The 72,089-nt window shown below is 39.4% G+C and overlaps 1 protein-coding gene and 1 pseudogene across 1 annotated transcript; one reads left to right on the top strand and one right to left on the bottom strand.

Moving 5' to 3' along the window:
• The first annotated feature begins 25,773 nt into the window (after nucleotides 1–25,773).
• Nucleotides 25,774–28,575, top strand: LOC111879344 (aspartic proteinase 36). The gene is made up of 10 exons (XM_023875786.3): nucleotides 25,774–26,030; nucleotides 26,128–26,257; nucleotides 26,359–26,612; nucleotides 26,725–26,943; nucleotides 27,057–27,222; nucleotides 27,375–27,448; nucleotides 27,711–27,807; nucleotides 27,996–28,062; nucleotides 28,134–28,205; nucleotides 28,296–28,575. Exons 1-10 carry the CDS (start codon nucleotides 25,774–25,776, stop codon nucleotides 28,484–28,486), a joined length of 1,527 nt encoding a protein of 508 aa, XP_023731554.1. The 3' UTR covers nucleotides 28,487–28,575.
• A 2,853-nt stretch (nucleotides 28,576–31,428) lies between these two features.
• Nucleotides 31,429–31,546, bottom strand: LOC111879346 (5S ribosomal RNA; annotated as a pseudogene).
• Between the last annotated feature and the right edge of the window lie 40,543 nt (nucleotides 31,547–72,089).

The raw sequence follows: 72,089 nt of genomic DNA, 5'->3' as shown, positions 1-72,089 counted from the left end.
TAAAATTTTGCTTGATTTTCGAAAAAGTAGTGCCTCGCTCTCGCTGTCCCCTAGGTCTATGATCGGATACCTTTGACTTTTTGCCCGAACACCTAGTGCCAGATACCATATTTTGCTTCCTCTTCCTCTCTATCTCTAAATTGATCTCCCTTTCACGAGCCCTCACAATCATTTCATCCAGTGTTTTACAATTGGAACGGATCACAAACTGTCTGATATCACTCCTCAACATCTCATGGTAACAGGCCTTCTTCATCTCCTCGTCTGCCGCGTACTGAGGAACGAGGAGAGCCCTCTCCCCGAACTTGGCGGTAATCTCCGCCACCTCTCTGTCGTCTGTTGGAGATCCTGGAACTCCCTAGCAAGCTGCCGCACCTCAATAACAGGTGCGAACTCGGCTCTAAACCTGGTCGTGAAATCCGTCCAATACATAGCATCAAGAGTTGCGTCATCCCCGATGACACATCCGACCTCCTCCCACCAATCACGTGCCCTACCCTTCAAAAGACAGGATGTAAGTCAGACCTTGTCCCCATCGGAACATCTGCTAGTGCGGAAAGCGTTGGCCACATCAGCCAACCATCTGGTACTCGCAATGGGGTCTTGGGCCCCCTGGTAATCGGGAGCTCCACAGGCTCTGAACTACCGGAAGGTGAGCATGCGCAACCCTATCATGGCCGCCACCTCAGCACGAAACATGCCCAATCTCTCATCCATAAGCTCCAGAATACCCTCCTTGATCGAACAAAAGATCACAGAGTCTTCTTGAGAATAGTGTGCGTGATCTCTGAGGAGAGAAACTCCCTAGTCTACTTATCTAGCCACACGTCCCCCAAGCCCGAGCCCGAGCCTGATCCCTCACTTAAACTGGCAACTGCTGGTCTAGGGCGTACCACCACCATTCTCGTAAACACATAGTGACAATTGTAAGAAATACTGATATATCTAGAGGGATCACATCTACTACAAGTTCCCTGGCCATGTCTCAGCCTTCTTTGATTCAAGTACGGATCCTCTACTTTCAGTAATACGGGCCCATACTACCTTCCACATCTATTCGTACTTTCCTCAAGAACTGCCTTGACTCCTCCAAGTCCCTACCACTGTCCTCTGCCACTCTCATCCTAGGCTTGCCCTAGGGTAATCACCATCCCACTCTCCGCCATCAGCTGCATAAGAAGTCCTTTCTTTCTTCCCCTAACTATTTCGTGAATACTATTACATATTACTCAGACTAGATAATTCTTCGAATGAAAGATCCTGCCCTACTACGGTTGGACTCAGACGAGAGCTGCGAAATAAAGCTAGACCTAACCTTTTGAAATTATTTAGTCCTTGCAATATGTAACTTAACATATTCATTTACTAGTCAGTGAAAGAAAACTAGAACTCCAAAAAGCACAAAGCTAGCAGCATTCGGGCATTGAGTTCACACAATCAATCATATACTACTCAGACTATCATCCTGACTAATCTGTACTAGCATGCAGTTCTCATAGAGCTGAACACATATAACAGGCACATAAGGCATCATTCCTAGATCCTTAGTCCTAATCTAGCATGTTGTTCTAATAAAGCTGATAATCATAAGATAGCATAAACTTGTATGGGTAATTTGGGAGTACTTACTTGAGCTCGGCTGATCGCATGCACCACACCCTTTTCTCTTTTCAAAAACTCTTTTCTTTTTAAGTTTTTTACTTTTCTAAATATGTTTTCTTTTGAAAACTTATACCACTTCCTTAGTTTGAGCATACTGCTATCTAAACGGGCAGAATCACAAAGACATCAAGCATACTAAACTACTTTTCGGGACCACCCCGGCATCGGACCGGAGTCCAAAACTACTTCTATCTAAACGTGCCGGCATTGTGGTCGTAGACCCGTTCCTACTAGAAGGAAACTCACCTCATAAGGCTGACTGCTGGAATCCTGAGCAGGAAATGTCTGACTGCTGCTCCGGTAACTCCTTGGCTACAATTCCCATAAAGACACTTAGTCAAACAAAGATATAAATTTTAGGGTAAAATGACTATTTTACCCCTGGCCAAAGTCCTCATCCTGGTCAAAATCAACTGCCAGTTGACCTGACTCGCCGAGTTAGGCCGCCAACTCGCCGAGTCCCCATCCTTTCTTCTATTCTCCAACCTGACTCTACTCATCGAGTTTAGCAAAGACTCGACGAGTTCTCCTTCCATAATAACATCGAGTCAACCTTCATCTGACTTGCCGATTTGTACGAACAAATCGTCGAGTCCTCCTTCATAACATGAGCACGTCCAGTCTACGACTCGCCGAGTTGTATGAACAACTCATCGAGTTTGATCTTTTGGGTAAGAAGATTGCCTTGGACTCGCCGAGTGTGTTCTTTCACTCGTCGAGTCCCATGATTTATAGATTATAGCTATGTATTCATACGTCGAAACACTCCTTGGGACCTTTGTAAACCTCTGCTAACACTCAGCTGGGCTCCTTTGAACCACAATAGATTGGGGACTCAAACCCTGGACTCGCCAGGTTGCAAGAACAAGTCGGCGAGTCACCCATTGTCCAAGTCTATAACTCGATTTCTGATGTATAACTCTGGTCCAAAAGGTAGAAAGAGGATTCTAAGGTCGATCTAACACGTAAAGTTATGAACTTTACGTGCATGCAAGGAAGTATAAGCTTTAAGGACCCAAAATAGGTCCAAAGAGGTGCATGGGCTAATATGGTCATAAGGCTTGCATCTTTATGCCATGAACTCGGTTCTAGAGTCTGTATATGAAGGTGAATCGACTTGGGACGTCCAAGTCTTAAGGATCAAGCTTATTGACTCCAAAACACCATAAAGGGGCAAAGGAGAAAATCTATAAAACAACAAGTCAAGTTTTGGGCTTAATTACCTGAAAGTGAAGAGAAACTGATGTTGCTTATGGATCTAGTCCTTCTCCCTTGATCCTTCTTCCTTCCAACTCTTTTAGTAGAAACACAATGCACTAAAAACCCTCCAAGTCACTAACAAAGCTCAAGTTTTCCAAAAGGGAGTTAGGGTTTGGAAAGTAATGCTCTGGAGTTGATGGAGGCTGGACCTGAAGCTCATAATGTTGTTTAAATTAGGTGCAGACTCTTTAATTAGGGTTTCATCCAGACTGGCCTACTCGTCGGGTCCAAGAGCGGACTCGACGATTAGATTACTTAAACTCGCGTCCCAACCTCGCATCTACTCGACAAGTTAGAGCCTGCACTCATCGAGTCAAAATACAAATGTATAAATGAAGATCAAATACGCACCAGAAACGGGGCATTACAATCTCCCACACTTATGTTAGACTTCGTCCTCGAAGTCTGTTGTCTCTACAAACGACTTTGGGTAGTGTTCTCTCATCTCCTCCTCAGGCTCCCACGTTCACTCCGAGCCCTTGTGGTGCTGCCACTACACCTATACTAGCTGAACCCCCTTGTTCCTCAAGGTCCTTGTCTTCCGATCCAAGATCGCAACGGGTCTCTCGATGTAATTCAGGCTACCATCAACCTGAATATCCTCCAATGGTACAACTGCTGACTTATCCACTAAGCACTTCCCCCGCTGAGAAACGTGGAAAGTGATGTGGATCTGGCAGAGCTCTGCCGGAAGATCTAACCGATACGCAACCCGACCCACCCGTGCCACAAACCTAAAGGGACCAATGAATATGGGGCCCAGCTTGCCCCGCTTCAGAAATCGGATGACACCCTTCCAGGGTGACACCTTCAGGAGGACCATATCGCCCACCTGGGACACCAAGTCTGAGCATCGCTTATCGGCGTAACTCTTCTGCTGACTCTGCGCAGTCTGAAGCCTGTTACGGACCTGCTGAATCAACTTCGTAGTCTTGAGTACTACCTCCATACTCCCCACGACTCTCTGACCGACCTCACCCCAACAGACTGGGGTCCTACACGGCCTCCTATAAAGCATCTCAAAGGGAGGATGGTTAATACTGGCATGGTAACTATTGTTATACGAAAATTCCGCTAATGGAAGATACGTATACCAACTACCCTTCGAAATCTAGGACACATGCTCGGAGCATGTCCTCAAGAGTCTGAATCGTCCTCTCGCTCTGCCCGTCCATCTGAGGGTGGAAAGTTGTGCTAAAATGAAGACGAGTACCCATATCGTCATGAAACCGCTTCTAAAACCTGGAAGTGAACCGGACTTCTCGGTCTGACACCACCGAAACGGGCACTCCATGATGTGCCACTACCTCTCGCACATAAATATCGGTCAACTTCTCAGCCAAGATGCTCCCCTGGATAGGTATAAAATGTGCACTCTTGATCAATCGATCCACGATGACCCCAATTGAATCAACTCCACGTGCGGTCCTGGGAAGCTTAGTAATGAAATCCATGGTGATATCCTGCCATTTCCACATGGGAATATCCAACGGCTGCATCTTCTCATGGGGCCTTTGGCGCTCTACCTTGACCTTCCTGCAGGTCAGGCATCTCACTACATACCATGCTACATCCCGCTTCATACAGGGCCACCAGTAATCGGGTCGAAGATCTCTATACATCTTCGTCGCTCCCGGGTGGATTGAGAACCGAGACTTGTGGGCCTCATCCATCAACACCTGTCGTACCCCACCCCAGTATGGTACCCAGACCCTCCTATGCAGGGTCAACAATCCACTACTATCATAATCAAAAGAAGCTACTTGGCTTATAATCATCTCACACTTCTGCCTCTCCTCCTTTAGGCCCTCAACCTGTGCCTCTTTGATCTGCTCCAGCAATGGAGTAATCACTGTCATCCTCAGAAATATATCTATGATCAAGGCCGCCACCACCTTGTGACTCGAAGCATCAGCCAATACGTTGGCATTGCCCGGATGGTAAAGGATCTCACCGTCGTAATCCTTTACCACACCTAACTATGACAACCCGAAAATCTTGGCCTTGTAAGTTCAGCCATTCAATCCAACAGTGTGTCAGACTCATTTCTACTATCTTTTAGTCTTGTATAGAGTCTGTCTAAGGGTTCAAAGCTTAGTACGTTCAAGCATTGGGTATATGATTAAGTTGTGTAGGTTCTTCACCTAGAAATCAAGCCATACACTCCATATGAGGGAGTGTACAGCTGTACACTTGAGTATACGGCAGTACACATGTGTGTGCGGATGTACACCCATGTTGGGCCATACACCCCCTCCCTAAGTATGATATCCTTCCATTTCCAAGTCATTTCTTTGGTTTCCAAGTCAAGAACTCGAGTTTTCTCTCAACTATCATCACATTTCTCATCTTGATCTTCAAAAGTGGTAAGTGATTCTTCCATCTTTCTTGATATCCTTCCTAGTCTTGTAATCATCTCATGATTCATCCATGAAAACATCTCTTTTATGATAGATCTTCAAATCTTCATCCATTTCACAAAGAACACACACTTGTTCTTGGTGATTGTGAACCCTTTGAGCCTCCAGATCGTAAGTACTCCTTCCCTATGCTTAGTTAATGCCAGGATCACTTGATTAACACCTTAAAAATGCCCATAACACAGGAACATAAGGAGTGTACGGCCGTACACCCAAGTGTGGCCGTACACCCCTCAAAACACCCTAAAGGCCCTCTAAAATGCAAATCTAACTTCAAGACTTGATGAGCAATAGTCCCACAAGCTTCCCCACCATTCAAATACACATTTGTTCACTTGTTACCATGAGTGTATGGCCGTACACTCCCTGGCCGCACACTCATCATTGTGGCCGTACACTCCTATTAGATGAATCACATGTGATTCTAACCCTTGGTCGAAGTGTTTCTTAGTCCCTATAGGTGTTTCCTTGCATCTGGTTGCTTCTAAACACTATGTTCATGCTAATACATGCCACTATATGTTAATTAGTACTCGTTTGTGTCTCAAGATTTCATTCGTGGAACTTCTCATCCTTATGCGCATATTCGTTTGAATCACCCACATAAGGTGAGTTCATACCCCTATAATCAATCTTTTAAACTATTTTTAAATGCTTTTAAGGGGGGAATACAAGTTGAACACAATGTTAATTGTGTAAATGTTTTGTTATAAACATCTTTTAAAGGATTGCTAATGTACTATCAAGTGACCAGAACGTTTCAAAAACACTTTTAAAGTTATGTTACTTCATAGTTTACAAAACTCCGTTTTTAAATTATAATCATAACATGGTAGATAAAATGAGTCTTCCCTTCAAGTCAGTATCAGTTCAAGTGAACATACTAGTAAACTATAATAGGTGTAGTTTAAGGGTTCAGTTCATACTATAACAAGTACAGGGAGGAACATACTATAACAAGTACAAGGAGGAATATACTATAACAATAACAGACGAACAATTCAAGAATTACACACTTATACAATTTTCCTAGTACACTAGGAAGACATTGTACCCTTAACTCGTTGTTAGTAACAAATTAAGGTAATAATATATCTTTTCGGGTTTGCGTTAACACCAGTACGATTACACATACATGGGTTAGCAGGCATAAGGTGATAAAACATAATAATATATCTTTCTGGATCTGCGTTAACACCAATACGATTATACGTACCTGGGTTAGCAGGCTCGAGGTGATAAAACATAATAATATATCTTTTCGGGTTTGCGTTAACACCAATACGGTTACACGTACCTGGGTTAGCAGGCACAAGGTGATAAAACATAATAATATATGTTTCCGGATCTGCCTTAACACTAGTATGATTACACGTACCTGGGTTAGCAGGAACGAGGTGATAACAATATATTGAATCTAAATTACTTATACAGAGTAAACTTGTAAAGTATCTGGCAGTAATAAATAAAACATACAATTATACAAAACTCGCATCAGTATCGACTAAGGCGTCAAAGTACAAAGTTTCATTACTTCTAGTAGTCTTCCAAACAGTAGAACATTAAGTAAATTAATCTAGAAACTCATCAGTAAAGGGTTTAATTCATTTTATTAAGCCAATATAACCTAAAGGACCTTAAGTGGTTAGTTCTATACTACCGTATTTTATACATCAAGGTTTTATATAATTAATACCCGATAGGTAGTTAGATGTGTGTTTTCTGCCTCATTTCCTATTTCTTGTTTGGTTGTGGGCTTAGCGTAGATACACACAATCGATTGTTTGTTTGCTCTGGGTTTTACATAACTTGTATCCACTTATTACTCATTGAAAGGATTGTAGAGTCATTTTTATTTATCTTTCATCAAAGCATGAAATATAGGATTTTCTGGAGTAACATGCGAACTTTTTTTTTTTTTAAAATAGAACTTACAAGTTACTACAACTTTCTTATAACTTACTTACATCACTAAAATCTTAAGAGCTTACCAGCATTATGTGCTGATAATCTCTTTCAAAATAACTTGTATTCTCAGGAAACTAGTAGACAAGTATGCGCACTGGGATTTAGAAGATGGAACAATATAGCTTCATGTCTTTTTGTTATTTACTTTGTAGTCTATGTTGTGTGAACCACATACTTTGTAAACACTTTCTTTTCAATGAAATGGTTGGGACGTCCTATTCATATTCGTATTAGTCGAGTCATAAGGCTTGCATCTTTATGCCATGAACTCGGTTCTAGAGTCTAGATCTGAAGGTGAATCGACTTGGGACATCCAAGTCTTAAGGATCAACCTTATTGACCCCAAAACTCCATAAAGGGGCAAAGGAGAAAATCTATAAAACGACAAGTCAAGTTTTGGGCTTGATTACCTGAAAGTGAAGAGAAACTGTCACACCCCGAAACCTAAGGCGGAAACGTTCTGGGGCGGAGGACATCATGAATATCGCAACCAATGTACATAGTAAGCATAGTAAACACAAAACAATACATTACATAGATTTATTACATTTGTTTGAAATCAAAATGTTACAAGTTTCATACATATATATCATATGAACAAAAGCAAAGATGAGTCTTCCAAACACTTCGTCTTCTTTAAAGGATGGCGGTGTACCTGTCTAATGCTGACCTGAAAATACAAGCAGTTTGAAAATCAGCATAAAGCTGGTGAGTTCATAAGCGGTTTAGTTTTGACAAGATGAGTTCCCTTTTTGGTATTCTGAAAGTTGTTGTCCAAGAAAATCCCATATTTTCTTATAAAAACAGTTTAGCTATCATTCGTTACCCGATTCGTTTATGAGTAATTATATTATCCCAGGAAAATCCTATATTTTCCTATTAGTTTAGTTTTCCATTCGTTACACCATTTTTTTACGAGATGTTATGTTATTCCAGGAAAATCCCATATTTTCCTAATGTTACGGTTAGATCTTAGTTCGGATTTCGAGGTTCTAGTATCTACCATACTTATAGTATTAGTTAGGTACTCTGATATCTTAGTTACCCTATATTCGAATGTCAATTATCTACTATACTTAGTTGTATTTACGAATATTTGGATACACTCAGAAACGTACATTACAGTATTTTCGATGTTCTGGTGATTTCCAAAAGAGTACATTAGATGTATTTTCGAAACTCTGTCGACATCCAAAGGCGTATGTTTTCGAAACTTAGTCGATGTCCAGATGCGTACTTTCGAATTAATTTCAAAACTCTGGTGACACCCAAGGCGTACACTAACAATATATTCGAAGTCTTGGCGTCATCCAAAGGCGTGCTTTCGTATTCGTATTCGTATACCTATTCCTATTCCTATTCGTATTCGTATTTGTATTCGTATTCGCATTTGTATTCGTATTCGTATTCGTATCTGTATTCGTATATCTATTCCTATTCCTATTCGTATTCGTATTCGTATTCTCATTCGTATTCGTATTCGTATTCATATTCATATTCTTATTCCTCCTCCTATTCGTATTCGTATTCGTTTTGTTCCTAGGTGTACTTTCGTGTTATTATCTGGTTCTAACTGTGTATTATTACCCCTTCACTCTCGTATCTACGGGGAGTAGTAAAGTTCTAAGTTTAATGTTATTAGTCCTGCACTCTCGTATCTATGGGGAGTTATATCAAGAACATTTTAATACTTTATGATTCATGCTTTTAACAATAATCATATGGAATAATTCATTTGTGAAATATAAAATATAATATTTTAAAACGAGTTTCACAAATAACATAAAGGTTTACTCTGCAAGTTGAACGTTTGGTTAATACAGTTTTCTGTGTTAAAAGCATGCGAAATATGAAATGAATGAAGTAAAATCATAAGTTTGAGTACAAGATTTCCTTATACTTTTGCTTGTATTCCCCCCCTGAAAACATTTGAAAAGCACTGAAAAAGGGTAGGGGTATGAACTCACCGATTGAAGGATGTGCTTGATTGGATGCTAAACGTTAGTTCGGGGCTTGATAACACGCGAGGTTCCTATGAAATATGAAATGAGATACAAATGTATCTAATTAGACTTTAAATCACTAATTAGATATGATTATACACTTTGAGGCGTGAAAACACTTCAATTCAAGTGTTCGGAGTGACCCGGGTGGCATATATAGATGTGTAGGACCTAGATATGGAGTTTACTCTTCAAGAGTAAACTCCTTGAGGAGTTCACGGTCCATTGACCATATCCCCATGAGTTTATGGCCGTAAACTCATGGGTGGTGGGTTCCTGGATGCCAAATGGTCATACAATGCACACAGGAAGGTTCTAGGGTTGATTTCATGGCTTAGGAAGTGATTGGGACTCTAAATGACCTTGGATAAGAGTTTACAGTCTATGAAGATCTTCTTCGGAAGTTTACTACCTTAAACACGGGTTTACTACCTTAAACACGAGTTTACTACCTTAAACACGAGTTTACTACCTTAAACTCGAGTTTACTACCTTAAACACGAGTTTACTACCTTAAACTCATGTTTGCCCAAGATTCATGGGTTTTGGTGGTTGAAAGTTAAGCATACTAAGTTCTAGACCCATTTCTAATCCATACAAGGTGTTAAGGGCACTTTAACACCCATTGAATGAGTTTAAGGTCTAAGGAGATGATTTTACGGTCTAAGAATGTTCTTGGACCGTAAACTCAAGATTTTCCCATTTGTGTAAGTTTTGGTGCATTTCTTGAAGGATTATAGGGTTCTATACTCTCATGGAAGCTTGTTGGAGGTGTTTAGGGGCAAACTAACACCTTAAATTGAGTTTACTCCCTAAGAATAGGTGTTTACGGTCCAAGCATGTGCTTGGGCCTTAAACTCATGCTTATACCCCAAATGATGAGATTAAGGTGTTCTAAGTCCATGCAAACAAGTCCTTAGGTCATATATAGGTTCCAAATGAGTTTTGGAAGTGTTTTACGGCTCAAAACCCCTCATAACATGTGTTCATGGCCTAAGGAAGTTGTAGGACCGTAAACACATGTTTATGGTCCTATTCCTCATATTTTTCACGAATTTGAAGGCCAAAGTTGTTATACTAGGAGCTAGGATAGTTACCTTGACGATTTGGAGCTTGTTTTGGATGATTTTGGCTTGATTTCGATTTCTAGAGAGAGAAATTATAGAGAGAGAGTGGAAAAGCTTCAAATGAGGCTCTCCCAGCTTTATATATGCTCAAGGTTTAGGACACGGTGGAATTCTACCCGATACTGCTGATAAGCGGGGCTTTTGGTCGTACCCGATTTAATTGTTTTATAACTTGACAGAATAAATTATTATTTTTCTAAATAATAACTTGGGGAATTTCCACGAGTTTCTAATGTGTATGGACAATTATTAAGTCATAAACAAACTCAAAATAACTTAATTTAGAAACGAAACGGAAAGAATTTAAGACGACGGATTTTTAACGACAGAACGGGTTACGACGATGGGACGAACTTCGGGTTGTCACATTATCCCCCCGTTAGAGGGAATTTCGTCCCGAAATTCAAAGATTAAGATACAGTTCATGAATTGAAAAGAGATATGGATGAACCTACTGTTTTGGATCTTCACGCTCCCAAGTGGAATCGGGTCTCCGCTTGACATTCCAGCGAACCCTCACTATCGGGATGCGGATTTGTTTTGTACGTTTAACCTCTTGATCTATGATTTTGATTGGTTCTACCATGAAGTTCAGACTTTCTTTGGTTTCGGTCTCATCGAAGGGATTACTATGGTTTCGCCGATTAAGTACTTCTTAAGGACACAAACGTGGAATACCGGATGAATGTTGTTAAGTTCTGAGGGTAGTCGGAGTTTGTGGGCTACGGAATCCACCCTAATGAGGATTTCGAAAAGTTCTATGTACTTCGGGATATGCGTTTCAGAATGTAACATACTTTCTCTCTCATCGTTAGCTATCTCGACGATAGACGTTTCGGTTACTAGTTGAGGACTAGGTTTATGAAGAAGTTCGAATGAATAGCTAACAAATTATCTTTCAGTACGAGAATCGAAAAGGATTACATGCATAAAGGTTATTGAAGAGGAATATACATGTGGCAACGGTGGGATCGGTGGCTGCCTCACCTTGTCCTATAGCTAGGACTCGCCCGGTTTTGCCAGATGTTGCTGCCTTAGGGCAGTTTCGCTTGTAATGTCCGACTTCTCCACAACTGTAGCAGGACTGACTGATACCTGCTCCAGAAGCTTGACTGGTTGATTGAGTTGGTGCTCTGCAGCTTCTCGCGAGGTGACCCTCTTGGCCACAGTTCTTACAAAACTTTGTGCGACAAGGTCCAGGGATATGATGGTGGTAACTGCACCTATTGCACCACGGAAGGATACCGGCATATCCGGTGATAGGTCCTTGGGCTAAGGAACCGATAACCGAAACAGCAGCATGGGTAGTGGCAACATGGATTGCCACTATCTGTTGTTTCTTCGAGGACTCCGGGGAAGACTGGCTCTTCTTCTTCTTCTTCTTCTAAAACTTTCTTTTCTCACCACTCTTCTCCGTCAGCTCAAGAGTGGTGGTCGCTTCCTCTGGGTCATCACTATAGTCGATCAAGGTTTGTGCTAGGCATTTGGTGCTATCACAAGTATCCGGTTTCGCAGCTAAGACGTTCCCTTTGGTTGGCTGGGTTAATCCCTAGATGAACCTCTCAACCTTCTTACTCTCCAGGGTAACCATTCCCGGACAGAGTAATGCCAGGTCATCGAATCTGGATGTGTAGGCGGCGATATCGGAATCTTTCATCTTCAGGTTCTAGAGTTCATGCTCCAGCTTCTGTATTTCACCCCGAGGGCAGTATTTTGCGAATAGAAGTTCCTTCATAACTTCCCAACCCATAACATTTGCTACAGGTAAAGTTAAGGATTTGACTCGGCTGTTCCACCAAGTTATAGCTTTATCGGTGAATGTGCAGGCGGCGAATTTCACCTTGTCAAATTCTGAACATGCACAGATCTCGAAGATAGATTCAATTTTCTCTAGCCACCGAGTTAGAGCAATGACACCCCCTGTGCCATCGAAGAATGTGGGTTTTGCGTTCATAAATTCCTTATAGGAACACTCCTTCCGGTGTCCCTGGCTACCTTCCTGGTTTTAGGGTTGGGGACCCCCTCCTGATCCACCGGGGTTTATGTGAGATAAGGCGGCTGCCACTGCAGCAGCAACAACTATTTGGAACACGACATGATCAATTTGAGGAGGAGGTGGTGGTGGTGGAGGGTTGTTATTCTTTGAGCTGGGTCTTTTCCTAGGAGGAATCTTGATCTAGAAGAGCCAGGAAAGAGAGGATCATAAGTCCTCTAAATTGAACCAAGAGATATGATACAAGGGATATCTCTTTATGACAGATATAGAATTTTCATTAAGCGATAAAGCAGGAAAGAGTTATCAAATCAGATACACTATCGCTAAAGGAATGATCAAGGAACAATGCTTGAATGAGGATTTCTACAACGGATTGACTCGAGAAACACTCCCATAGTATTTCATGATTCGCTGTGACGACGGCTCGTTGTTTTGGGTATTGGGTAAGTTTTAGGTATGCTGCGTACTATAGTCACTCCCAAGCACATGTTGGCCGTGTCTCGAATGAATATAGTTGGCCAGGCTATATTGATCCTAGACACGACTACATAACTCCCCAGGTTTAACCGCAGCGTACAACACCCATTTACTTATGTTTTGTTCTACTTGTAGTTACTACCTTAAACATGAGTTTACTACCTTAAACACGAGTTAACTACATTAAACACAGGTTTACTACCTTAAACACGATTTTACTACCTTAAACACGAGTTTACTACCTTAAACTCGTGTTTGCCCAAGATTCATGGGTTTTGGTAGTTGAAAGTTAAGCATACTAAGTTCTAGACTCATTTCTAAGCCACACAAGGTGTTAAGGGTACTTTAACACCCATTGAATGAGTTTAAGGTCTAAGGAGATGAGTTTACGGTCTAAGAATGTTCTTGGACTGTAAACTCAAGATTGTCCCATTTGTGTAAGTTTTGGTGCATTTCTTGAAGGATTATAGGGTTCTATACTCTCATGGAAGCTTGTTGGAGGTGTTTAGGGGCAAACTAACACCTTAAATTGAGTTTACTCCCTAAGAATAGGTGTTTACGGTCCAAGCATGTGCTTGGGCCGTAAACTCATGCTTATACCCCAAATGATGAGATTAAGGTGTTCTAAGTCCATGCAAACAAGTCCTTAGGTCATATCTAGGTTCCAAATGAGTTTTGGAAGGGTTTTAAGGCTCAAAACCCCTCATAACATGTGTTCATGGCCTAAGGAAGTTCTAGGACCATAAACACATATTTATGGTCCTATTCCTCATATTTTTCACGAATTTGAAGGCCAAAGGTGTTATACTAGGAGCTAGGATAGTTACCTTGACGATTTGGAGCTTGTTTTGGATGATTTTGGCTTGATTTCGATTTCTAGAGAGAGAAATTATAGAGAGAGTAGAGAGAGAGAGAGAGTGGAAAAGCTTCAAATGAGGCTCTCCCAACTTTATATATGCTTAAGGTTTAGGACACGGTGGAATTCTACCCGATACTGCTGATAAGCGGGGCTTTTGGTCGTACCCGATTTAATTGTTTTATAACTTGACAGAATAAATTATTATTTTTCTAAATAATAACTTGTGGAATTTCCACGAGTTTCTAATGTGTATGGACAATTATTAAGTCATAAACAAACTCAAAATGACTTAATTTAGAAACGAAACGGAAAGAATTTAAGACGACGGATTTTTAACGACGGAACGGGTTACGACGATGGGACGAACTTCGGGTTGTCACATTATCCCCCCGTTAGAGGGAATTTCGTCCCGAAATTCAAAGATTAAGATACAGTTCATGAATTGAAAAGAGATATGGATGAACCTACTGTTTTGGATCTTCACGCTCCCAAGTGGAATCGGGTCTCCGCTTGACATTCCAGCGAACCCTCACTATCGGGATGCAGATTTGTTTTGTACGTTTAACCTCTTGATCTATGATTTTGATTGGTTCTACCATGAAGTTCAGACTTTCTTTGGTTTCGGTCTCATCGAAGGGATTACTATGGTTTCGCCGATTAAGTACTTCTTAAGGACACAAACGTGGTATACCGGATGAATGTTGTTAAGTTCTGAGGGTAGTCGGAGTTTGTGGGCTATGGAATCGACCCTAATGAGGATTTCGAAAAGTTCTATGTACTTCGGGATATGCGTTTCAGAATGTAACATACTTTTTCTCTCATCGTTAGCTATCTCGACGATAGACGTTTCGGTTACTAGTTGAGGACTAGGTTTATGAAGAAGTTCGAATGAATAGCTAAAAAATTATCTTTCAGTATGAGAATCGAAAAGGATTACAGGCATAAAGGTTATTGAAGAGGAATATACATGTGGCAACGGTGGGATCGGCGGCTGCCTCACCTTGTCCTATGTTGCCAAATGTTGCTGCCTTAGGGCAGTTTCGCTTGTAATGTCCGACTTCTCCACAACTGTAGCAGGACTGAGCGATACCTGCTCCAGAAGCTTGACTGGTTGATTGAGTTGGTGCTCTGCAGCTTCTCGCGAGGTGACCCTCTTGGCCACAGTTCTTACAAAACTTTGTGCGACAAGGTCCAGGGATACGATGGTGGTAACTGCACCTATTGCACCACGGAAGGATACCGGCATATCCGGTGATAGGTCCTTGGGCTAAGGAACCGATAACCGAAACAGCAGCATGGGTAGTGGCAGCATGGATTGCCACTATCTGTTGTTTCTTCGAGGACTCCGGGGAAGACTAACTCTTCTTCTTCTTCCAAAACTTTCTTTTCTCACCACTCTTCTCCGTCAGCTCAGGAGTGGTGGTCGCTTCCTCTGGGTCATCACTATGGTCGATCAAGGTTTGTGCTAGGCATTTGGTGCTATCACAAGTATCCGGTTTTGCAGCTAAGACGTTCCCTTTGGTTGGCTAGGTTAATCCCTAGATGAACCTCTCAACCTTCTTACTCTCCGGGGTAACCATTCCCGGACAGAGTAATGCCAGGTCATCGAATCTGGATGTGTAGGCGGCGAAATCGGAATCTTTCATCTTCAGGTTCAAGAGTTCATGCTCCAGCTTCTGTATTTCACCCCGAGGGCAGTATTTTGCGAATACAAGTTCCTTCATAACTTCCCAACCCATAACATTTGCTACAGGTAAAGTTAAGGATTTGACTCGGCCGTTCCACAAAGTCAGAGCTTTATCGGTGAATGTGCAGGCGGCGAATTTCACCTTGTCGAATTCTGAACATGCACAGATCTTGAAGATAGATTCAATTTTCTCTAGACACCGAGTTAGAGAAATGACACCCCCTGTGCCGTCGAAGAATGTGGGTTTTGCGTTCATAAAGTCCATATAGGAACACTCCTTCTGGTGTCCCTGGCTATCTTCCTGGTTTTAGGGCTGGGGACCACCTCCTGATCCACCGGGGTTTATGTGAGATAAGGCGGCTGCCACTGCAGCAGCAACAGCTGTTTGGAACACGACATGATCAATTTGAGGAGGAGGTGGTGGTGGTGGAGGGTTGTTATTCTTTGATCTGGGTCTTTTCCTAGGAGGAATCTTGATCTAGAAGAGCCAGGAAAGAGAGGATCATAAGTCCTCTAAATTGAACCAAGAGATATGATACAAGGGATATCTCTTTATGACAGATATAGAATTTTCATTAAGCGATAAAGCAGGAAAGAGTTATCAAATCAGATACACTATCGCTAAAGGAATGATCAAGGAACAATGCTTGAATGAGGATTTCTACAACGGATTGACTCGAGAAACACTCCCATAGTATTTCATGATTCGCTGTGACGACGGCTCGTTGTTTTGGGTATTGGGTAAGTTTTAGGTATGCTGCGTACTATAGTCACTCCCAAGCACATGTTGGCCGTGTCTCGAATGAATATAGTTGGCCAGGCTATATTGATCCTAGACACGACTACATAACTCCCCAGGTTTAACCGCAGCGTACAACACCCATTTACTTATGTTTTGTTCTACTTGTAGTTACTACCTTAAACATGAGTTTACTACCTTAAACACGAGTTAACTACATTAAACACAGGTTTACTACCTTAAACACGATTTTACTACCTTAAACACGAGTTTACTACCTTAAACTCGTGTTTGCCCAAGATTCATGGGTTTTGGTAGTTGAAAGTTAAGCATACTAAGTTCTAGACTCATTTCTAAGCCACACAAGGTGTTAAGGGTACTTTAACACCCATTGAATGAGTTTAAGGTCTAAGGAGATGAGTTTACGGTCTAAGAATGTTCTTGGACTGTAAACTCAAGATTGTCCCATTTGTGTAAGTTTTGGTGCATTTCTTGAAGGATTATAGGGTTCTATACTCTCATGGAAGCTTGTTGGAGGTGTTTAGGGGCAAACTAACACCTTAAATTGAGTTTACTCCCTAAGAATAGGTGTTTACGGTCCAAGCATGTGCTTGGGCCGTAAACTCATGCTTATACCCCAAATGATGAGATTAAGGTGTTCTAAGTCCATGCAAACAAGTCCTTAGGTCATATCTAGGTTCCAAATGAGTTTTGGAAGGGTTTTAAGGCTCAAAACCCCTCATAACATGTGTTCATGGCCTAAGGAAGTTCTAGGACCGTAAACACATATTTATGGTCCTATTCCTCATATTTTTCACGAATTTGAAGGCCAAAGGTGTTATACTAGGAGCTAGGATAGTTACCTTGACGATTTGGAGCTTGTTTTGGATGATTTTGGCTTGATTTCGATTTCTAGAGAGAGAAATTATAGAGAGAGTAGAGAGAGAGAGAGTGGAAAAGCTTCAAATGAGGCTCTCCCAACTTTATATATGCTTAAGGTTTAGGACACGGTGGAATTCTACCCGATACTGCTGATAAGCGGGGCTTTTGGTCGTACCCGATTTAATTGTTTTATAACTTGACAGAATAAATTATTATTTTTCTAAATAATAACTTGTGGAATTTCCACGAGTTTCTAATGTGTATGGACAATTATTAAGTCATAAACAAACTCAAAATGACTTAATTTAGAAACGAAACGGAAAGAATTTAAGACGACGGATTTTTAACGACGGAACGGGTTACGACGATGGGACGAACTTCGGGTTGTCACATTATCCCCCCGTTAGAGGGAATTTCGTCCCGAAATTCAAAGATTAAGATACAGTTCATGAATTGAAAAGAGATATGGATGAACCTACTGTTTTGGATCTTCACGCTCCCAAGTGGAATCGGGTCTCCGCTTGACATTCCAGCGAACCCTCACTATCGGGATGCGGATTTGTTTTGTACGTTTAACCTCTTGATCTATGATTTTGATTGGTTCTACCATGAAGTTCAGACTTTCTTTGGTTTCGGTCTCATCGAAGGGATTACTATGGTTTCGCCGATTAAGTACTTCTTAAGGACACAAACGTGGTATACCGGATGAATGTTGTTAAGTTCTGAGGGTAGTCGGAGTTTGTGGGCTATGGAATCGACCCTAATGAGGATTTCGAAAAGTTCTATGTACTTCGGGATATGCGTTTCAGAACGTAACATACTTTTTCTCTCATCGTTAGCTATCTCGACGATAGACGTTTCGGTTACTAGTTGAGGACTAGGTTTATGAAGAAGTTCGAATGAATAGCTAAAAAATTATCTTTCAGTATGAGAATCGAAAAGGATTACAGGCATAAAGGTTATTGAAGAGGAATATACATGTGGCAACGGTGGGATCGGCGGCTGCCTCACCTTGTCCTATGTTGCCAAATGTTGCTGCCTTAGGGCAGTTTCGCTTGTAATGTCCGACTTCTCCACAACTGTAGCAGGACTGAGCGATACCTGCTCCAGAAGCTTGACTGGTTGATTGAGTTGGTGCTCTGCAGCTTCTCGCGAGGTGACCCTCTTGGCCACAGTTCTTACAAAACTTTGTGCGACAAGGTCCAGGGATACGATGGTGGTAACTGCACCTATTGCACCACGGAAGGATACCGGCATATCCGGTGATAGGTCCTTGGGCTAAGGAACCGATAACCGAAACAGCAGCATGGGTAGTGGCAGCATGGATTGCCACTATCTGTTGTTTCTTCGAGGACTCCGGGGAAGACTGACTCTTCTTCTTCTTCCAAAACTTTCTTTTCTCACCACTCTTCTCCGTCAGCTCAGGAGTGGTGGTCGCTTCCTCTGGGTCATCACTATGGTCGATCAAGGTTTGTGCTAGGCATTTGGTGCTATCACAAGTATCCGGTTTTGCAGCTAAGACGTTCCCTTTGGTTGGCTAGGTTAATCCCTAGATGAACCTCTCAACCTTCTTACTCTCCGGGGTAACCATTCCCGGACAGAGTAATGCCAGGTCATCGAATCTGGATGTGTAGGCGGCGAAATCGGAATCTTTCATCTTCAGGTTCAAGAGTTCATGCTCCAGCTTCTGTATTTCACCCCGAGGGCAGTATTTTGCGAATACAAGTTCCTTCATAACTTCCCAACCCATAACATTTGCTACAGGTAAAGTTAAGGATTTGACTCGGCCGTTCCACAAAGTCAGAGCTTTATCGGTGAATGTGCAGGCGGCGAATTTCACCTTGTCGAATTCTGAACATGCACAGATCTTGAAGATAGATTCAATTTTCTCTAGACACCGAGTTAGAGAAATGACACCCCCTGTGCCGTCGAAGAATGTGGGTTTTGCGTTCATAAAGTCCATATAGGAACACTCCTTCTGGTGTCCCTGGCTATCTTCCTGGTTTTAGGGCTGGGGACCACCTCCTGATCCACCGGGGTTTATGTGAGATAAGGCGGCTGCCACTGCAGCAGCAACAGCTGTTTGGAACACGACATGATCAATTTGAGGAGGAGGTGGTGGTGGTGGAGGGTTGTTATTCTTTGATCTGGGTCTTTTCCTAGGAGGAATCTTGATCTAGAAGAGCCAGGAAAGAGAGGATCATAAGTCCTCTAAATTGAACCAAGAGATATGATACAAGGGATATCTCTTTATGACAGATATAGAATTTTCATTAAGCGATAAAGCAGGAAAGAGTTATCAAATCAGATACACTATCGCTAAAGGAATGATCAAGGAACAATGCTTCAATGAGGATTTCTACAACAGATTGACTCGAGAAATACTCCCATAGTATTTAATGATTCGCTGTGACGACGGCTCGTTGTTTTGGGTATTAGGTAAGTTTTAGGTATGCTGCGTACTACAGTCACTCCCAAGAACATGTTGGCCGTGTCTCGAATGAATATAGTTGGCCAGGCTATATTGATCCTAGACACGACTACATAACTGCCCAGGTTTAACCGCAGCGTACAACACCCATTTACTTATGTTTTGTTCTACTTGTAGTTACTACCTTAAACATGAGTTTACTACCTTAAACACGAGTTAACTACCTTAAACACGGGTTTACTACCTTAAACACGAGTTTACTACCTTAAACATGAGTTTACTACCTTAAACTCATGTTTGCCCAAGATTCATGGGTTGTGGTAGTTGAAAGTTAAGCATACTAAGTTCTAGATCCATTTCTAAGCCATACAAGGTGTTAAGGGCACTTTAACACCCATTGAATGAGTTTAAGGTCTAAGGAGATGAGTTTACGGTCTAAGAATGTTCTTGGACCATAAACTCAAGATTGTCCCATTTGTGTAAGTTTTGGTGCATTTCTTGAAGGATTATAGGGTTCTATACTCTCATGGAAGCTTATTGGAGGTGTTTAGGGGCAAACTGACACCTTAAATTGAGTTTACTCCCTAATAATAGGTGTTTACGGTCCAAGCATGTGCTTGGGCCGTAAACTCATGCTTATACCCCAAATGATGAGATTAAGGTGTTCTAAGTCCATGCAAACAAGTCCTTAGGTCATATCTAGGTTCCAAATGAGTTTTGGAAGGGTTTTAAGGCTCAAAACCCCTCATAACATGTGTTCACGGCCTAAGGAAGTTCTAGGACCGTAAACACATGTTTATGGTCCTATTCCTCATATTTTTCACGAATTTGAAGGCCAAAGGTGTTATACTAGGAGCTAGGATAGTTACCTTGACGATTTGGAGCTTGTTTTGGATGATTTTGGCTTGATTTCGATTTCTAGAGAGAGAAATTATAGAGAGAGAGTAGAGAGAGAGTGGAAAAGCTTCAAATGAGGCTCTCCCAACTTTATATATGCTCAAGGTTTAGGACACGGTGGAATTCTACCCGATACTGCTGATAAGCGGGGCTTTTGGTCGTACCCGATTTAATTGTTTTATAACTTGACGGAATAAATTATTATTTTTCTAAATAATAACTTGGGGAATTTCCACGAGTTTCTAATGCGTTTGGAAAATTATTAAGTAATAAACAAACTCAAAATGACTTAATTTAGAAACGAAATGGAAATAATTTTAGACGACGAATTTTTAACGACGGAACGGGTTACGACGATGTGACGAACTTCGGGTTGTCACAGAAACTGATGTTGCTTCTGGATCTAGTCCTTCTCCCTTGATCCTTCTTCCTTCCAACTCTTCTACTAGATACACAATGTACCAAAAATCCTCAAAGTCACTAAGAAAGCTTAAGTTTGCCAAAAGGGAACTAGGGTTTCGAAAGTAATGCTCTGGAGGTGATGGGGGTTGGACCTGAAGCTCATAATGTTGTTTAAATAGGGTGCATACCCTTTAATTAGGGTTTCATCCAGACTGGCCTACTCGTCGAGTCCCAGAGTGGACTCGGCGAGTAGATTACTTAAACTCGCGTCCCAACCTCGCATCTACTCGACGAGTTAGGGCTGCCACTCGTCGAGTCAAAATACAAATGGTATAAACGAAGATTAAATACGTACTAGAAACGGGGCGTTACACCCTTCCAAGCAAACCAAAGTTAAACCAAGAGCTCACGTATTAGCCATTACAAATCAAGTAGATGAAACGTCTAACGTTTTGGTGCTCATACAAACTAACGATCCGTCTGACAATAAGTTGCTAGAAGAAGTCGAAACAATTAATTTCTCTACCTAGATACTACGCCGCGGTGAACATAGTATTATGGCGCAGTTAGCACTTTAGAATTCCAAACCTCTAAATGTAAAACCGTATCCACCAATACTCGATATCCTGGAAGAAATAAACAATTTCAACAAGAACAAGAGCATAAGAACTTCAATGAAAAATTCAAATCAATTTCGATCAATATGCCATTTATGGATGCACTTCCTCAAATGTCTAAATATGCAATATTTCTAAAAGATCTCTTAGAAATCAAATGGAGCTAGAGCAAGTATCGAAAGTTGTTATTAACGAGCAGTGTTCGACAAAGGTTATACATAATATTCCGACCAATATGAGAGATTCGGGCATCCTTACGGTTCGTTGTGAGTTTGGAAATTCTACTAAGACAAACATATTAGCCAATTATGGTGCTAATTTAAATTTGATGCGACCTCATTTAACAATAAGTCTGATCTCCGATGATCTCCCATAACCAAAGCCAACAAGGATGGTATTTACATGGCCAACCGACCACATAACCAGAGGCGGAGCTACTAAGGGGCCAGGGGAGGCCATGGCCCCCCTGATTTTTGACTTCCTAAATACTTGTAGTATATATAAAATATAGATATTATTTCTTGACAAACTTTTTGGCCCCCCATTAACGTATTAACGTATGTATATATGTAATTTTATAAAGTTATCTACATCTTAATTAAATCTATAAGACAAAAAAAGTCAATCTTATATGATATTTCATATGAAGCCTAACAAATTAGGAAAACAGATTGATAACTAACAGATTCCATCGGAAATTTTGGAACAATAAAATCAATTATAACAAAATTAGGATTCTAATAAACTAGGAAATAAAAATTCTATAAAACTATCTGAAAATTATTCTACTATACAGTCTATTAACTCGATTCTTTAAGAAGATACAAAACCCTAGACTAAAATTGTTGCTCACCGGAAAACATTTCACCACCGGAGTGCTAATCTCCACCGGCCTTGCCGCCAGAAAACACGACCTGTAAATCCGAGGAGAAACCTCTGTCAGTCCGTCGCCGGTGCGTTTTCCATAACCCCCTTCTGTTGTCGGGGATCTCCATCTCTCTACTACACTGGACTTGTAAATCCGACATTAAGACATTGAATGACCTGCAAATCCTAGGAGAAGCATCCGACAGTCCTTCAATGGTGTATTTTTTGCAACTCCCTTTCTCTTGTCGGTGCTCTCCATCTCTCTACAATGTCGGTTGCCGGATCTAGACTTGTAAGCTCCTCCATCTGATATTTCTTTCTCTATCTATCGTTCACTCCTTTCTCTCACTAAAGTAGGTTGAATTTTTGTTTTTGAAAGATTAAAAGGCTGCCATATTAAAAAATACTTTTAATGCTATTTTAATGTGTGGTAGTTCCAAAATTCATTGATGTTACTTGATCATATTATTTGTAAATTGTCATTAAGGTATAATTGCAAATTTTATAAAACATATTTCAGTAAAACTAAAATAATTATTTGAATCAATATATAATCATAAATTGTTGTTTTAATTTGCTATTTTGTTAACTAATTATGTTACGTAGTGTATATCAAAATGAAAAAACAAATGGATAAAAAAAGCATGAAATTCTTTTCAAGTGCCCAAAAAGTCACCTAACTATTGCTTTGGATACTAATACCTCTATACCTAGTATTTGTTGAGAACCAATAAATAGTAATGATAAAATTATTTCACATGAACTTAATTTCTTTTTTGAAATTTGTATATGACATAGCTTTGAACAAAATTCAACTAAATTAAAACGTGTTATATGTTGAGTTTCGGCCCCTCCAGTTAAAATGTTTATGTTCCGCCCCTGCACATAACCTTTTAATAATTAAGATTGTGGGGTGTCCGTCTTTTTTTTACCGCCGGTATGCCTATGTGACACCGCCCCCTTCCTTTTGTTTAGTCGGTGGTGGATATTCACCAATGGCAAAAATCAATTTTTATGGGGTCTTTGTGGGTTTTACCGACCGCACTTTAATCTACCACACCCTCACATTTTTTAGAAATAGCAAAAATTGCAAAAATATTCCTTTCAACTGAGGTGGCCATCGGTAAAAAAAAAAATTATGACACCCCATAACCTTATACAACAAATGCTTAAACATAACACTATTAGCCACGTCCTAAGACCAATTGTTAAATAAAGATACGACTTATTGGAAAAAGTAATAAGAATTATAAACACTAAAATAAATCATCGGGAAACTTTTAGAGCACATGGATTAACTAATGTCTTTATACACTTCAAATATGATAGGAACTCATCTATTTTAAGAAAGATTATAATTTGATACCTTAAAGTTGAGCGAGAGGAATTTGTTTCTAATCAAACACATACATAGGGAATCATAAGCTCTAAAGAGATTATCAACTGTGAACATTAGACATTTGCACAGAAAATAATTGGAGATCTGCAGGCTTGGAGCAACAAAGAAGGAAGAAGGAAGAAGGAATACATAGGATATTTCTCTCTCTTTAATTTCTTCAAATTTAAATAAGGCCATAACTGTCCTTTTACTCCAAAACATTTAGTGGTTTGATTCCTTTTTTATCACGTGTCCTGATATTTATAGAAACATATTTATAGAAAAAGGGAGTGATATTGCCAGGTATTTTTTTATATTTCCACTAAAATAAATAGAGATTTACAATTATGCGCCTATTCAATTAAAAGAGAGCGACTTTATTTTGTTTAAAAAAGACACACCAACACAGAAGCAGAAAACACAGGTGAATAAGAATTTGATCTAACATCTCTAAATTGATTTTTTTAAAGAAAAAGGTGACGACACTGTTCTTCCGTGTATAAGAAATATCGGCATTGTTCTCTAAATTGATTTTTTTTTTTTAAGAAACGCACAGAAAGATCTGTTCCATCAAAACCAGTGTTGAGAATTTGGTGTTCATGGGAAGCTGATATTCAACACGCGGATATTCTGTAAGTATCTCTCACCAATTTTCTCGTCTTTTCCCGTAATTGTGACTTGTTGTTTTAACCTTTTTTTTTTCATGAATTTGAAGCTGATTTTTGCATCTATGAAGTGGGGGTGGCTAGATTTTTGTTGAATTGGAGAGATGTTAGATCAAAACGTCTTGTTTCAGATGATCAGGTTACTTCCTCATGTGCTTACAGACTATATCTGCATGGAAACCCAATCTTGTTGATGCTTGTTGTGTTTCTTGGTTGTGTCTATTTTACATATCACCTCGATTTATGTAACCCCTCTCACTCCCTGCTATGTTTGTGTACATGAATGGAATAAAATAAGAAGCTCCACCAGCATCATCCACCATGTTCACCATCGGATGGTGGTGGCCGAGGAGGCAACACCAAATGAAAAAGAATTAATTGTAGGTTTGTTGAGTGTGGTTTGGAGTTTTCAGGTGTTTGGGTTTTTTGAAAAAAAAAAGATTAATATTTCTCTCTTAAGTTAACAGGGGCATAATTGTCAATCTTAATAGACTTTCAGTGGAGTCATCAAAAAGTACGGTGGCAATATCATCACCCATTCATTTTCTCTATAATAATAAAAACTAATTTCTTATCCTCTTGGTAACTAGCCCTCATACAGTCATACCTCAATTACTTTTTTTTTTTTTTTTTTTTTTTTTTTTTTTTTTTTTTTTATGTTAAAGAAACAAATCACGTATAACAGTAGCATTGTTTTTATGGTAAATTTTTGTGGTAAATTTTTGTGGCTTTATTGCTTGTCACATTATCTTGTTATTAGTATAGTTTAGTTTTTTTATTTTTATTTTTATTTATTTATTTATTTATTTATTTTATTAAACAGTAGCATTGTTTTTAGAACAAAATAAAATACGACCGGATTTTGGGCAAACTATAGTGCATGTTATGGTTTTGCCCTAAATTAAACTCAAATTTACGGGGTCTTTTATTTGTACACCCGGTCCCAATCATGTTTAGACCGCCCCTGATACCATAAAGAAACCATAGAATGCTTTAAAAGTGATGATTAAAAGGTCACATTGGCAAGTTTTGGAGCAATATGTCATGACTAAATAACTAGCATTCGTTACATGCTTGGTCGTTAAGTTATCTTAGGTCTTAAGTATTTCTATAATTTATATATACGTGTAACATTTTTAGTAAATTCAAATACTTAATATAAATATGTGTTACGTTTTTAGTAAATGTAAGAGTGATATATGGAAAAAAGTGAAGTAAATAATGTAGCAATAGTTTTTGTTTAAAGTAGTTGAGTAGTCTATGTGTTTATTTCCTTATAACCACCAATGCATGCATGTTGTTCTAAACCTGTAAGTTAAACCACTGATGAGCGATCACTTCGGTAACTTATTTTAAAAATTACAGGGAATATCCCTACGAAGTTATTTGTCAGATACTTTGATACAAAGGAAGAATAGAAAGAAGACAGATAAGAAATGTCGACGGTTTATATTACTGCCAGAAATGCGGTTATTTCAACATTACTAGGCGTCGTTGTGTTGCTGCAGGCGGTTTCTGGGTTTCCGGCGATTCTCACTCTGGAAAGAGCTTTTTCGGTGAAGCATAGAATTAAGTTGAGTGAACTTAGATATAGAGACATTTTGAGACACGGTAGGATGTTACTGAAGGATACCTCTCCAAAAGGGGTTATTGGGTTTGTTGCTGAAGGAAGTTATGATCTTCGTGTTGCTGGGTACACGAACTTCCTTTAACTTTGGTTTTTCATTTTAAAATTTCTGGAATTACAGATTTATGATCATCATTGGGTGAACTTGAACTTCTTCTTGTAGGTTGTATTACACAAAAGTAAAACTGGGAACTCCTTCAAAAGACTATTATTTACAAATTGACACCGGAAGTGACGTGTCATGGGTTAGTTGCAGACCGTGCAATGATTGCCCAACATCAAGTGGATTTAACGTAAGCTCATCGTTTCTTATATTTCGTTTTTTATAAGATGTGACTTTTGTGAATTAACTAGTATTTGTACAATGTACATGATTTTTTCTTTTATTGAACAGATTCCTATTACATTGTATGACCCTTCAAGCTCATCAACATCTTCTCCAATCTCATGTTCAGACCAAAGATGTCCTCAAGCGAGTCAAACGTATGATTCTAGCTCATGTTTGAATAATCATTGCACTTACACAATTCAATATGGAGATGATAGTGCAACATCTGGTCATTATGTATCTGACTTGATGCATTTTAAGATTATTGTTAGTGGTACCGAAACAGAATTATCAAATACTTCAGCTTCAATTGTATTTGGGTAAGCTATCATTTTTTTTATAGAATTCCCTTTCGCTTCCTGCTTTTCCAGAGTGACCGAACCATTTCACTCTCTTTAAATAAGACCGTTGATATTTTGAATTATGCAACAGTTGTGGCACAATTGAATCGGGGGTCTTAACCACACCTGATAGCGCACTTGATGGGATTTTGGGATTAGGTCAGCAAGGTAGGTCTATCATATCCCAACTTTCTTCGCAAGGGATTACTCCTAATTCCTTCGCACATTGTCTTGCTGATGGAGGTGGGCTTTTGGTTATTGGTCAACCAATGGTGCCATATATAGTATTTACTCCATTTGTTAAATCACAGTAAGTTTTCTTTCTGCATTAAGTTAAAAGGAATCCTTTATATATCTTTTACCATTGAGTCCATTAAGTCAAAAGAAAAACTATCTCTAATTTCATTCTATGTACGTTTGCAGGGGGTATTATAGTATAAATTTGCAAAGTATTTCGGTCAATGATAAAATGTTGTCAATTGATCCATCGGTATTTGCAATAAATGATGATAAAGCAGGAACAATTGTTGATTCAGGAACAACTTTGGCATACCTCACGGAAGAGGCTTACACCCCTTTTGTAGATGCAGTAAGTACGATATTATAATTCTATCAACAAAACTTTATAAAATTACATTTTTGTTTGTTAATGTGACATCGTTGAAGGCATTTAAGATGCTTGACTAATGGGCAAACATATTTTTTGTAATCTAAATGTCGGTATTACTTCTGTTGATGCAGATCACAAAGTCGGTTTCACTGTCCGTACAACCACATACATCAAACGGAAATACTTGCTATTCAATTACTTCAAGGTTTACAACCTAAAAAATATTTTGTAGTTAAATTGAGACTTATATTCCTTCCTTTTTTGTCCTTACTAGTTAAATGTCCATTGGTTCATGTTTAGTTCTCTACAACGGTTTTAGACTTCAAATGCTACAAAATGTCATACGTATACCCTTAAATTTCTAATCTAGTTTTTGAGAGTAAATGAGTGTTAATCCTTAGTTGCATCATTTGATTTGATAAATGCTTTTATTTTTTTTTATTAATTACCTTTTATCATTATTTCAGTGTATCTAATATATTTCCCATCGTAAGTTTGAACTTTGTCGGGGGTGCTTCAATGCATTTAAGACCTCAAGACTACCTTTCTCACCAAAGCTCCAAGGTATGTTATATGACATTATGTTAAACCCGTATTTGATAAGTTGGACAAGATAAAGCAAAACTAGTTGTATTGTGTTTGATGTGATGGGGGTTGGGACCTATATCATTGTGGCAAAAATAGTCCTAGATAGCTTGTGTAAAAAATGCAGCCTAATTGAATTATATTTACTTGAATCTTGATTACAATAGAGTGGGGCTGAGGTGTGGTGCATGGGCTTTCAGAGGAGTCACCAGAAAGGAATCACTATTTTAGGAGGTATAAATTATAAATTGACACTGCATTATTTTTATTTTCATTTTTTCACTCTGTTATTGGTTATTGATCAGACCTTGTTCTTAAGGACAAGTTTATTGTTTATGATTTGGATGCTCAACGGATCGGATGGGCACGTTATGATTGTGAGTTTATATATTAAAGAAATGAATAAGTTCTATTTAATAGACATGAAAAAAAATATTAAATTATGTTGTTGTTCAATATGTTGTTAGGTTTTTCAATTGTACAAGTCTCCTCCAACTCAAGTAGCAGTAGCGGTGAAGCTGTAACCCCCAGTCAGATTAGTGGTGGCAGATCATTGGGGATTAGAAGTCAACAACAAATTCCGGTCATTGTTATTTCCTCCATAATATACCTGACTATGATGTTTATTGGTTTTCAAGCTACTAGAATGTCCCTTTAATTTAATATGTATGTTTTTATTTTAGAAGCTAGTGGATATGAAATAACATTGTACTTGAATTCATAAAAGCAAATACATGTTCATGTGAATGAAAAGTCCAACCATTACTTGATTCCTAAATTGTAGGGTGTAAATGATCATCCACTTTGTTGGTATTATCACTTATTTAGATGTGGTAGAGGATGCGCTTTTCATGTTTCGCATGCAACTTGATATACTGTAAAATATACGTAAACTTGACACTTTATGTAACTATTACACATCACGATGCTGCAATGGCATGCCCTCAAGGTATACCACTTTTTCACTATTTCCAACATGTACAACTAATGTGATTGATATCTATAACAATACTCCTTGTAGAATCTTGCACGCCAAAAATATTGTTGCAAATGTTTGTTTCATCGCATGTTAAATATTTGTTCATTCTCTTATGAAGCATCATTTTTTCATAAGTGTTTAGTGCAACCAATATGGTTCTTGCATAATGATATTTTCATTGTTTTCATTTAACGCTAAAAAAAGTAGTTATTTATTTTTTGGTAACAATTATATAGGTATATATGTTTGTTTACCTCCATGGTCCTGCGCTGAGCATACATGCTTTGTATGGTTTCACAGATAACCTTAATGAGCAAAGTTATCAGTAATTCTCGTGCAACGGTCGTTAATTTGATTTCATCATGAATATCATTATTTATTATATTCTGGGTTTTACGGAATAAAGCCTTGCCCATTTTACGTGACCAATATTGTTAAGCCGGACTCGTGTATTACCTCTGCTAGAATCTCGATAGCACAATAATGTCCACCAAAATTTACATCAAAATCAAATATTATATAGGATTCACATATCTACTTAATCAAACATTCCATTATGACTGTACGACCAAGCCTAGTCTATAAATTCTTATACAAATTTTGATAACAATACCCTCGGTAGGAATTCGTGAAGACATGAGTGAGGGAAATATCTATGAAGGAATATATTTTGTTTATGAAGGCAACTTACCTAACATACCTACACTACTAAAAAAATGCTAAAAGGACCCGGTTAAATACTATAAAGAACCCGGCTCTTTTATGGGGTGCATCTTATAAGTAAAATCGAATAGAGCCCGCCTTTTAAAACTGGGACTTATTAAGCTAATACAACCCGGTTCGCATGCATACAACCGGGTTTTATCATGCAAGTCAGAGGTAAATCTTGTTTGATCATATAGCCCATTTTTTATTTATGCAATCGGGTCTTTTCAGCGACTGTTTTATATTTTTTTCTGTTAAATCTACAAACCCAATACCAAGTCAGTTACTCTTTACAATTGTTACATTTCAATTTTTGCACTTAATATATCCAAATAACGAAATCCTTTAATTAATTTCCAAAGGATTTTTACATATTTAAATCCACTAACACTAGGATCCAACCTTAACAACATGTTCACATATTGACGGATTTTGACACCAATCTCATTGCCACACCCCACTTCCCACAATCATGGATTTGTTCATGTTGCACACTTGAATCACCCCAAGATATACAAGCCGCTCAAACTAGATGCGCACCTGAAGACTTGTATGCTTCTTGTTGATAAATGTCCATCCAGCTTATCAACACCTACCAAGAGAAAACAGAGCATATTTAAGCAAATTGTGAATGAAAATGGGGTTTTACACAAACCAAAAATATCAAAAATACATACAATATTGCAACCCTTAGTCTCTTAGTCTTTGAATATGATCATCTTGGGCACATGTACATCACTCCCCAACTATTTATCATATTCAACATAATATCAGTAATCACTAAAGAAAAAGGACCAATCAGATTATTACAATTTTTCGATAGTCATAATCAATGTTAGCAACCTCAAATAAAGTATTTATCATATTCAACATAATATCAGTCATCAATGTTCAGAGGGTGTAAGCACCTGTAAACATGTAAACATATAGCATTTTCTATTTTTTTTTTGGTAATCCTTACCATTGCATTGATTAGGAAAACAAATCAAACCCAAATAAAGTATATTAAAGCAATTTGCACAATTGTAAGAATAAATAACGAAACAAAATACCACTTGAGAAAAAAATGTTTAAAAAAATTATAAGAACACAATAAAAATTGCATATACACAATAAAAAATAAAGTAAGAGCCTTTTTTGGTTTAAATCCTTTGGAAGCATAATTGTGAATAAATAACGATTGAGTACTTTTAAAACACATTGTAATCCAATTATATGCCGAGTTGTAGGCGTGAAATTTATTGCAGTAGGAACCCTAAAATGTCTACAATGTCGACAAAGGTTATACTGTAACGACCCAATTTTGACGTTTAAAAATTTCATTTTAAATCAATACTTTGGAAAGTATTTGTAAATAAAACATTGTCTGATCAAATCATTCCACAATCATATATCGTGTTTGAAAACCAAAATACGAAATCAACTAAATATTAGAGTACAAATCCCAGAACAATCTCGTAAGGCGGAAACAGTGTATGTGTATGATGTATCGCTACCGCGCCAGCTCCTTCCCCTTCGACGAAGAGGTACATGAAACCAAAACTGAAAAATGTAAGCACGAAGCTTAGTGAGTTCCCCCAACATACCACATACCATACAATCATATAACCTACAGTACAATCATATATCATACCATACTTGTCAGGCATTTCTGGGGTGCCCGACCTACCCGGTACGGCCATTCTAGGGTGCCGACCTACCCGTGCGGCCATTAGTGAGTTCCCCCAACATACCACATACCATACAATCATATAACCTACAGTACAATCATATATCATACCATACTTGTCAGGCATTTCTGGGGTGCCCGACCTACCCGGTACGGCCATTCTAGGGTGCCGACCTACCCGTGCGGCCATTCAGGGGTGCCGTGTAACATCCCCCTCTGGCACGTATCACAATATTGTCCGCTTTGGGCCACTCGGCACGAGGACTTCCCAGGGGGTCACCCATCCTGGTACTACCCCCGCCCGAGCACGCTTAACTGCAGAGTTCTTATGGGATCTGCTGCCCTCACGGCTTTAAAACGTGTTGTGACAAGGAAGGTATCCACACCCCTTATAAGGAGATGTTTCGTTCTCCTTCCAAGCCGATGTAGGATCAGGTGCAACCAACCTTCACCCCCCATTATAGGGTTCGACGTCCCTGTCGAACACATCGACCCGTGCCCTAGCTCTGATACCATTTGTAACATCCCCCTCTGGCACGTATCACAATATTGTCCGCTTTGGGGCACTCGGCACGAGGACTTCCCAGGGGGTCACCCATCCTGGTACTACCCCCGCCCGAGCACGCTTAACTGCAGAGTTCTTATGGGATCTGCTGCCCTCACGGCTTTAAAACACGTTGTGACAAGGAAGGTATCCACACCCCTTATAAGGAGATGTTTCGTTCTCCTTCCAAGCCGATGTAGGATCAAGTGCAACCCACCTTGACCTGTCACACCCCCAAACCAGGCGGCGGAAACGTTCGGGGGCTGTCGTGACTCAATTGAATACCATAACATTGAATATATATGAAACGTAACAACATTCGTCACCATGCATTAATATAGTACAACCAGTAGAGTTTACATGAAGTACATTGTTTAAACATTACATTCCCAAAATAAATTGTTCGATTCGTACATAAATAAACTGCAAGCCATCACTGAACATGATTTCCTTTGATTCACTGGTTCCCTAAGAATACAAGTATTTTGAAAAACGTCAACATATGGAATGTTGGTGAGTTCATAAGTTGTATTTGAAAAACAATGTTTCGTATCGTTTGAAAACCACCAGAAAATCCGATATTTTCTGAAAAGAGAAGCTTTTGAAAACGGTTGTGAAGATCCATAAGTATGCTTGTTTGTTTCTATACTTGTAAAAATTGTTTATTGAAGTTGTATGTAATTCGCATATGTATGTATTGAAAAACCCTAGGAAAACCCGATGTTTTCCTAATTCTTTGAATTCCATGAATTTATTTTGAAACCATTGCAACGCATGAAGTTATCATTACCAGACGACATTGGATTATTTTGAGCATGATTATCTGCTACAAACACGCGTTACACAAACGACTCGTCTATAGCAATACTAACAATCCCGTAGGCGTCGTCCGTACTAATCACGTTATCCAACCGTCCTGACTACGTGTAGTCCCACATCCGAAGAGAAAGAGGACACGAAGGCCTCGATGACTCCATTAGCCGGTTGGGGATAAAAGGGTACGAGGGGTCCCAGACCCGCCTCGCATAAAAGGCAGACTCTACTAGCGACACTAAAGGACCCTTGGGGACCAGTAGTCTACAAGCCATTGAAAGTCCGGTTACGTCGTGTCGGATCGGTAAAACCCAACACTTCGTAAGATTGAAGTCTTCGGGCCTTAAGATCAGGTCGTCGGGCTAGCTAGGCTCAACGAACAAGATTTTACACTTGTGGGGCCCAAAGATGGTGCATAGACGTCTGTGCACACTCGCATGTATAATGAATTCCCAATCGTTAATTGTATGAATCGTAGTGTTGAAGTATCATAGTGTCGTCGTGTTAGTAGTTTCGGATTTTTTTATTGGTTCGAGACCGAACCAATTCGTTTAACGACTTTTGGTGTTGTAATGTATTGTATTTTGTCGATAGTCGTGGTACCATTATTTGGTCAAATTGCATGTATTGAATTAGTCTTGAAAATTTTCTGTTTTCAGCCCCTCCTTGTTTGTAAAATTTACTTTTTCAACCCTTGATTTAAATACTTTCCGGTTTGGTCCTTAAATCAATTTTCTTGACATTTTAACACCAAAAATTATTGAAATAAATATTTTCCAGCATATTTTTCATAGAAAACAGCTTAAGTCCCTGAAATTTCAGTTTTTTCGGTTATAACCCTTCTTTTCGCAATTTTGACAATTTTGGCCCAAATTGTAAAATTTTTGCAACTTTGGTCCTTTTTAAATTTAAAAAGCATTTTAAACCTTTGAAAAGGACTTGGATCACTTATGGTCCACTGTTTTACAGAAAATCACAGTTTTGGCCCTCCAAAACAGAAAAATTCGCATAATGGGCCTCATTGGGCCGAAATTGTCATTTTTAGCCCATTAAGCTTGAAATTTATGTTTTTAATCCTCTAAATGAGTATATTTCCAGAAATTGTTTTATTGAAACTGTTTTGACACACTTCATCCATCATAATTTGTGAAATGTCAATTTGGGCCCTTAATTTTGTATTTTTCACATTTTAGGCCCAAAATTTGTGTTTTTAGCCTAAAGAAAATTGCTACTAAACCACTTAGCTATTTTTCTTGAAACACTTTGTATGTAGAAATACATTTGATGCTAAAATCATTTAACATAAGATATATCTCGGTTTTGAGGGGTTTTATGGCTAGATCCAACATTAAAGCACACAAAAGCATACATGTAAGCATGGAAATCATACAAGGCATACAAAACACATATAGATCTACACTTTCACTTGTATTCCCCCCCCCCCCCCACAAAACTCATAAAACAGAAAATAGGGGGTATGAAGCTCACCTTGGGTGTGGGGGCTCGGTTTTGCAAAGAAAATGGAAGGAAAATGAAGTGATTTTCAGCCTTAGCTCCCTTCCTTGGTAGATCTCGAATTTTGTGACTTCTAAGGTGCATGATCACAAGTTGGAATAGATTTAGAAGAGGTTTTTGATGGAATGAAGTAGTTAGATCATGGATATAAGTAAAGACTTACCTAAGATGATGATTAACTTGCAAGATCCTCTTGAAAGCTCCTAATTTTCGAGATTTTTGGAGTGGGGAGGAAGGAGTGTTCTTGAGTGTTCTAGAGAGAATGGGATGGATTTTTGTGAGTGAGTGTGTGTTGTGTTCGGCCGAGAGTGAGAGGGAGGAGAGGAGAGAGTGATTTTTGAAGTGATGTGCATGGAGGTATGTGAGATACTTTGAATGGAAGTCCTTTGGTTAATTGTGAGGTGTCACTTGAAAGTCAACCCTTCCATCCTCTTGGGCTTGTGCATTTGGGCCGAGAATTTGGAAAGAAAAGGAAAAATTTGGGCCTTTGCCCCTAAGCCCAATATTAGTGTTTGTTTGGGTATGTTTTAAGCCTAAAAGAATGTGGTAGGATTTTTACATTTTTGTTGGACTAGTTTAGGTTATTCATGGATCAAAGCTTTTAATTCATTTCATTCTAGGCCCAACATGGCCCAAAATGTTGAAATAAATTAGTGTGGGTCAAATTAGAGCCCAATTAGGGTTCTAAGCCCTTGATAGTCAAATTGGAAGCTTATTGGTCCATTTGGATCCAATAAGAAAGTTCTAGTCCAAGGTGTACCTAAATAAGAACTTCTAGGGTTTCCAATTGTTTGATGACTATTTGTAGTACATTGTATGATGTATTTACTTGAAGTTTTTGAAGTCATAATCATAGGTGTTACACATGTTCTTAAGCTTTTGATTCACTTTAGCTTGAGTGTATAGTTTACAAGACACAAAATTTCCAGTTGTGACATCATCCCCCCGTTAGAGGGAATTTCGTCCCGAAATTCTGTTTGAAAGCTAGATTTGAGAATGCTAAAATAGGTGAGGGTACTTTTGTTTCATTTGATCTTCGCGTTCCCAAGTGAATTCTGGCCCACGCTTCGCGTTCCACCGTACCTTCACGATTGGGATGCGGCTCTGTTTAGTACGCTTCACCTCCTTGTCCATGATTTCGATTGGTTCTTCGACGAACAGGAGATTCTCATTGATTTCGATTTCGTCAAGCGGAATGACAAGGGTTTCGTCTGATAGGCACTTCTTTAGGTTTGAGACATGGAACACGGGGTGTACACCGTTTAGCTCCGCGGGTAGTTGTAGTCTGTAGGCTACCGGGCCTATTCGGGCAACGATTTCGAAAGGTCCAATGTATCGCGGGTTCAGCTTTCCCCGTTTTCCGAAACGTATAACCCCTTTCCAGGGTGAGACCTTCAACAATACTTGGTCACCGACCTAGAATTCTAAGGGCTTTCGCCGTCTATCAGCGTAGCTCTTTTGTCGATCACGCGATGCTTGTAATCGAGCTTTGATCTGGACGATCTTTTCTGTGGTTTCGCGAATGATCTCTGGTCCCGTTAGTGCCCTGTTTGACGTATGCGTTTTTGCTAGCTGGGTGTCACCTACTTCCGCCCAACATAGCGGCGATCTACATTTACGCCCGTACAGTGCTTCGAAAGGAGCCACCTTGATGCTCGAATGGTAACTATTGTTATATGAAAACTCGATCAACGGTAGGTGGGTATCCCAAGACTTTCCAAAGTCTATCACACATGCACGAAGCATGTCTTCAAGCGTTTGAATGGTTCGTTCACTTTGACCGTCCGTCTGTGGGTGATATGCGGTGCTCATATCGAGATGAGTGCCCATTGCCTTGTGGAGTGACTGCCAAAAACGCGACGTGAATCTACTGTCCCTATCCGAGATGATAGATTTTGGCACTCCATGGAGTCTTACGATTTCTCGTAGGTACAAACGCGTCAGTCTTTCCATCTTGTAGGACTCTTTGATTGGTAGGAAATGGGCAGATTTCGTCAGTCGATCGATTATTACCCATATGGTGTCCAGTCCGTCCGACGTCTTGGGCAGTTTGGTCACGAAGTCCATAGAAATCCCCTCCCATTTCCACTCAGGGATTGCCGGTTGCTGTAACAATCCTGAAGGTTTCTGGTATTCCACCTTTACCTTGGCGCACGTAAGGCACTTACTAACATAGGTCGCGATTTCCGCCTTCATGTTAGGCCACCAATAGTGTTGTTTAATGTCTAAATACATCTTGTCCGAACCAGGGTGAATGGAGTATCGTGTCTTGTGGGCTTCCTTCATGACGGTCTCCCTAAATCCTCCGATTTTTGGGACCCAAATACGGTTCATGAAGTAGTATACCCCATTCTCTCTTGCTTCTAGGTTCTTTTCCATCCCGCGCAACGCCTCGCTAGTTCTGTTTTCCGCTTTCATAGCCTCCGGCTGGACTGATGCAATTTGAGTGGCCAGATGAGATTGAATGGTTATCGAGTGCGTTTTCGTACGGCGATTAGTGTACTCCTTCCGACTTAATGCATCAGCTACCACGTTGGCCTTACCTGGATGGTACTTGATCTCGCATTCGTAGTCGTTTAGCAATTCCACCCATCTTCGCTGTCTCATGTTCAGCTCCTTCTGATTCAAAATGTGCTGGAGGCTCTTGTGGTCTGTGAAGATGGTGCACTTTGTACCGTACAGGTAGTGCCTCCAAATTTTTAGAGCAAAGACCACGGCTCCCAGTTCTAGGTCATGGGTCGTGTAATTTACCTCGTGCGTCTTTAGTTGGCGGGACGCATATGCTATCACTCTTCCACGTTGCATGAGAACGCAACCTAAGCCCTGATTCGACGCGTCACAGTAGACTACAAAATCTTCCGTTCCTTCAGGTAGTGATAGTACAGGAGCGCTACAGAGAGCTTGCTTCAAGGTTCGAAACGCATTCTCTTGTCGGTCTGTCCACTTGAATGGCAAGCCCTTTTGGGTAAGCAAGGTAAGCGGCTTGGCGATCTTAGAGAAGTTTTGGATGAATCTCCTATAGTAGCCTGCTAGGCCTAAGAACTGACGAATTTCTGTGGGCGTAGTCGGAGTTGCCCATCCTTTCACAGCTTTGACCTTAGAGGGGTCCACATGAATTCCGTCTTGGCTAACCACGTGGCCTAGGAAATTCACACTCCGAAGCCAGAACTCACACTTGGAGAGTTTGGCGTAAAGCTTTTCCGATCGCAGAGTGTCTAGAATTTGTCGTAGATGTTGGCCATGCTCCTCTTTGCTTCGAGAATAGACGAGGATGTCATCGATAAATACAATGACGAAGTTGTCAAGGAACGGTCGACAGATTCGATTCATTAGGTCCATAAATGCGGAAGGTGCATTTGTTAGACCGAAGGGCATTACGACGAATTCATAATGTCCATAGCAGGTTCGGAAAGCGGTTTTGGGAATATCCTCTTCTCGGACCTTGAGTTGGTGGTATCCAGACCGTAGATCTATTTTGGAGAAATAACTAGCTCCTTGGAGCTGGTCGAATAGATCATCGATTCGTGGGAGTGGGTAGCGGTTTTTAACAGTGAGTTTATTCAACTCTCTGTAATCGATGCACATTCTGAAAGATCCGTCCTTCTTTTTGACAAAGAGTACCGGAGCTCCCCACGGCGAGTAGCTAGGTCGTATAAATCCCTTATCCAGAAGCTCACTGAGTTGGCTGGACAATTCCTGCATTTCAGCAGGAGCCAACCGATATGGTGATTTAGCGAGAGGAGTCGCTCCTGGAACAAGGTCGATTCGGAACTCAACCTGTCTCTCTAGGGGTACTCCTGGAAGATCTTCAGGAAACACGTCCGGGAATTCACACGCTACCGGAATATCTTGGATGTTAGTTTCTTCTTTGGTCATGTCCACTATGTGAGCCAAGAACGCCAAATTGTTCTTTCGCAGATGTTTTTGTGCTTTAATGCACGAGATGAGGCGAAGATTCGTACTGGGTTTGTCTCCGTAAATCACTAGGGTTTCGTGATTCGGAAGACGAAGGCGAACGGCCTTCTCGCGGCACAAAATCTCAGCATGGTGGGGGCTTAACCAATCCATGCCGATAATTACATCGAAACTCCTAATTGATACTGGCATTAGGTCTATTCGAAAGACGTGCTGGTTAAGGGTTAGGGTACATCCAGTGTAGATCTCCTCAGTGGATTCAGTTTTCCCATTGGCCATTTCCACCGTATATGTTTCGTTTAGCTTCTGGGGTTGTTGTTTTAATAAATGTTTAAACTTCTCTCTCACGAAACTTCGCTCTGCTCCGGTATCAAATAAGATGCATGCATAAGTGTGGTTTAGGAGGAATGTACCGGTCACAACTGCGGGATCCTGGACTGCATCACTCTGACCCATAGTCAGCATTCTTCCTGCTCCTCTGTTTCCTGAGTTGTTGTTAGGGCAATCTCGGCGGAAATGCCCCGTCCTTCCACACCCGAAGCAGGTGTGGCTAGGCCCTGCATTATTGCCGCCGGCATTGGTGTTGTTGTTATTGCGGTAGTTGTTGTTGTTGTTGTTCTGGTTGTTTCCCTGACTCTAGTTCCTAGGAGGGTACGTCCTGCAGAACCTTGCAGTGTGTCCCCTTCGGTTGCAACTGGTGCAGTGGAGTTCCTTGCATTCGCCGTGATGGTGGAGGCCGCACTTATTGCAACTGGGAAGATTACCGGAGTAGGGTCTTGAAGCATTTGAAGCAGCTGAGGCTGGAGCATGTGGTGTGGCTGGAACCGGTGCGATGACAGCGTTAACTGCCACTGTTTGCTACCTTTTAGAGGTCTCGGGGCCCTGACGCCCCTTCCTCTTGGGGTTCTTCCCTCTCCTGCCATCACCCTCCTTTTTCTTCTCAGTCTCTACTGGCTTCTCACCCCTTTTGTTGTTATGATCGTACAACCTCTTGGCCAATCTCTTCGCACTGTCAAACGTTTCAGGGTTCGCAGCTATCACATTTCCTTGAATGGGGGATGTCAGTCCCCAGATAAATCGTTCAACCTTCTTTCCTTCTGACGTGATCATACCCGGGCACAATAAAGATAATTCGCTGAATCTCGAGATGTAGGCGTCGATGTTCGCATTCTGCACCGTGAGGTTCCATAGTTCCTGCTCTATCCTTTGTATTTCGCCTCGGGGGCAGTACTCAGCCATTAACATTTCTTTCATTTCTGTCCATGGGATAGAGTTGGCGACAGGGAGCGTCATAGCTTCCACATGTCCGTTCCACCAAGTGAGGGCTTGGTCCACAAAAGTGAAGGCCGCGAACTTCACCTTCATCTGTTCGGGGCATTCGCATATCTCAAACACCGACTCTACCTTCTCGATCCATCGCTTCAAGGAAATCACCCCTCCAGTGCCGTTGAAAGTCCGGGGTTTAGCGTTCGCAAAGTCCTTGTAGGTGCACGTCTTAGTGGGTCCTTGATTCGTCCCGTTGTTCGAGCTTCCGGAGCCTTGCCCATTGCCTCCTCCGTTGTTCCCTCGGTGAAGTTGTGCCATAGCTGCGGTGACCGCAGCGGACACGGCTGCCTGGAAAGCAGTGGTGTCGACTTCGGGCGAAGTTGGCTCGGGATTTCCGCGAGTAGCTCGGCGAGGCATCTTTCTGTCATGAAACGGAAAGATGTTGAGTGTATGTGGTCTCTGTGAAGTCGTGATCCTACTAACTAGATGTATGGTACGAACCTAAACATTACTATCATCAAGCATACAATCATAACTTCTCAGCACATAACAACTTGTAATATCATAGCAAAACACATAAAAGTTTATTAATATTATCCGCGTTTAGTACAAGAAAATTTGCTCGTAAGAGCATACATAAGTAACACTAATCCGACAGCATAACAGCTCCATGAGTAGTGTAGTCACTTAAACATAGAGCCGAAGTACATAATATAGTTCCTAATGTCCTACCATGGTAAGTCCATCCCTAATCGCGATGTGTTGCGTCTGGAGGTGGTGCCGAGATCATATGCCGAAATGTTGCGCCAGTAGCTGCGCCATCTCTGCCATGTCTCCAATAACTTCGTCCCTCTCATGCTCTGCTCTCACCGTCCGAGCTTCCATAGCATACAGCTGTTGCCGCAGCGCGGCGATCTCCGCTTCGAGAGAACGGTTCTCTCTTGGGGAATTCACTGGTGGAGCGGGGTGATCTGGCTGTGTCTCGTTCTCACATGGTGGGACGGGGTCCTGATCCCCGACCTGACCTTCCTCGTCGTCGTCGTCGATCTCTCCAAATTCGTAGTCAGTGTCTACATATTCGTCGGGTCCGACGCCGTGTGCTTCCCCCGGATTCTCCTCCGGTTCCTCCCCAAATATCCCGTGAGCTACTAGAACCGGATGAAGCTGGATACCCTGCTGCTCTTCCTCAGGCTCCTCCTCCTCTAGCCACCCGTTGTTTCCCTGATTAGGGAAATAGGGGTCTCCAGGGTGATGAAAACCGGCCATGCTGTCTGCGCGAGTACGTAAATATGCTAACATTATTCCTAGGTGCTATGACTATTGTACAGACCAAGCAAACGTTCTCTTGTTGGTGATAAAGGGTATAGTTTTAGGTTCCCTAGCTATCCCGATCTCATCAAGACGTGTGTTAGTTTTACTTTGGAGAGAATGCAGTTGATCAGGCTACATTCACTCCTTGGTATCACTAAGAACAGTCCCGAATTAACCGAGATACCAGCATTATCGTGTTTGGTTCGGCGTTAGGTTCTTATCCCTAAAGCAAGCAAGCGTGTTTTATTTACTTGTTTTGTTCAGAGTTCTGTTAGTCCCTCTTTTTGGTTTATAGTTGCATATCAATGTGTGGCTCGACATGCTAGTTCACTATAAACAAAGCTCTGATACCAACCTGTCACACCCCCAAACCAGGCGGCGGAAACGTTCGGGGGCTGTCGTGACTCAATTGAATACCATAACATTGAATATATATGAAACGTAACAACATTCGTCACCATGCATTAATATAGTACAACCAGTAGAGTTTACATGAAGTACATTGTTTAAACATTACATTCCCAAAATAAATTGTTCGATTCGTACATAAATAAACTGCAAGCCATCACTGAACATGATTTCCTTTGATTCACTGGTTCCCTGAGAATACAAGTATTTTGAAAAACGTCAACATATGGAATGTTGGTGACTTCATAAGTTGTATTTGAAAAACAATGTTTCGTATCGTTTGAAAACCACCAGAAAATCCGATATTTTCTGAAAAGAGAAGCTTTTGAAAACGGTTGTGAAGATCCATAAGTATGTTTGTTTGTTTCTATACTTGTAAAAATTGTTTATTGAAGTTGTATGTAATTCACATCTGTATGTATTGAAAAACCCTAGGAAAACCCGATGTTTTCCTAATTCTTTGAATTCCATGAATTTATTTTGAAACCATTGCAACGCATGAAGTTATCATTACCAGACGACATTGGATTATTTTGAGCATGATTATCTGCTACAAACACGCGTTACACAAACAACTCGTCTATAGCAATACTAACGATCCCGTAGGCGTCGTCCGTACTAATCACGTTATCCAACCGTCCTGACTACGTGTAGTCCCACATCCGAAGAGAAAGAGGACACGAAGGCCTCGATGACTCCATTAGCCGGTTGGGGATAAAAGGGTACGAGGGGTCCCAGACCCGCCTCGCATAAAAGGCAGACTCTACTAGCGACACTAAAGGACCCTTGGGGACCAGTAGTCTACAAGCCATTGAAAGTCCGGTTACGTTGTGTCGGATCGGTAAAACCCAACACTTCGTAAGATTGAAGTCTTCGGGCCTTAAGATCAGGTCGTCGGGCTAGCTAGGCTCAACGAACAAGATTTTACACTTGTGGGGCCCAAAGATGGTGCGTAGACGTCTGTGCACACTCGCATGTATAATGAATTCCCAATCGTTAATTGTATGAATCGTAGTGTTGAAGTATCATAGTGTCGTCGTGTTAGTAGTTTCGGATTTTTTTATTGGTTCGAGACCGAACCAATTCGTTTAACAACGACATTTGGTGTTGTAATGTATTGTATTTTGTCGATAGTCGTGGTACCATTATTTGGTCAAATTGCATGTATTGAATTAGTCTTGAAAATTTTCTGTTTTCAGCCCCTCCTTGTTTGTAAAATTTACTTTTTCAACCCTTGATTTAAATACTTTCCGGTTTGGTCCTTAAATCAATTTTCTTGACATTTTAACACCAAAAATTATTGAAATAAATATTTTCCAGCATATTTTTCATAGAAAACAGCTTAAGTCCCTGAAATTTCAGTTTTTTCGGTTATAACCCTTCTTTTCGCAATTTTGACAATTTTGGCCCAAATTGTAAAATTTTTGCAACTTTGGTCCTTTTTAAATTTAAAAAGCATTTTAAACCTTTGAAAAGGACTTGGATCACTTATGGTCCACTGTTTTACAGAAAATCACAGTTTTGGCCCTCCAAAACAGAAAAATTCGCATAATGGGCCTCATTGGGCCGAAATTGTCATTTTTAGCCCATTAAGCTTGAAATTTATGTTTTTAATCCTCTAAATGAGTTTATTTCCAGAAATTGTTTTATTGAAACTGTTTTGACACACTTCATCCATCAGAATTTGTGAAATGTCAATTTGGGCCCTTAATTTTGTATTTTTCACATTTTAGGCCCAAAATTTGTGTTTTTAGCCTAAGGAAAATTGCTACTAAACCACTTAGCTATTTTTCTTGAAACACTTTGTATGTAGAAATACATTTGATGCTAAAATCATTTAACATAAGATATATCTCGGTTTTGAGGGGTTTTATGGCTAGATCCAACATTAAAGCACACAAAAGCATACATGTAAGCATGGAAATCATACAAGGCATACAAAACACATATAGATCTACACTTTCACTTGTATTCCCCCCCCCCCCCCCCAGCCCACAAAACTCATAAAACAGAAAATAGGGGGTATGAAGCTCACCTTGGGTGTGGGGGCTCGGTTTTGCAAAGAAAATGGAAGGAAAATGAAGTGATTTTCGGCCTTAGCTCCCTTCCTTGGTAGATCTCGAATTTTGTGACTTCTAAGGTGCATGATCACAAGTTGGAATAGATTTAGAAGAGGTTTTTGATGGAATGAAGTAGTTAGATCATGGATATAAGTAAAGACTTACCTAAGATGATGATTAACTTGCAAGATCCTCTTGAAAGCTCCTAATTTTCGAGATTTTTGGAGTGGGGAGGAAGGAGTGTTCTAGAGAGAATGGGATGGATTTTTGTGAGTGTGTGTGTGTGTTGTTTTCGGCCGAGAGTGAGAGGGAGGAGAGGAGAGAGTGATTTTTGAAGTGATGTGCATGGAGGTATGTGAGATACTTTGCATGGAAGTCCTTTGGTTAATTGTGAGGTGTCACTTGAAAGTCAACCCTTCCATCCTCTTGGGCTTGTGCATTTGGGCCGAGAATTTGGAAAGAAAAGGAAAATTTTGGGCCTTTGCCCCTAAGCCCAATATTAGTGTTTGTTTGGGTATGTTTTAAGCCTAAAAGAATGTGGTAGGATTTTTACATTTTTGTTGGACTAGTTTAGGTTATTCATGGATCAAAGCTTTTAATTCATTTCATTCTAGGCCCAACATGGCTCAAAATGTTGAAATAAATTAGTGTGGGTCCAATTAGAGCCCAATTAGGGTTCTAAGCCCTTGATAGTCAAATTGGAAGCTTATTGGTCCATTTGGATCCAATAAGGAAGTTCTAGTCCAAGGTGTACCTAAATAAGAACTTCTAGGGTTTCCAATTGTTTGATGACTATTTGTAGTACTTTGTATGATGTATTTACTTGAAGTTTTTGAAGTCATAATCATAGGTGTTACACATGTTCTTAAGCTTTTGATTCACTTTAGCTTGAGTGTATAGTTTACAAGACACAAAATTTCCAGTTGTGACATGCCGTCATACCCATGCGGCCATTATGGGGTGCCGACCACCCTTCGGTCCTAACAACCGAACCTCGGGGACTGTTTCACCCCCTACCACTACTACTATCACATATCATAACATACTATCAGACATATCTGGGGTGTCTGACTACCCTTCGGTCCTAACAACTAAACTCGGGGACTGATCCCCTCCTACTACCCCTAACACATATCTCAGATCATGCTAGCATATAATCATGACATCACATACTGTCAGACGTATCTGGGGTGTCTGACTACCCTTCGGTCCTAACAACCGAACTCTACTACTATAACACATCAAGCTAGCATATAACATATCAGGTAGTAGCAAACCTAGATGATATCACAAACAAAATCATCTAACATACAACTCCTACTGGTGGGCCGGCATTGTGGCCATAGACCCACCGCTACTGGAAAGTAACTCACCTCGAAGTAGCTGTTGATCTGCACGGGAACTATCTGTCTGCTGCTGCTGCTCCGGAAATCCTCTGGTAGTAATTCCCACGAAACACTCAATCAAACACTGCTAACTGTCCTTAGGGTAAAATGACCATTTTAACCCTGACCAAATCAAAAGTCAAAGTCAAAGTCAACTTCCAATTGACCCGACTCGCCGAGTTGGCTCGTTAACTCGTTAAGTCCCCATCCAGTCGATTGTCCTCACTCCCGTCCCTACTCGTCGAGTTAGGCATTGACTCGACGAGTTCTCCTTCTATACAGATATTTAATAGTCATTCATTCGACTCGCCGAGTTGTAAGAACAACTTGTCGAGTTCATCTTCATCCGATGAACACTCTGGTCCGCGACTCGTCGAGTTGTATAATCAACTCATCGAATCTGTTCTTGAGGCAAGAAGATTGTCTTGGACTTGCCGAGTCAGGGCATTGACTCGCCGAGTCCCTCCATTACTGAGTCTTGCTTCCGACTCACTGAGTCCACTTAAAACTCACTGATCCCACTCAGCGTAAATCAAAAGGGGAAAATCAGGAACTCGCGAATCGACTCGCCGAGTCCAAAGAACGACTCGCAGAGTCGCATGCATGAAATTACTATATACTCGATTCTGCTTGAATCCAATGCATTCCATTCATAGATCTGGGTTCTTAGGGTAGCTTTTACAGGTAAAGTTTCCAACTTTACGTGTATTCATGCATCAAAAGGGAAATAAGAGGCTTAACAAGGACTAGAAGAGTAGATCTAGGACTTATACACAAGTTAGGCTCATAAAGGCAATAGATCCGAGCTCCTAGAGCTCAATCATGCCTAGATCTGAAATCCCTTAACACCATAAGGTCATTACTCAAATATCAAGACTAGAAGAGACCTTAAAATGACTATCTTAAGATCTTAATGAGATAATAATGAAGGAACAGAGAGGGTTTCGAGTCTAATACCTCTAGAAGCTCTAAAATGGCACAAAGATTCTGGATCTTCTTCCTCTCCTCTTGATCTGCCTTCTTCTTTTCTCCAAAACTTCAAGGAATTGCACCAAAAGCACTCAAATTACTAAAAGAAGGGTTTGTGCTTCGTGAGGGGTGTTCTGGATGCAATGGGGGCTGTTATGAGGCACAAAACGGCGTTTAAATAAGGTGCAAACGTTTGAAATTAGGGTTTCATCCAGAATGGCGGACTCGCCGAGTCCAGGATATGGACTCATCCAGGATATCGACTCGTCGAGTCGGGCCTACAACTCGCCGAGTTCCAGCTAAAAAATGCAAAAATACTTAGATTAAAATACATACCAGGAAACAGGTGCTACATATACCCATTAAAAACAATTTGCAATTTGAAGCAACTATTAACCAATACAATCGCAAACGTAGAGCAGCTAACAAAAAAATGGCAAAAAAGAACCACAACGATGATCACCGCAACAGAAGACTGAAGACTAAAGTTTAACTATGCAGATTATAAATAAAAGCGTTAAACTTACGCTAGAAGGAGTGTGATAGAGGACAACCAGCAGTGGTTTTGCACTTTTTCTCCAGTGATGATCGTAAGGAAGAGAGAAGAAGGTGACTATGGCTTACTCGTTGTTTTTTCTGTAGGAGATCGAGAAATTAAGGTGTAAAAAGGCAGCGAGGAAAGGGCCGTGTATTTCAAAATATTTCACGGAAATTGAGCGGGTTGTGGATTTGATGATGTCTCCTAATGGTGCTTATATTAATGTACTAGGTTATAACTCGTGGACACTACGAGTAAGAAATGTAAAATTAAATTTTAATTAAATTATAAGTTAACTATAGACCAATGGTAAAAAAAAAGTAAATAATTTATAAATATACTTATTTTGTCTGTAATTTGATAATGATATAATGATAGGATGAAACTATGAAATCATAATGGTTTGAATATCCAATTGAGAATTTGTATTTGTAAATATGTTAGAAAATTATGATTTTATATTTTGTATAATACAATAAAATTATGAATATAATTTTAAATATAGAAATATTCAGAACGGGTCAAGGTATTTTGGAATCAAGGGGTAAACAATCGGGTATACTTTGCTGATTACCTTCGTTGAAGATGAAATTCGTAATCAATGCTTTTAAAGGTATATATAAAGTAAATAGAAGCATAGGGTATCCGATTCAGTTTGGGAAAAGATTGTGCCTGATTTAACGGGATTGATGATCTTTGAATTCAAATTCAAATCATAACATAACGGTTTTTGGGATCAAAATGCAATAGGCGAGAAAAAGACTCAAAATCGAGCTGTGGTAGTGACATGTGACAAGAAACTGGCTTAAAATAGTGACATGTGGTGGTTTAAGGATTCTTTTATTAAGATTATATTATATATTATTTTGTTCCTATAATCAAAATCCAATTAATAAAAATATAACTTTTATGAATTGGTGCTTGAATTCTTTTCCTATAATCGAAATTCAATTAATAAAAAGATAACTTTTATGAATCGGTGCTTGAATTAATTTAGTAGTTGTTTATTTTTTAGTATTAAGAAAAGAGAAAAGATAAAAAATGCTCGATGTTGTTTTTGATTATTTTTTTATTCGGTAAAAAAATCAATCACTTGGTCTAAAATAGAATTTTTGTTTTGGTTTTGATTTATGTCAAACTCAAAAATGCAATAATACCTAACTAATTTATTATTTTTATATGTTATAATCCATACAAACCACGATTACAAAATAAAATGAATTTTGATAATCAAAAATCATAATTATTAATCAGTTATTTTCAAAACAAAAAATATTAAGTAACAGAGTTACGTGATTAACGATGATAACGAAAACAACATAAGTTGAAAGAAAGCGCTGAAAATTGTTTGACAGTGGAAGAAAGTATCTAGTAGATCTCTAGATTCGAGTGAGTATTTATTCAATTTTTGAAATTTGAAAACACTATATATTAGGCAAAATTGTAAACAAATATTTATTTTTTATTGATTTACCTTCCAAATTAAGTGGATAGTTGTTATAAAAACAGAATTAATCATGTTACTTTACAGCTCAAATGAACCAACTAAATTAACTTCTATAAGATTTTTATTTTATTTTTTTAATTTTAAGAAATATGTCCAAGTGTTAGAAGCAATAATCTTAGATACGAATACGATAGATTTTATTGATGTGGTTAAACCTTTAAGCAATAGGGTTTGTTAATTTGTTTAAAGCTCCATATCAAACATTCATCTTCCTTCATGTTTCATATTATTATTCGGCGATAATGTAACGTCCCATTTTGACAATCAAATATTTTAGTTTTTATTTAGGTAAAACCCCACGTTATAAAATTTGTATACGGAAAATTGTTTGGTCCAAATCACATTTGTTGAAAATCAAAGTAATATAGTAACACAAAATCTTAATTGATGCTAATGAATGTGTACATTCATGTCTTCGTTTTCTCACGAGAACTGATGATACCTTAAAACAATAACAGCTAGGTAAGCACAAAGCTTAGTGTTCCCCCAAAATAGCCAACGAAACGAACAAACAAGCGTGCATATTGGGTCCTCAGTCATCAAATTGGAATACCCTCGGCCCATAATCTCTCGGCTGAGTGTCCCGGGTTTGTTTGCCTACCGCCTCAACCCAATGCTCATCCAAAGCCTCTGTATCTACGGGTTACTGGCAGCCCGCACCTGGTATCTTCGCCTACAACACACAGTAGGACCGCATCAACCTCATATGTCACACCCCCGAACCAGAATGGCGGAAACGTCTAGGGCGGGTGACTTTATTTTGTAATATCATCATAAGTGTATATAATTGAAACATATACATCATCATCACCAATCATAAAATATAACAACATACATAGTTCACATCATCGAATTTGTTTGTAAAATTATCCCAAAAATATCAAATGTATGATGATATCAAAACACAACAAAATCCAATTTCTATAGTTGTCGACCTGTTTAGCGAGTGCTTGAGAATACAAGATATTTTGAAAAGCGTCAACATATAAAATGTTGGTGAGTTCATAAGCATGTTTATATGAAAACTTTGTAGTGGTTTGTGTTAGGGCTTAAATGTTGGAATAGTCGAAGAGTCAGTTAGATTGTTACGAAGTATATTTTATCTTCGTAAGAAGGAGTCTTCGGATGTAATGTTATTTGTACTAAGGCATTATAAAGAGTAGTCTTAATGTCTAGTCCTTAGTATTGTTATGCTTTTGTTCACCTATAAATAGGAGTCTGTACTAAGTGATTAGAAAGAGCTTTTCACTCAGTCTTTACAGTTTATTCGTTGTAATCTGTAAACTCAAAAGCATAATATCAGTTGATCAAATATTCTATTTACTCTCATATTCATCGTTATTACTCTTCCTAAATTCATTCTTGAATTACATTCAAACTCGATTCCAAATCTCATCAATTGGTATCAGAGCTCAATTCATTCTTGAATTACATTCAAACTCGATTCCAAATCTCATTAATTGGTATCAGAGCAGGAATCCTTTATGTGATCCAATTTTCCTACGTTCAAAAAGATTTTTGAATCTACTGATTGATTCAAAAAGTTTCCGTTCTTTTTGAGTGTGAAAAATTCTTCTTGATCTAAATCTAGGATTTAATTCTGCGAACATATTTTGGAATCGAGTGTTCGTTGTGTGATTCTGATTTGAAATATACAATTTGATTTCAAAATTCTCAAAGTTTTCGTATCATCTTAAAGTTTTTGTCCATACAACAATGGCGTCATTCAATCTGAATTCCATGACATCATTTTCTCATTTGCTTGGTTCATCCACAAAAATTTCGATGCTTATTCCAGAATATTACGATCAGTGGGCAGATCGTATGCAAGATTACTTGAACGGATTGGATGAAGAATTATGGAAGTGCATTTCAGGAGAAATTAATCAACCTGCAACAGTTCAGCTAATCGGTGTGTCTTCAAGCAGTTTGGAAGTTGACAATCAATCCAATCGTTTAAAACAACTAGAGAAAAAATGCATGAGGGAATTAAGAGGTGCCTTGCCTCCTGTTGTGTACAATTATGTCAGAACATGCACAACAGCTAAAGAAATCTGGAACAATCTCAAAGACAAATTTCAAGGAAGTGAAAAGACGAAGATCACATCCGTGAAACAATGCCTGGTGGAACTCAAAGATTTCAAACAGAAAGAATCTGAATCCATTGAAGTATACTATGATCGGTTCAACGAGTTAATCTATCGTTGTAATCGTTATGGTATTACAAGGTCATCAATGGAGTACAACTTGATATTTGTAATGGGACTTCGAAAGGAGTGGAGGAGTGTGAGTATGATGGTGAAAAACCAACAGAGTTTTGATACTTCGACTTTGAATGACTTGTACAATCAATTGAAATCTCATGAAAATGAGGTTAATGAAATAGCTGAGGAAGCGATAGCAAGTCTTGGTGGACCATTGGCACTCGTTTCGAAGGTTTTAGAAAGAGAGAATGAAAAATCGAAGTCTGATGAAGAAGAAGGTTTTCTGATGAATTCTGATGATGAGGCTGTTGCATTTTAATCAAACAATCGAGTAAAGAAATTTTTTAAGAAACCTTTTAATCCAAAGAACAAGTCATCAGATTCAAAGGGGAGTTTTGAGAACAAAAATAGTGTGGATGAAAAGAAGAAAGAAGTGAAGACGGATTCGAAGAGTGAAATGGAGAAAATGGAAAAGATGTTGAAAGGTGATACAGGGATTAATTGCCATTATTGCTATGGTGCAAATCACTTGGCAGTAGATTGCTTGTTGAGAAAGAAGAAGGAAAAGAAAAATAAAACAAAGGATGAAGCGTATTACACTGAGAAACTGGAGGAAGTAAAGTTGAAGGCAAAGAATTTGTCATTGATGGCTCATGGAGAAACTGAATCAGATGACACATATCAAATATGGTCCTCATGTTCAGACGATGAAGAAATGAAGAATCCAACACATGGAGCCATGTATGCAAAGATGGAAGAGGATTCAGACGAAGAACAGACTTACGAAGTGCGTGGGCAATGCTTCGTATCGAAGTCTACTGACAAGTCACCAATGACAACAAAGGTATGTAGTATTCTTGAATCCTTTAATATTCCTGTTTCTGCATATAATTCTAAATTAATATCTTTTGATGAAACTGTTACTTACTATGATTCAATTGTTGTGTCTGCTAGCAATGAAGCGAAAAAGTTAAGTGATCAATTACTAGAGACAAGAAAAAAGTTAGATTCAAAAGTCACTAGGATTGATTACTTAGAATTGCAAGTATCGAATATTATGGCAGATAGGGAGAATTTGTCAAAAGAAATAAATTTGTTGTTAGCTCAAAGAAATATTTTTTGTAATTCTGCAAAAAGACTATATGGAAAATTAACTGAATTACATCATTCAAGTGAGATAAGTAAGGAACAACATAGAAAATTGCTACCATTTTTAGCTTATGACAGAGCTAAGGTAGATAGTATTTCATATGATTGTGAAAAAGAAATTTCTGATTTTAACAAAGTTCCAGATGATAGGTTTAGATATGGAATTGCTAAAGTCGAAGATTATCTTGATGCTAATGATTTAGTAAAAATTGTAAATGATACCTTATCTAAATCAGAACAACTTCGAATTTTGAAAAAGACTGAGAATCCTACATCTAATTGTCAAACTAATTTTGCTAATATTGAAGATAATTCTGATAATATTAGTGAAATTAGTGATTTAGAGGATGTAGATTGTTCTTAATTGTCTGTCATAAATGTAGCAAATTCTTTTAAAGGGAAAGAAAAATGTGAAGATTTATTCATAAAAATTGACACTAATGAACCCTCAACTTCGAAAGTTTGTGATATGGAGTTTGTGGAAATACATGATAGTCAAACCGATGATAGTGATAATGAGGAAGAAAACACAAATTCAAAGTCAATTCAAAGTTCGAAAGAAATTGAAATTCCTCGAGTGGTTGTTGATCAAGTTTATTTGGATACACAAGAATTTGAGAAAATTCTTAGTGAAAAAGGTGCTCATTATCTTGAATCGAATACTGTTGTTTATCAAATCTTCAAATGCACTGATGATATTGTGTTTCCAAACCAAGTCTTCGTAACAACAGGCAATGTTGAAAATATAAAGCCTGAATTCAAAAAGTTGGTTGAGGAAGACAATAAAAAAACTTCAAATGAAGGTTTCTTTTCGAATCAAAACACAATTGAAAACAATCTCACAAAGAATTCATATATATTTCAACGTCAAAAACCAAAAAGAATATGGGTTGAAAAGTCGAAAGTTGAAAAGAAGATAGTTAACACAACTGCAAATGTGTTCACAAAGCAAGAAGGTGTTAAAACAGAGGATAAAGCAGTCAACAAGGCAATAAAATTGAATTCAAAAGAGTTTAAAGCTCAAGTTGAAAAATTTTCAAAGGAAAATAATATTTCAAAACGTCAAGCAAGAAAAACAATTTTTTGGCAAACTATTGAGTCATTAAATATGACATCAATAAATTTTTCAAAAGAAGGAAAAGTTTTTAGAGGAAGATCCAAGACTCAAATTTTTGAAAAGAAAAATGCTTCATTTTCAAATATTAAAACAAACGTTTCAAATGGAACAAAAACAACACTTCCAAGAAAAAGTTTTCAGAAAAAGGTTGAAAAACAGATTTCAAAATCACAAATCAATACGTCTTATCATGAATCATATCTTTCAAAACCAAAAGTGGATTATGTTCCAAGTTCAGCAAAATGTTATAATCCTTCGAAGAAACAAGCTGATAAAGTCTCATATGCGAAAGGTATAACAACGAAAAGAAATATTGATCATTGGTTGGAAGGAAAAGGAAAAATATATCAATCAAGTAAGTTTTCAAAAGAACAGATACATGAGGCGTATGACAAGTATGCTAATCCTTCAACGAATGGTAGTTCATCATCTAAGGAATCCAACATTTCAGTTAAAGTTTGGCAGCCAGTCACAAAAGTGAAAAGCGACATATCACAAACTCAACATGCGAAGGGGTATATCAGTGAAAATTTGAACACAATAAAAACTCATATATCTGACCCTTCGAATGAAAATGTTAAATTTATTGACAGTTTCAAAACAACACTTTGTGATTGGGTTAATGGTTGTACTTTACAATTGAAAAAGACATCTAATATGAATGGACCCAACAAGTTTTGGGTACCTATATTTTTTCAATAATCGCAGGTACTTTGTGACGAGCAATATGATAACAAGTGGTATATCGATAGTGGTTGCTCACGTCACATGACTGGGAAGAAGGAAAACTTATGAGATTTTCGAAGTCTAGAGAATGGTGGAGTGGTTACGTTTGGCAATAATCACAAGTGCAAAGTCAAAGGTTATGGAAAGATAACGAATGGAACATTCACTATCAATCGAGTTGCATTTGTCGAAGGCTTAAAACATAATTTGATAAGTGTTTCACAACTTGTTGTGGGCACTGGAAATCAAGTTCTTTTTAATGAAGAAGGCAGTGTCATTTCGAATGTTGAGACAAATGAAGTTTTACTCAAGTCAAAACAAAAAGGTGATATGTTTACATTGGATATTGTTCCCATTGTTGGCAAACCTGCTGTGTGTTTACTTTCGAAGGCTGTTGCCGATGTTAGCTGGTTATGGCACAGGAGGTTATCACATCTCAATTTTCGAAACATCAACAAACTTGTCATACAAGATCTGGTAAGAGGTTTACCCATTCTTAAATATGATAATGACAGTTTGTGTGCAGCTTGCGATGTAGGAAAACACCACAAACAAGGTCATCCAATCACAATAGATTCGAAGATTGTTGATCCCCTCGAACTATTGCATGTTGATTTATGTGGTCTTCGACAGTTGCTACTCTTAACAAGAAAAGGTACATTCTAGTTATTGTGGATGATTTTTCAAGATTTACGTGGGTTTATTTTCTCAGGTTAAAATCCAAAGTTCCACAAATGATGATTGATTTTATCAAGAAAATGGAAATTTCGTTGAAGAAGTCAGTTCGAAAAATTAAAAGTGATCATGGAACTGAATTCAAAAATCGTGTTTTTGATTCATTTCTGGTGGAGAAAGGCATTTCGCATAATTTTTCATCTCCATATACACCACAACAAAATGGTGTAGTTGAGAGAAAAAATTGATCATTATGCGAAGCTGCAAGAACAATGTTGGCTTATTCAAATTTACCTCAATATCTTTGGGCCGAAGCTGTTTCAACTGTTTGTTTTACTCAGAATAGATCATTCATTCATAGACGGTTTAATGCTACTCCTTATGAAATCATCAATAATCGAAAACCTAATGTAAAATTTTTCCATGTTTTTAGATGCAGGTGTTTCATAATGAATCTTAAGGATAATCTTTCGAAGTTTCAAACAAAAGCTGATGATGGAATTTTCTTGGGATATTCACACAATTCTGTTGCTTATAGAGTGTTAAATAAGCGAACTCGCAAAGTGGAAGAAACTTTTAATTTGACATTTGATGATCATTACATTAAAAAGTCTAATCATCAATTTGCAAATCATCCTATTTTGCAAAATTCTTTGAATGAAAATGAATCAATTGAAATGGATGATGCTAATTATGAATCGATTTTTGGTATTTCAGATCAAGCAATTGAAGCAGAGAATAATGCACCGGATAATCAACAATCAGAAAATTCGACGCATGACAATGATTCAATTTCGATTTCGAATCTAAACACAAATGAACTAACTAGTGGTCCAGTGGAGGGGGAGCACTTGGATTCGAACAGTTTTGTTGAGGGGGAGCATTCTTGCGAAAGTGATAACATGTCAACCAATGTTAATGTTGAGGGGGAGCCAATTATCGAAGAAGAACCAAATATCATTTCTTCGTATCTTAGAAGGATTGGGTATGATTGATGGAAATTCACTCACATGTGATAAAAGCGAAGAGTGATGGGTCTGGATGATTTGGGGAAGAGCTGTAAGGATTGTAAGAACGAAGATTTTTTTTGGGTTCAATGTACGAAGCGAATAAAGTTGATTCAGAGGGACGATTAAGAGGTTACTGTACATTCAGAGTCTTCGTACGCTTCGCATTCGTGTGTTTGGGTGAAAAATATTTGTGTGTTTGGTACCTGAGAATTTCGTACGAAGCATGCTGAGATCGTTTTGTGTCTAAACGTACGAAGCGTTCAATTGGAGAAGATAATACATATGTCAATTAAAAAAAATCTAAAATCCAAAAAGATTTTATTTTGTTATGTTCTTAATTTTGAAAAATCAAAAATCCAAAAAGATTTTATTTTGTTTTCTTTGTTCTTTAAACTTTGTGTGCTGAGAATTTTATACAGGGCTAAAATGCGAAGAGTTCAGGCTAAAATGCGAAGAGTTTATATTTGTTTCTTCTATGGGAAGGTATGATTTTGATAAATTGTGTACTAGTTAGGACGTCCCTAGAAGCATGCTGCTGCATGTTGTCTCAAGCCTCATATGACTCTATGTGTGGGAAATGAAAGCCTTGATGAAACTATCTCATGAAAATTTCTTCCCAACAAGGCTTGTATTCGCATAAGTCAACAAGAGCTACCTTACTCTTCTCAAATGAGTTAAGAGTTTTCTGTTTTGTCCATTATAACAGAGGTACATTTCGATTCTTATCCAATCTTTTTATACCAAACAATTATTTTAATCCAAATTTTTGAAAAGATTTGTCCTTGAGGTCTTTGATCAAACCAATCAAAACTTAGATAAATCACAAGTCTGTGTTTATGATTAAACATCATGAGTCTGTGATGGTGGTGAAACCCAACTATCATAAACCTTAAGGAATTGACGGGGAACTATGTTCCAGTACTTACGAAACATTTGTTTTTGTACCTTCTATACTCAAAATCATATTCATCTTTTTTGAGTGGTCTTAATCAAACATTCAAAACCCACGATGTTTGTTCCCAATAAGATCCAACATAAAAATTTTTATGAATATGATTTCTGTGTGAGTATATTTCGAAAATCCTAGTCACTTTGAATATCATTCGAAACCAATTTGTGATTGACTACATTGGTCACACAAATAATTTCTGTTACAATTCATCACCTTATGTTAAGGTTGATATGTAACGAAATTTTCGAAGCCACCCTTATGTCTTATAAAAGAAACCCTTCGAAACTTCTCTACAAGTTATCGATTGTAATTCACGGGAAACCAAGCAAGCTGTTAATTATCTCTCTTGATAATTTTCGAAGAAATCTTTGCCCGAGATTCAATTGTTTTGTGTCAAATTAAATTTTTGACATCACAGGTTTCAAAAAAATTTTATTTTATTTCTTCTCTAATTTTTTTTGGAACACAGCACACACGAAATCCTTGAGGTTTGAGTATTACCAACTCAATCTGATGATTTCAAATCTCTGGCATATGACTTCGTTTTTTTAACCCAAAAGCGAATGAGCCTTACCTCTATTCGAAGGAATCTGACGGTTACACTTCTTTTGGGAATATCAAACAGTCTTCCCAATCGTATTTCGAGCCTTTTACCAATCCTATCGGATGCCCCACCTGCTTTCACAGGGGTGCAAGGGGGAGAAAAGATTGATCATACAAAGGCTGGGGAACAAATGAAGAAAACCGAAGATATGAAGGTAGTCGGGAAAGTATACCCTTCGAAAGTAGTAGTAAAGCCAACTGTTGTTTCAGCTGATCCAGTCATTTCAAAAGTATTGAGAATCAAAGTGATGTTTCTTCTTCAAAGAATGCGAAGATAATTTAATGGTGATATTCAGTTCGCATTTGTTGTGAAAATTTTGTGATTGATTTGTGCGAGTTCGCATCTGGGTAGTTCGCATTTTTTGAAGTTCGCATATGAGATTGTGAAATGGTTCGCATTTTGGAAGACAAACAGAAAGTTCGTTCAGTTCGCATTTAGATCACAATCAATTTCACATATTTGTTTAGTTGGTGATATTGGCTGAAAGATGCGAAGGGTATGTGGATTAAAATGCGAAGGTGCAGAGCGTGATATATGAATTGAAAAAGAAGAAGTCGAATTTACGAAACTGGCCCTTAAAGTTTTGTTTGTTTGACAAATGACTGGGTTCGCATTTATGGATTGGATTCACATTTGTGTGAATCAAAACTACGTTCACATATGAATAATTCAAAGAAGGGTTCGCATTTGGGTTTCTCAGTTAAATTCGCATTTGATTAAGAATGTTCGCAAATGGTGATATGGTTCGCATCAAAAACATGAGTTCGCATATTGCTCAATTTTGGAGTCAAAATGCGAAGTCATCTCATCTATGGTTCGCATTTGGTGATGTACTAAACTTGCGAAGAGTAGCGTGTTACTATCAAACATTCGTGAATTGGGGAAGAAAACAGAAGTGTCAAAAAGAGTCTTTGCAGTTTCGCATTTTTGGCAACAAATACCCAACTTTGCAAATGGGTAATAAAATGATGAAATGACAGAATTTTCAAAAATGGTCCCTAAGGCTTCGACATAATTGCACCAATGGCATCAACAATGAAGGAGACCAGAAAGAGATAAAGAATGTTATCTCATGGTATGTGGAAATCCGAAGAGTGCTGATGTATGCCGTTCAATCACTGACGAATTGAAGACATCGACCTTGATTCCAAAGGGGGAGATTGTTAGGGCTTAAATGTTGGAATAGTCGAAGAGTCAGTTAGATTGTTACGAAGTATATTTTGTCTTCGTAAGAAGGAGTCTTCGGATGTAATGTTATTTGTACTAAGGCATTATAAAGAGTAGTCTTAATGTCTAGTCCTTAGTATTGTTATGCTTTTGTTCACCTCTAAATAAGGGTCTGTACTAAGTGATTAGAAAGAGCTTTTCACTCAGTCTTCACAGTTTATTCATTGTAATCTGTAAACTCAAAAGCATAATACGAGCTGAATAAATATTCTATTTACTTCTCTATTCTTCTTTTGAAATCATTTACTCAATTCATTCTTGAATTACATTCAAGCTCGATTCCAAATCTCATCAATTGGTATCAGAGCTCAATTCATTCTTGAATTACATTAAAACTCGATTCCAAATCTCATCAGTTTGTAAACACTAGAAAATCCGATAGTTTTTGTAAAAAGAGTATGTAAGTTATGTCTCAAATCCTGTATTATAGCATGTGTATTCTTGTTAATAGTGTATATAGAGAGAAAACCCTAGAAAATCCTGTCACACCCCTAAACCAAGATGGCAGAAACATTATGGGGCGGAGGGCATCATGTACAGTATCCTAACTATGCCATGAAATAGTATCTCACATTTCAGTTATCTTATTTTTGTTATAGTATGTAAGTTCCTTCTTGTTCTTGTTATAGCATGCTTTGTATTGAATAGTAATAGTATATATGTATTGACTCATGTGTGTTTCTTTGTTCTAGAAAATAGTATGTATTGATCCTATAAATTATACCTATGATAGTTTACTAGTATGCTTATTTGAACTGTTACTAAATTAGAGAAAGAATCAATAGGCTACCATACGCCTCAGAGTTAAGTATATTCTTTTAAAATGGGATTTAATATTCATGTATATATTTAGCAAGTATAACTATGATTTGTTGATAGTCGAACTAGTGATCCTACCCTAAGCCCACAACCAAACAAGGAATAGGAGTTACGGTATTTAGCAATAGTCCTAACTCTGTTAAAGCATACTTACACATAAATATATAAATGAATATGCTTTTGATATAAATAGAATTCTAAAAATAGCTTAAAAGAGTTTTCTAAATGATTTTTGACAGTATTTAAGAATAAGAAATCCTTTTGTTTGTTTGTTTTCACATGTAAATATTTACACAATTAAATTGTGTTGAACTTGTATTCCCCCCGCCCCCGTAAAAGCATTTAAAACATTAAAAAAAGTATATTGTAGGGGTATGAACTCACCTTATGTGAGTAATTAGTTTGAAAGTTCGATATATGATGGTTGTTTCCACTAGTTATCTCCCAGGACAAAAACAAGTCCTAAATAGCAATTTAAGCAATATATTGGCATGAAATTAGTGATTATAACCTCTAAGGTATTAAGGAAAAAACCTAGGATGTAAGAATTACATACAAAAGAAGTTTTAGAACCGAAATCAAGTGGCTGCAAGGTGTTTACGGCCAACCTTCGGTGTTCACGGCCACAAAAGGGTTTTCGGCCCTTGAAGATTCAAGTGTTTTTGGCTGGAACTCAGTGTATGTTCTTGGTGTTCTTGGTGAAACCAAGGAGATTCAAGGGTTCACGTACGCAAACCCAAGAATGAAGGGTGATTAATTGTGAAAAGAAGAACACTAGATGTTCTTAACAAGATCCGAAGGTGAATCAAATGATCTTCGGTGGATAGATGAGAGAAAACTAGGGGTTTTCGATTGGAGACGTTGGGAGATAAAGGTTGAGTGTGCGGTTAGATGAGTAGAAATAGGGATAAATTCAGTCAAACACACACACACATACACACACACACACACATATATATATATATATATATATATATATATATATATATATATATATATAGGGGGAGTTCACGGCCCGAAGCATTAAGGACGTTTACGGTTGTGAAGGATCCTTTGCGGCCCATGCGAATGTTTGTGGTTCTCGGACAATGTTCTCGGTTCTCGGTTCCTTATAATTCACTTCACATTCAAGCAGTCCTTCTAATTAAAGGTTTTAAACCAAATTTGGATTTTAAATCTACTTAAATAAGATAGATCAAAATGAGAAGTTTGACTTTTATTGGATAATTTTGACTTTAGTTGACCAAGTTTGACTTTTACAAGAATAGAAATTTCGGGTTGTCACATCATCCCCCCGTTAGAGGGAATTTCATCACGAAATCAAGTCTATAGAGATACACATGGACTAGGGAATTCAGGTCCCCGCTTAGCATTCCAGCAAACCTTCACTATCAGAATATGGCTTTGTTTCATTCATTTTACCTCCCTATCCATAATTTCTAAAGGTTCTTCCATGAAGTGTAGGTTTTCGTTTATTTTGATCGCGTTAAGTGGTATCACAAGTGTCTTGTTGGATAGACACTTCTTTAGGTTCTATATGTGAAAAGTAGGGTGTACACTGTGAAGTTCTGGAGGTAGTCGAAGTCTGTAAGCTACCAGGCCGATCCTAGCGAGAATCTTGAAAGGCCCAATGTACCTTGGATTTAGTTTACCACGCTTTCCTATGCGTATCAAGACCTTACAGGGTGAGACCTTTAATAACACAAAGTCACCAACCTGGAATTCCAAGGGTTTCTGAATTTTGTCAGTGTAGCTTTTCTGTCGATCTCTAGAGGCTTTCAATCTCACGCGGATTTGTACAATATTTTCTGTCGTTTCTCTGATGATTTATGGACTAGTGATAGTGTTATCAGGAACTTGTCCTTTAGCTAATTGTGTATCATCCACTTCAGCCCATCATAGAGGTGACCTGCACTTTCAGCCATATAGAGCTTTGAAAGGGGCAACCTTGATACTAGTATGGTAGTTGTTGTTGTGTGAAAACTCGACTAATGGTAAATGGGTATCCCATGCTTTACCAAACTCGATCATACAAGATCTTAGCATTTCTTCCAATGTTTGAATCATTTTCTCACTCGACCCATCCGTTTGTGGGTGGTAGGCTGTACTCATGTCCAACTTGGTTCCAAGAAATTTTTGTAGTGACTTCCAGAACCTTGAGGTGAATCTACTATCTCTATTGGAGAAAATATATATGGGTAAACCATGCAGTCACACGATCTCTCTAATGTATGTTTTCGTAAGCTCCTCCATTTTGTCAGTTTCCTTAGTCGGTAGGAAGTGCGCGGACTTGGTTAACTTTCAATGATCACCCAAATGGTATCGAGACCACCCGTTGTCTTGGGAAACTTGGTGATGAAATCCATGGTAATCTGCTCCCACTTCCACGCAGGTATCTCCGGTTGTTGTAGTAAACCTGAGGGCTTCTACTACTCTACCTTTACTTTGGCGCAAGTCAGACACTTGCCCACATAGGTAGCAATCTCAGCTTTCATGTTAGGCCACCAGTATAGTTTTTTGAGGTCCATATACATCTTATCTGACCGTAGATGGACGAAGTATCGAGTCTTGTGCGCTTCATTCATGACCACATCTCTAAGCCCACCAAACTTCGTTGTCCAGATTTGGTTCATGAGATAATAGACTTCATCAGCCTTGACTTCTAAATTCTTGTCCATTCCTCTTAGGGATTCACCTGCCACATTTTCAGGTTTCAAAGCTTCCTGCTGAACCTCCTTAAATTGTGTGGACAAATGTGAATGGATCGTCATAGTTATTGATTTCACTTTACGGCCTGAGTACTCCTACTGACTTAGGACGTTAGCTACTACATTGGCTTTACCGGGATGATAATGAATTTCGCACTCGTAGTCATTTAGTAGCTCGACCCATTTTTGTTGTCTCAAGTTAAGCTCCTTTTGGTCGAATATATGTTGAAGGCTTTTGTGATCTGTAAAGATAGTGCTTTTCGTACCATACAGGTAGTGTCTCCAGATCTTTAGAGCAAAAACTACAGCTCCTAACTCAAGATCATGAGTAGTGTAGTTAACTTTGTGTGTCTTAAGCTGTCTAGAGGCATAGGCAATGACCTTTCCTCATTGCATAATAACACAACCAAGCCCTTGGTTGGATGCATCACAGTATATAATGAAATCTTCTATCCCTTTTGGGAGGGACAATATCGGTGCACTACATAAGGCTTGCTTTAGCATTTGGAATGCATTCTCCTGTTTTCCTTCCCAGCTAAAAAGCACACCCTTATGAGTATAGGTAGTAAATGGTTTATCTATCTTTGAGAAGTTCTGAATGAACCTGCAATAGTAGCCAACAAGGCCTAGAAATTAACGAATCTCTATAGGCGTTCTTGGTGCTGACCAGTTCTCAATTGCCTTGATTTTGGAAGGATCCACGTGAATAGCCTCTTTGCTGACCACATGACCTAGAAATTCGACTCTTCGAATCCAAAATTCTCACTTAGAGAACTTCGCATATAGTTTCTCTGCTCGTTGTGTTTCCAAGATCCGTCGCAAGTGTTGACTATGTTCCTCCTCACTGCGTGAATAGATAAGTATATCATCGATGAATACTATCACAAACTCATCTAAGTAAGGGCGGCACACCCAATTCATTAAGTCCATGAACATTGCGGGCACATTGGTTAATCCAAACGGAATCACCACAAACTCGTAGTGACCGTAACGAGTTCGGAAGGCTGTTTTGGGAACATCTTCCTCTAGAACATGTAACTGATGGTACCCGGATATTAAGTCAATCTTTGAGAAGTAGCTTGCTCCCTGAAGTTGGTCAAAGAAATCGTCGATAAGCAGTAGCAGATAACGATTATTAATGCTCAGTTTGTTCAGCTCGCGATTGTCCATGCATATACGGAACGATTCATCTTTCTTCTTTACGAATAAGACCGGTGCTCCCCAGGGTGAGAAGATGAGTTGTTTTTTTTTCAGTTGACTGTGTAGTTCCTGTATCTCAGCTGTAGCTAAACGATAGGGTGATTTGGCTATAAGGGTAGCTCTAGGAATTAAGTCAATTCTAAACTCGACTTGTCGTTGTTGTGGTACTCCTGGAAGATCTTCAGGAAAGACATCGGGAAAATAGTGGGCTTCTGGAATGTTCTTTATGTCTTTCACCTCCTGTTTCATGCCTACTATGTGAGCTAAGAATGCATGGTATTCCTTTTGTAAATACTTCTGAGCTTGAATGCATGAGATGATCTGAAGGTTCGTGCCTGGATTGTTGTCGTGGATGACTAGGGTTTCACTACTCGGTAGATTAAGATGACCGACTTTTTCAAAAAAGAGGATGTCAACATGATGGAGACTCAACCAATCCATGCCAATGATAAAGTCGAAACTTTTTATGGAGACAGACATGAGGTCAATTTGAAAAGAATAGCGATCTAGAGTGAGGGTTCATCCTATGTATATATTGTTAGTGCTCTAAGTCTTCCCGTTAGCCATTTCTATGACGAATGTTTCTTTTAGTGTTTGTGGTTGTTGTTTGAGTAAGTGTTTAACTTCTTCGTTCACGAAACTCCTCTCCGCTCCACTATCAAATAGTATGCATGCATATGAGTTATTGAGAAGAAACATACCCGTGACCACCGTAGGGTCTGCCACGGCTTCTTCAAGACCAATAGACAATAGTCTCCCCGCTCCACCGGTATTCCTCGTCTTTGGGCAGTTCCTTTTAAAGTCCCCCAGTTCACCACACCCATAACAGGCCTGACTTGCTCCTATGCCAGGGAGCTGAGTGATTGGTCTAACTGGCGCTTTGTAGAAACGGGCAGTATGCCCCTTCCTGCTGCAGTTTACGCAGTGCATCTACTGATAGGGTCCGTTGTGATGGAAATTGCACTTACTGGACTTACGCAGGTTCTTAGCATATTGCTTCACCGGTGCCGGGGTAATTTGGTTGATTGCAGCATGAACAGCCACGGTCTACTGTTTCTTTGCGGGGTTCTGTGTTGATTGGCTTTTCTTTCTGTCCCAAAACATCCTCTTGTTGTCGATCGCTTTGGCTTGTTCTGGGACAGGGGCTGTTACTGGGGCGTGGACTCCATGGTCAATGAGTCTCTATGCCAAGCATTTGGCACTATCGAATGTAGAGGGGGTTCAAAAACAAAACATTCCCCTAAAATGGAGGCGATAGTTCCCAGATGTACGTCTCAATTTTCTTGCTTTCTATGGGGACCATTCCTGGACATAGATTTGCCAGATCACTAAACCTATTAGTGTAAGCTATTATGTCAGATCCTTTCATGGTAAGGCTCCATAGTTCCTGTTCTAGTTTCTGAACTTCGCCCCCGGGCATTATTCCTCTCTCATCAAATCCTTCAGTGTCTCCTAACCCATTGAGTTAGCTATAACAAGTGTAAGTGACTTAACATGGCAATTCCTCCACGTGAGGGCCGGTCGGAGAAAGTACAAGAAGAAAATTTAACCTTGTTCCCTTCAGGTCAAGAGCAGATCTCAAAGATCAACTCTATGTTTTCGAACCATCGCTATAGAGCAATGATTCCACCGCTACCGTTAAAGGATTTCGGTTTGCATTTGGTGAAGTCCTTGTATGAACACTCCCTAGGGTACCCATGACCGTCACCTTGGGTGGAGTTAACACCCGTCCCACCTCCACTAGCACCGCTAGTGTTGATCTAAGTTAAGGCTGTCGTCACAGTCGTGGTCATTGTAGCTTGAAAGACTACATGATCGAATTGGGTGGTGGTGGTGGTTGTTGAGTTGGAGTTATCAGTGGATTGTTGTTAACATGTCTCCTTGATCTACGCAGCGGCATCTTCTAGCTAAAAGTTTAATACAAATGAAAATGATGGTAAGATGCCTATTGTGGGTATGATATGAATGTTCCTTGAACTACTTCTCTCTAGTTCAACTTATATTTTGTAAAGATGTCACACCCCAAAACCAAGAACGGCGGAAACGTTCTGGGGCGGAGGACGTCATGTATAGTATCACAACACAATAAATGTAAATAAGTAAACAACATCATCCATTGCATTAAATATAAAATTTTAATACAAGCGGGTTCTGTACAGTTATAGACACCAAAATAATGTAAGTCAAAATAATATGATGAGTCTTGAATACGCTCCATCTTCTCAAAAGCTGGCCCCGGTACCTGTCTACTGATGACCTGAGAATACAAGTTATTTTGAAAGAGTTTATCAGCATTAAGCTGGTGAGTTCATAAGTATTTTAGTGTCAATGTTTGTTGTCAAAAACGTTTGAACCTGTCTCAATGTATAAGTTTGTAAAAATGTAAGTAAGTATTTGAAAGTGTTTGTAAAGGTTTGAATCTCTCAGAAAGACCTATATTTTCTATTATAGTAACCTTCTACCAAGGCCTAACTGTTTTGTATACTCGCTTGTTGTAAATGTGTGTAATTTACCAAGTGTAACTATCATTTAATAAAATATAGTTTGTACATTAATGTTTAAGTGAGGTTATCACTAAAATATGTAATGGGTAAATCATTGTAGTACTGTAGTTTTGTATAATAGAAACTACTGTTGTACTAACTACCTTAAACCGGATTTATATTAAGGTAAAATGTGACAAATTGCACCATGCTATCAACTGGTAACAACGACATAATGAATGGTCGTAATAAAGAAATGACGTCTGGCACCCGCAGACCTGCAAGTCCGGCTCTAGCTAGCAGCAAGGTGTAGGATAGTCAATCCAGTATAGATCTATACGCAAACTCACGCTCTCCCTCCAAGAGAATTCTGGCTACAACTCGGGCCATGACATTTAAGGCATGCTCCGACACAGTGGATCACAATTGTTAACGTATTCATGTATATGTTATGCTTCTCGTTCTAGTATAGTTGTATATGTTCATGTTTCTAGTATAGCTGTATATGTTCATGTTTCTAGTACAGCTGTATATGTTCATGTTTCTAGTATAGCTGTATATGTTCATGTTTCTAGTATAGCTGTATATGTTCATGTTTCAAGTATAGCTGTATATGTACATGTTTCTAGTATAGTTGTATATGTTCATGTTTCTAGTATAGCTGTATATGTTCCTGTTTCTAGTATATCTGTATATGTTCCTGTGTTACCCGGATGGTAACTAACTATTGATGTACTGATAAGTATGAATATGGAAGTACTTTTATGTCTATATATGTATATATGATATATAACTAATATTGAAACGACCTTCGGATGGTCACCCGAAATCCCACCAGACCACATCCAAATCGAGAAAAAGGAAATAGGGTCGATGGCCTTCCTAAGCCCTTTAAACATTATTTATACATCTATACATATATGGGCATGCAATTGAATATATAAAGGCATAAATAAGTTTTCATAAGACATTTGAAACATAAATATAATTTCAAGAGAAGATCGACTTGATGTCAATCTATAAAACAATTTGAAGGCATAAGTTGATAAAACAGTTTAAGTATAAGAAACATTTGTTTGAATCACAGTTTGTAAATAAGTTTGGATAGTAAAAGAGTTTGTAAAAGATTTCAAAGTAAAGCAGTTTGATAAACAGTTTGAACAGTGGTAAAAATCATTGTTTTCCTAGTTATTAATCACATGTGATTAAATGCAATCACATGTGATTGAAGCAATAACTATAAGTATTTGACTTGTATTCCCCCCCCCCATAAAGTATTTAAAACATTTAAAATCATTTCAAAGGTTGATTAAAGGGGTATGAACTCACTTGTGGTGAGTTGTACGAATTGCAGTGTCGGATACCGTGTTAGGTGGCAAACGGAGACTTGTTTACACGCAGGAGCCTAGTTATCATATAATAAGCATATATATAACTAATTAGCCAAATAACAACTTAACAAATAAGTTAAGACACTTAGGAACATGTAAACACTTTTCATAAGTGTTAAAGGTCCTAATGGTTGCATCTAAGTTGCTACGGGACAAGGCAAAAGGGTTTGAAGCATCAAATGGCTTGTATAAGAGTTCACCACCCAACAAACCCCACACTTTGGAGTTTACAGCCGTAAACGCATGGGTTTATGGCCGTGAACTCCTCACTTGGTGGTTTTGGGTGTTTTAAGGTGTTATCTTGATCCTAGAATTAGCCTAGCTTTGTTGGAATAACCCTTGAAGTAGTTTAAGGCCCTAGAATGCTCCATAGGGGAGTTTACGGCCTATAGTCCATATCCCCTAGAGTTTATGGCCGTAAACTCCTATGGGGTGTTGGATTTTAATTCATTTGAGGCACTTGCACATCTAGGATAGCTTCCATGTATTTGTCTAAGGCTAAAGTGGACAAGAGGCACACATTTGTGCCTTCACTTGGAGTTTACGGACCAAGTAATGTTCCTTGGCCGTAAACTCCCTTTAAGGGATGTTCTTGATGTCTTTTACTCCCCATTCAAGTCCTAGGTGCTCAAGGGTAATTGTCTTAAGGCCTAATGGGAGTTTATGGTGCATTTTACCCTAGAAAAAGGGGTTTACGGCCCAAGAGATATTCTTGGCCGTAAACTCCTATAACTTAATGATTTTGAAGTGTTTTGATGTCCAAAATAGGTACAAGCATTTGAGGGTTAAGGTCCTTAAGCTTTAGGGGTGGTTTATGGCACTAAATGCCCTTGAAAAGGGGTTTACGGCCCAAGAAAAGTCCTTGGCCATAAACTCCTATTACTTGTGTTTCTTGGTTGCTTTCTAGTCTCTAAAGATCATACACTAAGTCCTTAACAAGTTGTCTATCAAGGAAATGGGACTAGGAAGCCTTAAAGCTCCATTTTGGAGTTTACTCCCCAAGAACGTTCTTGGGCGGTAAACTCCTGGATCTTGCATTTTAAACATGTAATTGATGTTATAAAGCATATAACAAGTAATGAAACACATTTAGGAAAGTAGACTCACAATCTGGGATGAAAACCCGAAGATCCGTCAGAGAGAAAATGGCTTTTCTCTAATTGGAATTGTGAATAATGAATTAATTTAATTCAGAAAACTATTTATAGTCCTGGAATATTTTGGCAGAAAATATTTTTATTCCGTATATTGGACTGTAACATTATGAAACTTGGAATGCTCAAATTTCACAAAACCAGGAGCATCCACTCTCCTGATATCTCCTTAAACATAAACCCTAATGTACACAAACTTGTTCGGAAAAGTATGAAAATCACTGAAACTGGACTAGCTTCTATTGAATAGATAATGTTCGTACAAATGGAAATTTCGAGTTGTCACATCATCCCCCCGTTAGAAGGAATTTCGTCCCGAAATTAGAATTTAAGCAAATACGAAGTTACAAATAATTACGCGAAAAGATGAGGGTATCTCAGCTTCATCTGATCCTCGCGTTCCCAAGTGAATTCCGGTCCTCGCTTGGCGTTCCAGCGGACCTTCACGATAGGGATACGAATTTGTTTTTACTGCTTGACCTCACGGTCCATGATCTCTATAGGTTCTTCCATGAAGTTGAGGCTCTCGTTGATCTCGAAATCGTCGAGTGGGATTACAAGAGTTTTGTCGTACATACACTTTTTCAAGTTAGATACATGGAATGTAGAATGTACGTTACGAAGTGTGTCGGGTAGGTCGAGTTTGTAAGCTACTGGGCCGACTCTTGCAAGAATCTCGAAAGGCCCTATGTACCTCGGATTAAGCTTCCCACGCTTGCCGAAGCGTATCAAGCCTTTCCAGGGTGAGACTTTGAGAAGGACTCGGTCTCCCACCTGAAATTCCAAAGGTTTTCTTCGTTTATCGGCGTAGCTCTTCTGTCGGTCTCTAGAGGCTTTCAATCGTTCAGGGATCTGAACGATTTTCTCTGTCGTTTCCCGAATGATTTCCGGACCGGTGAGAGTACTGTCGGAAGCTTGCCCCCTTGCTAATTGGGTATCACCCACCTCAGCCCAGCACAGAGGGGATCTTCACTTCCGGCCGTAGAGAGCTTCGAATGGAGCAGCCTTGATGCTCGTGTGATAACTGTTATTATAGGAAAATTCGACAAGGGGTAAATGAGTATCCCATGCTTTCCCAAAATCAATCACACAGGCTCGCAACATATCTTCCAGTGTTTGGATGGTCCTCTCACTCTGTCCGTCGGTCTGTGGATGGTAGGTTGTGCTCATGTCCAGCCTTGTTCCTAGGGAATGTTGTAGTGATTGCCAAAATCTTGAGGTGAACCTACTATCTCTATCGGAGATAATGGACATAGGTACACCATGTAGCCGTACAATTTCCCTAATGTATGTTCTCGTAAGTTTCTCCATCTTGTCGGTTTCTTTGATAGGCAAGAAGTGTGCAGACTTGGTCAATCTATCAACAATAACCCATATGGTGTCAAGTCCACCCGTTGTCTTGGGCAACTTGGTTATGAAGTCCATAGTGATCCACTCCCACTTCCATTCTGGAATCTCTGGTGGTTGCAGCAAACCAGAGGGCTTCTGGTACTCGACCTTAACCTTTGCGCAAGTAAGGCATTTACTTACGTAGGTAGCAATCTCTGCTTTCATATTAGGCCACCAATATAGCTTTTTAAGATCCAGATACATCTTATCTGAACCTAGATGGACGAAATACCGAGTGTTGTGCGCCTTGGTCATGACCAAGTCTCGGAAACCACCATGTTTCGGTGTCCAGATCCGGTTCATGAAATATAAAGCTCCGTCACCCTTGGCTTCGAAGTTCTTGTCCATTCCCCTAAGGGATTCATTCGACACATTTTCAGGTTTCATGGCCTCAAGTTGAGCCGCCTGAAATTGCTTAGACAAGTGTGAATGGATGGTTATTGATAATGACTTGACCTTGCGACCAGAATATTCCTTCCGACTTAGGGCGTCTGCTACTACGTTGGCTTTACCCGGATGATAACGAATATCGCATTCGTAATCACTGAGTAGCTCGACCCATCGTCGTTGTCTCATGTTGAGCTCCTTCTGATCGAAAATATGTTGTAAACTCTTGTGGTCGGTAAAGATAGTGCTCTTCGTTCCATACAAGTAATGTCTCCAGATCTTTAGAGCAAATACTACTACTCCTAGTTCAAGATCGTGGGTCGTGTAGTTAACCTCGTGTGTCTTCAACTGTCTCGAGGCGTAGGCGATGACCTTACCTCGCTGCATCAGAACACATCCGAGCCCTTGATTGGATGCATCGCAATAGACTACGAAGTCTTCTATCCCTTCGGGAAGGGATAGTATTGGCGTGGTGCACAAGGCTCGTTTGAGCGTTTGGAACGCTCTTTCTTGTTTCTCTTCCCAATCAAAGGCCATGCCTTTCTGGGTCAGGGTCGTAAGAGGTTTCGCTATTCGGGAGAAGTTCTGAATGAACCTGCGGTAGTAGCCAGCGAGACCTAGAAATTGGCGAATTTCTGTAGGCGTCTTTGGCGCTGACCAGTTCTCAATGGCTTTTATTTTGGATGGGTCCACGTGGATTCCCTCTTCGCTTACCACGTGTCCTAAGAATTCGACTCTTCGGATCCAAAATTCACATTTCGAGAACTTCGCATAAAGTTTCTCTTTTCGTAATGTCTCTAGAACTTGTTGCAGGTGATCGCCATGCTCTTTCTTACTTCTGGAGTATATCAGGATGTCGTCAATGAAAACGATGACGAATTGATCCAAGTAAGGTCGGCATACTCTATTCATCAAATCCATGAAGACTGCAGGCGCAATGGTCAATCCGGATGGCATCACCACGAACTCGTAGTGTCCGTAACGAGTTCGGAAGGCTGTCTTCGGCACATCCTCCTCTAGCACTCGTAACTGGTAATATCCGGAACTCAGATCAATCTTGTAAAAATAGTTCGCCCCTTGCAGTTGGTCGAATAGATCATCTATGCATGGCAGAGGATAACGATTTTTGACCGTCAGTTTGTTGAGTTCTCTGTAGTCGATACACATACATAATCATCCGTCTTTCTTCTTAACGAACAAGATCGGTGCTCCCCAAGGTGAGAAACTTGGTCTTATAAAGCCCTTGCTGAGCAGTTCGTTAAGTTGACCAGAGAGTTCCTGCATCTCAGCTGGTGCTAATCGGTAGGGCGACTTGGCTACTGGGGTAGCTCCTGGGACTAAGTCGATTTTGAACTCGACTTGTCATTGCGGAGGTAATCCGGGTAGTTCTTCTGGGAAAATGTCGGGGAAGTCGCTCACTACTGGGATGTTCTTTAGTTCTTTCATTTCTAGGTTCGTGTCGATGACGTGAGCAAGGAATGCGTGGTATTCTTTGCGCAGATATTTCTGTGCTTGAATACTTGATATAATGCGAAGACTCGCACTAGGTTTGTCGCCGTAGACTATAAGAGTTTCGTTAGACGGGAGGTTTAGACGGACTGCTTTCTCGTAGCACATGATGTCGGGGTGATGAAGACTTAACCAATCCATGCCGATAATTACGTCGAAACTTTTTATTGAGACCAGCATAAGGTCGATTGGGAATGAATGGTTATCTAAGGTTAGGAGACAACCTAAGTATATGCTATTAGTACTTTCAGTTTTCCCATTGGCCATTTCTACTGTGAATTGTTCGTTAAGTGCGTGTGGTTGTTGCTTAAGCATGCGAGCAAATTTGTGGTTTACGAAGCTTCGGTCTGCTCCACTATCGAACAGAATGCATGCATAGGAGTTATCAAGGAGGAACGTACCAGTCACCACTGTCGAGTCAGCAACTGCTTCCCCATGGCCTATAGTTAGTACCCTCCCTGCTCCTCCAGCATTCCTCGCTTTGGGGCAGTCCCTTTTAAAGTGGCCTGTTTCGCCACATCCATAGCAAGCTGGGCTCGTGCCTGAGCCAGGAACTTGGGAGATCGGTTGTGCCGGGAACTTACAGAAACGGACGGTGTGTCCTTTTCTGTTGCAGTTAGAACACTGCATTTCACGGCAGGCGCCGTTGTGATGGAAGTTGCATTTGTTGCACTTAGGCAAACTTCCAGCATACTGCTTCCCCGGAGCAGTAACAACAGTAGGGCTACCGCGGCATGCACTGCCACGATTTGTTGTTTCTTTGCAGCTCGCTGCTTCTTCCTCTCATCCCAGAACTTCCGCTTAGTGCCAGCGGGTTTGGAGGGTTCTGGGATGGCTAGGGTGGTTGTGGTTGCAGGGGTTTTGACTCCATGGTCAATGAGTCTTTGTGCCAAACATTTGGCACTGTTGAAGGTAGCGGGGTTCGATGCTAAGACATTCCCCTGATACGGAGGCATTAGCCCCCATACGTACCGTTCGATCTTTTTCCCTTCAGTGGGAACCATATTGGGGCAGAGGGCCACCAGTTCGCTAAATCGGGCAGTGTAAGCGATCACGTTGGTGCCCTTCATGGTCAGGTTCCAGAGTTCATGTTCCAACTTCTGGACTTCTCCCCTCGGGCAGTATTCCTCAATCATGAGGTCCTTCATCGTTTCCCAGCCAATGTCGTTAGCCAGGACGAGTGTTAGGGCTTTAACGTGGCCGTTCCACCACGTTAGGGCTTTTCCCTCAAAGGTGCATGCGGCATATTTCACTTTGCACGCAGCAGGGCATGAACAGATTTCGAAGACTGATTCAGTCTTCTCGAACCATTGCGAGAGGGCAATGACTCCACCGGTGCCATAGAAAGGCTTCGTCTTGTAGTTTGTGAAATCCTTGTAAGAGCACTCTCTCGAGCGCACAGGGATTTCGATCGGAATAGATTCAACAGGGGTTCCACCTCTGCTGGCATCTGATGAGTGATACTGAGCCATGGCAGTTGCCACTGCTGCAGCTACGGCAGCATTCAGAGCTACAGTATCGATGATTGGAGGCGGTGGAGGCGGTGGAGGTGCAGGATTATTCCTATTCCTGGGAGATTTGCAAGGAGGCATCTTTCAGCTATAAGTTTATAAAGATAAGAAAGATGGTAAGGATCAATTTGTAAGCAACGTGAGAGTGACACATGGACTAACTAACCATAGCCCAACAGTTGAACGAGTGTTTGAAATCACAATAAGAAATATTAGTAGGAATACACAAGTGTACAAATTTCACCCACAGATTAGATAGATTTCAATAGTACGGGTATTACTGATGTAATAAGTTCAAGAAAAAAATCGACCTAACAGTAGGTCTTACATCATACCAAAAGGATAAGTTTGACAGTTCTTAGATTCCTAATTAGAGTACTAAAAGTTAGGAATATTTTACAGACAAGCGCTACTTAGAGCACAGAGGTTTAAAGGCTAATCCCTAATCAAAAGACATAGATG

This window comes from Lactuca sativa, chromosome 1 (genome assembly GCF_002870075.4).
Source record: "Lactuca sativa cultivar Salinas chromosome 1, Lsat_Salinas_v11, whole genome shotgun sequence".
NCBI lineage: Eukaryota > Viridiplantae > Streptophyta > Magnoliopsida > Asterales > Asteraceae > Lactuca > Lactuca sativa.
This window is presented reverse-complemented; position numbering and strand designations above follow the sequence as displayed.

What these genes read in the sequence shown, in the direction of transcription:
- LOC111879344 (XM_023875786.3), top strand. Translation starts at nt 25,774, where the DNA reads ATGTCGACGGTTTATATTACTGCCAGAAATGCGGTTATTTCAACATTA. An exon ending in TCAGCTTCAATTGTATTTGG is followed by an intron (nt 26,613 to 26,724) that starts GTAAGCTATCAT and finishes ATTATGCAACAG; the next exon opens with TTGTGGCACAATTGAATCGG. An exon ending in AGGAATCACTATTTTAGGAG is followed by an intron (nt 28,063 to 28,133) that starts GTATAAATTATA and finishes GTTATTGATCAG; the next exon opens with ACCTTGTTCTTAAGGACAAG.